General features: G+C 36.2%; 3 protein-coding genes across 3 annotated transcripts; all 3 read left to right on the top strand.

Moving 5' to 3' along the window:
- The first annotated feature begins 9,114 nt into the window (after positions 1 to 9,114).
- On the top strand, positions 9,115 to 23,970 carry LOC130965834 (transportin MOS14). Its single transcript, XM_057890600.1, has 27 exons — positions 9,115 to 9,448; positions 9,849 to 9,926; positions 10,037 to 10,099; positions 10,264 to 10,311; positions 10,436 to 10,582; positions 10,853 to 10,984; positions 11,121 to 11,161; positions 11,691 to 11,782; positions 12,586 to 12,713; positions 14,523 to 14,598; positions 14,756 to 14,876; positions 14,962 to 15,061; positions 15,331 to 15,412; positions 17,478 to 17,560; positions 17,845 to 17,964; positions 19,037 to 19,088; positions 19,238 to 19,393; positions 20,090 to 20,213; positions 20,304 to 20,385; positions 20,464 to 20,552; positions 20,657 to 20,731; positions 20,870 to 20,924; positions 21,378 to 21,497; positions 21,952 to 22,044; positions 22,118 to 22,263; positions 23,038 to 23,215; positions 23,330 to 23,970. Exons 1-27 carry the CDS (start codon positions 9,326 to 9,328, stop codon positions 23,606 to 23,608), a joined length of 2,883 nt encoding a protein of 960 aa, XP_057746583.1. The 5' UTR covers positions 9,115 to 9,325; the 3' UTR covers positions 23,609 to 23,970.
- Positions 23,971 to 24,687: 717 nt separating this feature from the next.
- On the top strand, positions 24,688 to 28,118 carry LOC130965841 (serine/threonine-protein kinase AtPK2/AtPK19-like). The gene is made up of 6 exons (XM_057890605.1): positions 24,688 to 25,421; positions 25,857 to 25,939; positions 26,020 to 26,140; positions 26,345 to 26,518; positions 27,019 to 27,126; positions 27,487 to 28,118. Exons 1-6 carry the CDS (start codon positions 24,819 to 24,821, stop codon positions 27,769 to 27,771), a joined length of 1,374 nt encoding a protein of 457 aa, XP_057746588.1. The 5' UTR covers positions 24,688 to 24,818; the 3' UTR covers positions 27,772 to 28,118.
- A 2,162-nt stretch (positions 28,119 to 30,280) lies between these two features.
- LOC130945405 (pentatricopeptide repeat-containing protein At1g09220, mitochondrial) lies at positions 30,281 to 32,107 on the top strand. The gene has a single exon (XM_057874127.1). The coding sequence runs from the start codon at positions 30,331 to 30,333 to the stop codon at positions 31,867 to 31,869; it is 1,539 nt and encodes a 512-aa protein (XP_057730110.1). The 5' UTR covers positions 30,281 to 30,330; the 3' UTR covers positions 31,870 to 32,107.
- The last annotated feature ends 30,521 nt before the right edge of the window (positions 32,108 to 62,628 follow it).

Raw genomic sequence — 62,628 nt, 5'->3', positions numbered from 1 at the left:
GTGGCCGCATTCAACCTTCAGTAGTCTATGCATACTCTCCAAGAATTTTGCACTCTTGTTGCTATAAGTTCACCACTTTCGTTTTTGATTGTTGTCACCCCGGACTTCTTTGGCACTACTTGGACCGGGCTTACCCATTCACTATCCGAGATAGGATAGATGATGTCCGCTTCAAGTAGCTTAGTGACTTCTTTCTTTACTACCTCAAGAATGGTTGGATTAAGTCTCCTTTGAGGTTGTCGGACCGGTCTTGCTCCTTCTTCAAGAATTATGCGGTGCTCGCACATTTGGGGGCTTATTCCCACTAAATCCGCCAAACTCCACCCAATTGCCCTTTTGTTTTTCCTCAATACATCTAGCAATTTTTCTTCTTGTTGAGGAGTTAACTCGTTTGCAATTATCACGGGGAACTTTTGGGCTTCATCAAGATATGAGTACCTCAAGTGGGGTGGTAGTGGCTTCAATTCCATCTTTTTGTCATTCTTTGAAGTTTGAGTTTCCGGATGGTTTGTATGGTGTGTGGTGTTTAGTTCGCTTGGACCTTCATTTGCTTCTTCAATCATGTACTTCTCATCTAACTTTGCAAGGTGCACTTCGGCAACCATGTTATCAATTGGGTCACACCGAAATAGAGAGTGATTCTCCGGTGGATGCTTCATTGCTTCTTCTAGGCTAAAACTCACAATTCTCCCATCTATTTTGAATGAGTAGGTCCCCGAGTAGGCATCTAGCTTGAATCTAGAAGTTCTCAAGAATGGTCTTCCAAGGAGGATAGATGATGCTCTCTCGGTTTCGCTTGATGGCATTTCAAGGACATAGAAGTCAATCGGAAACACCAACCCTTTCATATTCACCAATACGTCTTCCACAACACCCATCACGGTTATTATGCTTTTATCCGCTAGGACAAATCTTGCCGTCGACCTTTTTAGTGGTGGCAACTTCAATACCCGGTAGACGGAGAGCGGCATGATGCTAACACATGCTCCGAGGTCACACATACAATCTATAAATTGAATTCCATTAACGGTGCAAGTGACCATACAAGGGCCCGGATCATCACACTTCTCGGGCAATGCTCCCATTAAAGCGGAAATAGAACTCCCCAATGGGATGGTTTCCAATTCAAGAATTCTATCCTTGTTCATGCATAGATCCTTAAGAAATTTTGCATATCTAGGAACTTGATGGATGGCATCAAAGAGGGGGATGGTTACCTCAACTTTCTTGAACATTTCTACCATTTTGGGGTCGAGTTCCATGCGCTTTCTAGCTTTCTTTGCAAATGTTAGAAATGGAAGTGGTTGAGCAATTTCTTCTTCCAAGGTTCTCTTGGCCTTGGTTGTTTCCCTTGTTGGTTGGGATTCATCCTCAACTATGACTTGTGGTGTCTCTTCTTCCACTACCTCTTCTATATCTATTCTCTCCTCCTCTTGGGCGGTTGTGATAGGATTTGAATCCTTTGTTTCCTTCTCTTTTAGTTGTGTTCCGGATCTAAGGGTGATGGCATTGATGCTCCCCTTTGGATTTGGTTGAGGTTGAGAGGGAATGACACTTTGGATTGGGGGTTGAGGAGTGGGATTTGATGGTGTATCCATGCGTGCAAAAAGGGCTTGTAGTGTAGAGGTGAGGCCGGTGAGACCAGAAGCAAGTGTGTTTTGTAGTTCCTTTTGGCCTTGGATAATGGTCCGGAGTGTTTCGTCTTGGTTAGAGGGAGTGGTTGTATATGTGAGTTGAGGAGTTTGTGGTTGGTTGGGTGGTGGTCTTTGATGTGGTGGTTGGTATGTTTGGTAGTTTCTTTGTGGGTTTTGTTGGTTGTATGGTTGATTTTGTGAGTTGTATGGTCGGTTTTGTGAGAAATTTTGTGAGTTGTTGCCCCATCTTTGACCTCCTCCATTGATGTTGTTATCCCTATTCCCTTGTTGATGATTGTCTCTCCAATTTTGATTGTGGTATCCATTCCCTTGGTTGTAGCCTCCTCCTTGATAGGGGTGCCCTTGGTTAGGATTACCGCCTTGGTAGTACCCTTGATTGGGGCGGTCATAGAAATTATGGGTGGCCGCCAAGGTGTTATCTTTTTGAAGGCTTGGGCATTCATCCGTGTAGTGGGGATAACAAGAACAAATGCCACATACTTTTTGAGGAACCAATTGTTGGTTGTGTTGTTGAGGTGGTGGAGGGTGTTGTTGGTATAATTGAGGTTGTTGTGGTTGTTGTTGGTTCAATTGGAATTGCCTCAAGATGGATGTCATCACTACTAGTTGACACCTCATTCACGGTCCTTGGACGGTTGACTCTTCGCCTCATATGTTGATTGGATTCGGCTAAGTCAATGATAAGTTGCCATGCCTCCTCCGCTGTTTTATATTTGGATAAAGAACCATTGCTAGAAGTGTCCAAGAGAGTTCTATCTTGCTCTCGCATCCCTTGACATATGTATCCAAGCAATACTTGAGTGTCGATCATGTGATTAGGGCATGCGTCTAGTAGCTTGCGAAACCGTTCCCAATATTCATAGAGTGGTTCCGTCTCACCTTGCACAATACAAGACATTTCCTTCCTTAGCCTGTCCATCTTTTCCGGGGGCAAGAATTTATCCAAGAATCCTCTTCTAAGTAGGTCCCAATCGGAGGTGACTTCACTAGATAGAGTGTAGAACCATTTTTTAGCCTTGTCCTCAAGGGAGAAAGGGAAAGCAAACAACCATATAGCAACTTCATCGGATCCTTCCCGTCTAGTAGTTGAGCATATGCGATGGAAGTCCTTAAGATGTCGAATAGGGTCTTGTGCGGGAAGCCCGTGAAACTTAGGTAATAGGTTGATCAAAGCGGTCTTCAATTCAAAGTTTGCATTCAAGTTGGGGTGAGTTACATGAAGGGGTTGAAGAACATAATCCGGTGCACCCGCTTCCTTGATGGTAACTCTCCTCGGAGCATCCATGGTACTAGTATCTAAAACAAAAGAAGAATTGTTAGTGAGATTGATGGAAGTATGACTAATGCCTTCTTTGAGTGACGGTTCAATGTTCACTTTTAGTAAGGTGGTTGAGGTGGTGAAAACCTCTTCACCTTTTCCAAACTTTAGCCGCCTCCGAGCTTGTCTAATATGAAACAAAGTTCGTTCTATTTCCGGATCAAAAGGGACTAAGCTCGGATTCGGTTGTGAACGCGTCATGCAATGAAGGGGAAATGAAATTCATGGTAACGATGAGGGGGTTAGTCACTTGAACAATTTACAATGAAATGCAACTATGTACACTTATTCCAAACAATAACATGGCACACTAAGCAAATTCCCCCGCAACGGCGCCATTTTGATAAACGAAATTTAGCATGCCGAATTAGAATTCAAAGATGAATATGATCGTGAGTATAGTCTAATCGACACTTAAATTTCGTACCAAACAATCCTACAACCTATATCCGAGAGTACAAGTCTCCCGAGTCGTCCTCCCTTGGAATTGCTAAAGTGTGCATCTTATTGATTAGAAAGCCTTGTTGGGATTCTTTGAAGGTTTTAGCAAAGTAATAGGAAACAAACAATCAATTATTAAAAGACTTGGCTTAGGGTTGGCATTAGAATTTCTATCCTTATAGCTCATTCAATGATGACAACAATTAGGCCTTGCCTCATTTAGTTATCCCCTAGGTATAGAGGAAAGTCAAATGAAGATAATCAACTTGAGTCACAAGTCCTAGCTTCACTTTATGGGAATCTAGCTTTAGTGCACTCCAAGTCAATTAGCAATCCCTAATTTCAAATCAACAATTGACACAACTATTCAACTTCTTCTAATGGCCCAACCCTATGCCAAGTGAGATATTTCTACTCCATAACTAGTGTTGACATTTTATCAAACATGTGATGAGCAAGAAAGAAAGTCATAGTAAAATGAGAAGAAAAGTGGAATTAAAAGTATTGCAACACAATGAACTAACAACAAGTATCAAAGAGCAACAATAAAAATCAAATTCTCAAAGTATTGATGAAATCCAAAATTACAAAGTTGAATTCTAGATCTATGAGAATTGAGCAATTACAATTACTACTTGAAATTGGAGAAGAAAATCTATGACATGAACGAAGTGAAGTGAGAATTGTAATGGATCTCACCAAAAAGTGATTGAAAATTCAGAAATTGGATGAAGATGAACCCTAGTGAAAGCTTGGAATCTCCCTCTCTTTTTCCCAAAAGTGTGACTAACTAACCTCTCCAAAATATCTAAAATCTAGAAAATGAACTAAAAGTCCTTAACCCTTGCTCCTTTGGTCTTCTTAAGCTTTTCCCGCCAAGGCATTTCCCCAAAGTGGGAATTCCCAACTGCTTCCACGCCTAAGTCACGTGACTTCTTAAAAAATCATATTCGAACATCGGCGCGCACGCGCAAGGTGCGCGCGCGCGCCACCATCTTGTAATATGCGCGGAGGCGTGATGTACGCGTGCGCGCCCATGAAGATCGTGGCTTAGCCGCTACACAAGTCGGCTCGCGGCTTGGCTCTCAGCTTCAACTCTAGCTGCTCTATCCACGCGGACGCGTCAAGTGCGCACACGCGCCCATGCTAAGATCTTCAAGACTCAATTCTCATGCTCCCTTCCTTTGCACCCAATCTCATTCTCTCTTCCGGTCCATCCATGCCCTATATTCTGAAATCACTTAACACACGAGTCACGGCATCGAATGGCATCAAGAGAAGATTAGAAATGTATCTATTTTAGTGCAAAATAAGCATGTTTTCCTCCATGGGGCAAAACTAGGAAAGGAACACAAAATCCTGTATTTTCATATAGAAAGTGTGTGGAATCATTGATAAAACCCCTGAAATCAACACAAGATAAACCCTCAAAATGGGGTTTATCAATTAGCCTTCCCTCATCTCATTTGTCACCTTTGTAATTCAGTTGGAATTAACATAGAGGGAGACATCCTCATTGATGAGGACAAGCCCATTACTAAGAAGAGGATGGAGCAAACAAGAGATCCCACTCATGGACATGAGGAAATTCCTCATCATGAAATCCCTGAGATGCCTCAAGGGATGCACTTTCCTCCACAAAACTATTGGGAGCAAATCAACACCTCCCTAGGAGAATTGAGTTCCAACATGGGACAACTAAGGGTGGAGCACCAAGAACATTCCATCCTCCTCCATGAAATTAGAGAAGATCAAAGAATCATGAGAGAGGAGCAACAAAGGCAAGGAAGAGACATTGAGGAGCTCAAGCACTCCATAAGATCTTCAAGAGGAAGAACAAGCCGCCATCACTAAGGTGGACCCGTTCTTTAATCTCCTTGTTCTTTATTTTTCTGTTTTTCGAATTTTTATGCGTATGTTTATTTATGTTTGTGTCTTATGATAATTAGTGTCTTAGTGTCTATGCCTTAAAGTTATGAATGTCCTATGAATCCATCACCTTTCTTAAATGAAAAATATTCTTAATTGAAAAAGAGAAGAATTGCATGAATTTCGAATTTTATAACAGATTAATTATTTTGATGTGGTGGCAATACTTTTGATTTCTGAATGTATGCTTGAACAGTGCATATGTCTTTTGAATTTGTTATTCATGAATGTTAAAATTGTTGGCTCTTGAAAGAATGATGAAAAAAGGAGACATGTTACTGAGGATCTGAAAAATCATAAAAATGATTCTTGAAGTAAGAAAAAGCAGTGAATACAAAAAAAAGAGAGATTATGTGCGAAAAAAAAAGAGAGAGAAAGCAAGTAGAAAAAGCCAACAGCCCTTTAAACCAAAAGGCAAGGGTAAAAATAAAGTCGTGATCCAAGGCAAAAAAAAAAGAGTGTGCTTAAGAACCCTGGACACCTCTAATTGGGGACTCTAGCAAAGCTGAGTCACAATCTGAAAAGGTTCACCCAGTTATGTGTCTGTGGCATGGATGTATCCGGTAGTAATACTGGAAAACAGAGTGTTTTGGGCCACGGCCAAGACTCATAAAGTAGCTGTGTTCAAGAATCATCATACTTAACTAAGAGAATCAATAACACTATCCGAATTCTGAGTTCCTATAGAAGCCAATCATTCTGGATTTCAAAGGATAAAGTGAGATGCCAAAACTATTCAGAGGCAAAAAGCTAAAAGCCCCGCTCATCTAATTAATACTGATCTTCATAGATGTTTTTGAAATTCATTGTATATTCTCTTCTTTTTATCCTATTTGATTTTCAGTTGCTTGGGGACAAGCAACAATTTAAGTTTGGTGTTGTGATGAGCGGATAATTTATACGCTTTTTGGCATTGTTTTTAGTATGTTTTAGTTAATTTTTATTATATTTTTATTAGTTTTTAGTTAAAATTCACTTTTCTGGACTTTACTATGAGTTTGTGTATTTTTCTGTGATTTCAGGTATTTTCTGGCTGAAATTGAGGGACCTGAGCAAAAATCTGATTCAGAGGCTGAAAAGGACTGCAGATGCTGTTGGATTCTGACCTCCCTGCACTCGAAGTGGATTTTCTGGAGCTCCAGAAGCCAAATTGGCGCGCTCTTAATTGTGTTGGAAAGTAGACATCCTGGGCTTGCCAGCAGTGTATAATAGTTCATACTTTGCTTGAGATTTGATGGCCCAAACAGGCGTTCCAAGTCAGCTCAAGAATTCTGGCGTTAAACGCCGGAACTGGCACAAGAATGGGAGTTAAACGCCCAAACTGGCACAAAAGCTGGCGTTTAACTCCAAGAAAAGTATCTACACATGAAAGCTTCAATGCTCAGCCCAAGCACACACCAAGTAGGCCCGGAAGTGGATTTTTATGTCATTTACTCATCTTTGTAAACCCTAAGCTACTAGTTCTCTACAAATAGGACCTTTTGCTATTGTATTAAAAACAGCTTTTGATCATGTTTTTATGATTGAACCCTCTTTGGGAGGCTGGCCATTCAGCCCTGCCTAGACCTTGTTCTTATGTATTTTCAACGGTGGAGTTTCTACACACCATAGATTCAGTTGTGGAGCTCTGCTGTACCTCGAGTATTAATGCAATTACTATTGTTCTTCTATTCAATTCAGCTTATTCTTGTTCTAAGATATTCATTCGTACCCAAGAACATGATGAATGTGATGATTATGTGACGCTCATCATCATTCTCACTTATGACCCCCAGCATTTTCTGTATTATTGCAGATCGCGCATGTGACGAGTCTGCGTCGTCCACGCGCTCGCGTCATTTGTGCAGATTCCAGTCCACGCGTTCGCGTCAGGCACGCGATCGCGTCATTGCGATTTCTCCATTCCGCGTGGTCGCGTGAGCCATGCGTCCGCGTCGGTCTTCGCTAGTCATATCTTTGGTTTCTTCTTTTTCTCTGCAGAAACTTCATCAAATCCCTCCGAATGCTACCTAAAATAAATAAAATTGTACAAAACTCAAAATAGCATCCATAGTGGCTAAAATATAATTAATTCTTAATTAAACTCAACAAATTAGATGCAAATTCACTAGGAAAAGATAGATAAGATGCTCACGCATCAATACACAATTAATATTTTGTTATTAGTGATGGATGATGGCTATTCTTATGTGGAATTTAAATATTGTAAACCTTAATATTTTGTGTTATTAGTCATTATAAGATTATAAGTTAATACTTTATGTTTAAAATGCATAAGACTTTAGACTAATGCATAATAGTGTTATTTGTATTGATTTAAATATTTGATGTTATTAGACAATATTAGTATTGATTATGGTTATGCTTTAATTTTAGAGAAGGGCGGGTTCTTATTATATTTTTTAAGTGAATTTTACTATGTGAATTGTGAAATAATAGTTGGAGATTAGGTGATTTTTACATGCTAAAGACCCGGTTTCACCCGATTTTTATCCAATTTTCACCTGACCTGAAGCTGCGTAGGTTTCATCGGGTCTAGAATCGGGTTAGGGTCTAAAAATTAGGCCCGATCTATATTTCGGGTCGGGTCTGTGTTAAGCCAAACCCGGTGTGGCCCGGCCTATGTACACCCCTAGTTCCTAAATAATTTTTTAGGAGGCTGTAATTTAGTTTTGAAAATTGTACCAAACATTAAAACCACTATTTTCATAAGTCAAAACTCAAAAAAATTACTTTTAAAACTTTCCAAATCGACCTATAAGTAGTTTAGGTTTTTAGAATTTATGATTTATATAAACAATATTTTTACAAAGATAAAAATAAGTAATTTTTAAAATCACTACTTAAAAAATTATTTAAACACATAAATCTAATTAAATAATCGTGCAGAATTCTGTTGAGAAACTTTTCATATTTCTATCGTCCCATCTTTTTAGGTGAATACTAATGCATTTAGAAAAAATAAGAAGTTTATTATTAGTTAAAAATTAACTTATTATTAAAAATAAAATAAGGAGAACAAAAAAATAGAATATAATAAATTATAAATTTAAAAGAGAAAATATAGGGAGTCAATATTTTTATTAAAATATACTTAATCAGTAAAAAAAAAGTGAGTAATTTTATAACGATGACAAATTAATAACTACAAATCACAAAATTTACTGGTTTCTAGTACTCTTCAATTTAAAATATTAAAACCTAAATTTAAATATCAACCTAAAGTATAATGGAGAAAGAATTAAAATTTATTTAATTAAAAAATACAACCTTTCTTATTAACAAAACATCGTTTAAGGATAAACTATTTTTGATCGAATCCTCAACTATAGCAACAAAAACAAAAGGTGGTTCGGTCAACCCTAAACCCCAGACGAAGTATACTTACGAGTTATGATCATGTACTTCTGTATTTCTCTTCTATATCTATATTATGTTTCAAAATCTGTCCCACTATTGTCTAATTATAATGTAACCCTCTTTTTTTTTTTTTTTAATAATAATAAAACTGCAGGTCGGGCGTCATCGTCCAACGGGGAATCACGCATTGACGGTCTGTAATAGGGACCCACTATTCCAACCATCTCAATCGTCTACCACGTGGCCATATCGAACGGCACCCTATTTCCTACAACTCTTCCTCTAATAGAGCAAGTACACACCGTAAGCGCTACGCAGCCAAAGTTAATAAATCGTCAAAGAATCCAACGGCCGAGAATCGCTCTCTCACAAGGGTCGCTGATCCAAAGTTTTATCAAACCCTTCCCCCTCACCGGGCGCCAAAAACCCCTTTCGTCGCTTTATCAACAAAACACAGAGAACAAAACACACTTCATTTCAAAAACCCGCAGTGTGCCCCTAAAGACGAAAGAAGAAGAAGAAGCGGAAAATTGATAAATCCACAGCGAGATTGAGCTTCGGTTTCGTCTTTCCCTAATCGGTGCTACGATTCGGTTCGATACGATTCGGATTGAATTGGAGCATGGACCTTCAGAACACTGTGAAGGAAGCCCTAAATGCACTGTACCATCACCCCGATGATGCGGTTCGCATGCAAGCCGATCGCTACCTTCAGGATTTCCAGCGAACTCTCGATGCGTGGCAGGTCCTCTGTTGAATCCCATTCTCCGCTATCTCGATTCGTTTCTCTTTGGTTTCTTAAATGTATTATTATTATTATTATTATTATTATTATTATTATTATTATTATTATTATTATTATATATTTGGCGTTCATTTTCCGATTTGATCTTGGAGTGAGTGATAGGGAGGTTTCTTCATTATCGGTGATGAGCTGTATCGTGTTTGATTTGATGCTTTTTGTTGATTCTGGAGCTCGAGCTAAGCTGGAAGTTATGTGCAACGTTTCTATTTGTGAACCTCTTGTGTTTTGAGTGGATTTAGGGTTTTTCGGTTGTGAATTCTGAGCCCAGTAGTTACTTCAGTCCCGAAATGAAATTTTGGTACTGTGTTTGATAATTTGTCGATGATTTTGAATTCTGCAGGTGGCTGATAATTTGCTACATGATTCCAGTAGCAATCTGGAAACCTTGATATTTTGTTCTCAGACCTTGAGAAGCAAGGTAAGCACTGTTATTGTACTTTTGTTTTATGTAGTCACGCACAACTACAAAATGCTTGCCCTTAAGCTTTTTTCTTGTTGATTTTGAGTGTTTAATTTTGTATGATCAAGGTGCAACGAGACTTTGAGGAGCTACCTTCCACAGCTTTCCGGCCATTGCGTGATTCATTAAATGTGAGTGACTATCCATCTTGTAATATTTTGAGGTGATCCGAGAGTGTCTGCTGGCTTGTTGGGAATTATTGATGTCTGTCAGCTATGACCATTCAGATGCGTTAGTATGTACAATAAGTAATGAATTTGCTAAGGCTTTATTTTCATTGTTGTTTTGAACACAGAACTTGCTAAAAAAGTTCCACAAGGGTCATCCAAAAGTCAGAACTCAGGTTCATCTAGAAGTCCTTTGCACCGTTCTATCTTTTCTTACAGCTATTTTTATTATCATTTGAATATATTTAAATGGAAGTTTAGGGTAACCAAATGTATTCTTCAAATCTTTTTAATGTGTAGATTAGCATTGCTGTGGCTGCATTGGCTGTGCATGTGCCTGCTGAAGATTGGGGAGATGGTGGTATAGTGAAATGGCTTAGGGACGAGATGGATTCTCATCCGGAATATATACCAGGATTCTTGGAGTTACTAACAGTTTTGCCAGAGGTCATAATATGATATGTGTGATTATGTGTCATCTCTTCATTTTATTAATGAGACAAATGCCTAAAGTTTGAGTTACTAAGTGACAAGTTGTTATAATTTTCAAAGTTGCTGCCTTGAAGGATAGTATTTTATTCGACAAGTAATGTCATGCAGCTCGTAGATTCTTATATAAATGGTTGTGATAAAGTCTTTTAATTATTGCAAGTTGATTAACAGTTTCTTTGGTTGTTCTGCATGCATACTTTTAATGTATTTTGTCCTTATAAACAGGAAGTATTAAACTATAAGATAGCAGCTCGACCTGAAAGGCGTCGTCAATTTGAAAAAGAGCTTACTTCTCAAATGGAGATTGCTCTAAATATTTTGACAGCTTGTTTGGCTATTTCTGAGCTTAAAGAGCAGGTGGGCAATGAGTTCCTGTATTCTGTGTGTGTGTGTGTGTGTGGCCCTAAGTGGTTGGCATGACTGAGGTATTTTAAACTCAGTTTTATTGATGAATTCTCCAATGGTGATTTTTTTTTTCTTGGTTATCATTCAGGTTCTTGAAGCGTTTGCTTCGTGGCTTCGCCTAAAGCATGGGTACTAATTTTTTTCTACCTCTTTGCATATTGGAGTGTTCGGCTAAGTTGTTTTTATTGAATTTATTAATATATTATTCTGATCAAGATTAATTATTCAAGAACTGTTTTGTATAAATGAATCATCTGAATTGTGTAGCATATTGGAGGAAGCTTGTCAGATGAGTGTGCTTTACTGTCAAGCATTTAGTTAATTTTTTTTTGGGTGATCTATAGTGCTCTCAACTATATGTATATATTTGGGTATTTTAAAATCACACATATATAATTGACAGTTGGTTTTTAAACAAAAGAATGTTGAATGGAATGAGTATCTCAACTTATAGGAAACAGACTTGTCAAGTGAAACTGATGGAAAGCATAGATGCATTCCACAAATGCTGTATAATTTCAGGAAGGGTTAATAAAGTTAATGAAGAATATGGGGGAGATATGTATTTAATTTGAATATTACAACTTTATTATCTTGGTTTATGTGTTTCTTTTTCCATTGGCTTTACTATTTCTCTTTAAATTTTTGTTCGTTTCAGGATTCCCGGATCTGTTCTCAGTACCCATCCATTAGTTCTTACAGCATTATCAAGCTTGAATTCTGAGTTTCTTTCTGAGGCATCTGTAAATGGTATGTATGATAGCATGGCAAAATACTAATAATTTTCTATTTTTCGTAAATATTCATATGCTTTTTGTTGGTTGAGCAATGAAATGTAGGAAGGAAGATATGATAAAATAAGCTAATGAATAGTATGAAGTTTGATATTCATTTTATTTGATATATTTTGTCACAGAAGAAAAAGCATCAAGTCCTAGATTCTTGAATAACAACTAAATCATGAAATATAAGGAAGTATAGAAATCACTCATAAGATATCATTTAAGGTACTCTCTAAGATACAATCGGTATAAAATAATTGAACTTTATAATTAATACTCAATGGATTTTAGTTATCCAAAAAATGTAATGCATTTCATTTTGTGTCGATAGCTCATGTTTGTGTTGGAAATATGAAAAATATTGACCTTTTGCTCCTGCCAGTTCTATTGTTATTTTTTGATGTTTTACTCCATTCTCCTCCTTAAATTAAGCGCCCCCCCTCTCTTTAACTTTCAAAAATTATTTGTTTATTTATTTTGTTATTTTAAGAAAGATTTAATCACTTGAGAAAATCTGTACACAAGTAGCCAGATTGCTGTTGCTATTGCCAACTTCACCCCTTACCCCCCCCCCCCCCCCCCCCCCCCCCAAAAAAAAACCAAAATATCTATATTTATAAATCACAATTATGTTTTTTTTATCATAACATATCTAAGTGACTGTTGAATTGGATTCTCTGTTTGCGAAAGGCATGTTAGTTTGACATATTTCATTCTTTACTTTTACCCAGTAACTTCAGTTTAATAATATTCACTTTTTACTTATTACAGTGATTTCTGAGTTAATACACTACACAGCAGCAGGAGGTGTTGATGGCGTTTCTGCAAATATGCCCTTAATTCAAGTAATTGTACCTAAAGTAATGAATCTTAAAACACAGCTTAGTGATTCAACAAAGGTAAACAATTCTCTGAGTTCTCAATTTTGTTTGCTTTAGGCCATAACCGATTCTTTGTTTGTTTATAATCATATTCCTTAGTATCTCATTATGTTTTTCATCTTTTATTGGTGATCTAGTTCAATCTATTTGCTTATAGTTGTATTCTTCTACACCTGGTGGCGCTTATTCTGTTTATTTAGTTTAGTAGCTACAGTTTTTAGACCTACTAGAATACTAAGGGTGTATTTGGTTTGGTGTTTGAAATATAAAAAATATGTTCAAGTTCCTTGAGCGCTTCAATTTCTTGTTTGTCCACTGTTTTTTTTCCTTCTGAATGCAGATGTGTTTCTGTAAACTTTATAGCTTCTGTGTTCACTTGATAGCGTTGTACCATTAATTGGGAGAATTTATTTCCTTTCTACCAACCCTACCTTTCATGCATGTTATTTTTTTTATAGAGTTCTTATTGTTTCTGTTCATATGAGTCCTCTTTTTTTATTATTTACTGTTTATAAGCTTTTTTATTATGTTTATTATTGTTATCTTTTTTAACAAATTAAACAAAAGCTAATAAGTAATAATAAAATCATTAGTGAAAAATTATAGCACACTAAAAAAGCACTGAGAGTACTAGAAAAAGAATAGTGTGTGAAAAATAAAATACTAAAAAAGAGTACTGAAAAAATGCAACACGCTTGGAAAGTTAATATATTTGATGAAATATTCTTATTTATTATGTATCTAAATTTTATATTTTTTTTTTGTAATAGAAATAATAGTGTCTTTATGTACTGATTTTGTATAATGTATTATATTATCTTTTATGTACTTTATTAGTGTTTTATAATTTAATTTAATACTCATTTACATTAACATCTTAATCTATTGATTTATTTGTATATTATTTTCTATTTTTTAATATACAGTATATTTTTATAATTTTTTATATGTTATTTTTAATTTAATAATTAAATATTACTTTTTCTTATAAAATTGATTAATAAAATTTATTCAAATATATAAAATAAAATGATAAGATAATATATAAAGGTTATTCAAATTTATGTCCTTTTCAGTAATTCTTCATCTAAAAGTGATTTTTAATAATGTAATCCAAACAATATTTATTTTATTATAATTCATTTTCGTATAAAAGTTACTAAACATAATCATGTTAATACTTAATACTAACTTACTATAGAGTATAGAATCTCTGCATTTTGACGAGTCCAAACATTCAAACTTAGTGAGTGGCAACTGACGCAACTCGATGGGACACCCAAGATTCCCGAAGATACCAAAAAGACCGATCCGATGAGATCTTGCTATCGGATAATGCATAAGATACGAGTCCCAGATTGGGAATTTAAACTGCACATTATACGTGTATTAGGGGGACAAAGCAAACAAAAGGGGCCTTCACTTCTGGAGCATGTTGTTGGTATCAATTCCCCAAACAATCAAAGAGATCTTGTTATTTCTTTGTTTGTACATCGCTGGGGTTAGTATGACTATGAGCACTTATGATGTACAACTTGATGAGTTGTTTAGTCGCAGAAAAGTTTGATTGTCTTGCAAGTTTTTCTTAAAGAAATTACCATCATATTAGTATTCATTTAGATAACTTTCATCCAAAACTCCTGTGAGTAATTCAGCTACAAAGTGAATGGCCATAGGAATAGAAAATGGTTGGTATTCTTTCCCATTGTAAGTGGTCGTAAATATGCTTAATCCATTATATGTTACCAACACTAATAGTTAAAAGGCAACTGCTTGCTTTCCTATATTACTTTTGGTCTACTTCATGATCCTTTTATCTGCCTTTAGGATGAGGAAGATGTAAAGGCAATTGCTAGGTTATTTGCAGATATGGGTGATTCATATGTGGAACTGATTGCAACTGGTATGTTTACAAGATAATTTTTTATTGGTTTCTGTCTGAGAATCATTTGTGCTTTCTCGTGTAGCTTGAATCTCTTTGGACCATTGACAAGTTACTCGTGGAGTCGTGGTTCTTGGTGATCTTAAGTGATCTAAGTTGTGATGAATTAATTTTCCAGGGCCAAATGAATCAATGTTGATAGTGCATGCATTGTTGGAAGTTGCATCACATCCAGAATATGATATAGCTTCAATGACTTTTAACTTTTGGCACAGTCTTCAGTTGAATTTGACTAGAAGGTGCTTTTCTCCCTTGAAAATATACTTAGTATACTTGCTCTTTTCCTTGATCACACTTAAATAAAATCAACACATTGTCTGGCAGGGAGTCCTACATTCAATACGTTAATGAAGCATCAATTGAAGCTGAGAGAAATAGGAGGCTACTGGTTTTCCGTCCTGCATATGAGTCACTTGTATCCCTGGTAAGTCTTCCAGGCTAGAAACTAGGCTTCAAAATCTTACGCACAGCATCAAGAAATTATGTGTGGTACCTTGAAATTATTTTTTGTATATCTGGTAAATATATATACAACCTGTATTGTAGTAATATTAAGTTGTTCTCAGTGTTGTAGCATTATATACATAATATTATGTTTGATTAAATGAGGCATTGCACTTCTTATTTCTAGATAATAGTTTCTGTAGTTCTTAAATGTTTCATGTTACTACCTTTTTCATGGATGTTTTACAGGTTAGCTTTCGAGTTCAGTATCCTGAAGATTATCAAGACCTATCATATGAGGACCTTAAGGAATTTAAGCAGACAAAATATGGTAATATGGTATTGTTGTCTTGCATTTGTTTGTCATCCTCTTTTATGTCTCATGTATTATTTCATTGAATTCCTTCTAATAAGAGTACTGAATACTAATATTATTTCATCATGATTACTAGTATCCTCACTGTTACTGCTAATAATGTGTATGCACTTAGTGCCTGCCTTAACTTCCTGAAAGTTATTAAAGAAAAAGCTTTGTATCAAAAATGTCCATAATTGACAATTAAAGAGGGGCAATTTTGGAACCTAAGAATTGGACACCAAATGGGGGAATCCTCAATTCCCCATTATATTTGTAATTTGTAATAGATAATTGATAATTCAGTGTACTAAAGGCAAGTTGTGGAATTTCTTGTTCTTGTAGACTTAAGTTATAGAGCCATATTTTTTCATTAGTATTGCTGAATTGTTTCACGTTGTAGGCGTCAATAGTTTGTGGTTTCGAATTGCATATTCTATAAATATGACAGTGCAGTAGTAGCCACTGGTGCTCTGTAATATATCGATTTTTCATTCTTTCTTTTGGAAATAGAAAATTAGTGCACACTCGGGCATTGAACTGCTGGTTGATAATTGACAGTCCAATATGGTATGTAATAATAGATAGTATTTGGGTTAAGTATGATTTTGGTCCCTAAAGTAGGGGCTGAAAATTTCTTTCGTCCCTCGGCTTTTTTTCGTTCAAAAATGGTCCCCAAAGTTTCAGTTTGTTTTAAAACCGTCCTTCGGACCAAAATACCCCTATCCCTTCTTCTCCAAAATACCACCACCACCACCACCACCACCACCACCACCAGAACTCAGAACTACCACCATCCACCACCCACCACCCACCACCATCATCATCATCATCATCATCATCATCATAAGAACTCAGAACTACCACCACCCACCACCACCATCATCATCATCATCATCATCATCATCATCATCATCATCATAAGAACTCAGAACTACCACCACCACCACCACCCCCACCTACTGCCACTCCATCACCATCCATCACACCAACCAAAACTCAAAAAATCAACAGAATCATCATCATCATCATCAAACAAAAACCCAGAATCATCATCATCATCAAGAACCCAGAATCAGCAACAACAATCCTCCAAAATCAAATTTCATCAACAACAATATTCCACAACAAATTACACAACAAATCCAGAAATTTCACAAAAAATCAAATTCACAGAATTCATAGAAGAAGAAGAAGAAGCGGCGGCGGTGCGGCGGTGGTGTCGGCGGGAAGAAGAAGAAGAAGAAACGGGCGGCGGTGCGGCGGCAAGAAGAAGCGGCGGGCGGCGGGCAACGACTCGGCGGTGGTGTCGGCGGGAAGAAGAGAGAAGAAACGAGCGGCGGTGCGGCGGCGGAAAGAAGAAGAAGAAGCAGCGGGTGGCGGTGCGGCGGTGGGAAGAAGAAGAAGAAGAAGAAGTGGCGGGCGGCGGTGCAGCGGCGGTGCGGCGGGCATGGCGTCCTCTTCTCTCCCCCCACCACCCTCCCCCCTCCCCCCTTTCTTTCTTTCTTTCTCGCCAACCCCCCCCCCCCCCCCCCCCCCCCTTTTCTTTCTTTCTCGCCAACCCCCCCCCCCCCCCCCCTTTTCTTTCTTTCTCGGCCCCTATCCTGAACCCCCCTTCTTTCTTTTTTTTCTTTTTTTTATTTATTTTATATTTATTTTATTTTATAATTTTTTTAATAAAGGGTAATTTGGTAATAAAAAAAATATAATTGGTAAAAAGGACGATTTTAAAATAAACTAAAACTTTTGGGACCATTTTTGAGCGAAAAAAAGCCGAGAGACGAAATCGATTTTTGGCCCCTACGTTAGGGACCAAAATCATACTTAACCCATAGTATTTTGACCATATATGTAGCAGATGGAAGTTATGTTTTCATGGATATGTACCAGGTGCTCTCTGCAAATGTTTGTCAAATTTATTCAATAAAAAAATTACCACTAATGCTTAAATTTGTTGCTCACATTTTGTGTGTGGAGGCTTTAAGGCCTTAACCAGAAATTCATGGTATCTATAAAGGCTAACAATAAATTGTTGTTTCAGCTGTTGCGGATGTATTAACGGATGCGGCATCAGTTCTTGGTGGTGATGCTACTCTAAGAATTCTATATATGAAACTCCTTGAGGTGTGTATTGTATATGTGGATGAATTGAAGATGCGTTGTCTATATTGATTATTTGGAACTTCTTATTGTGAGAGATTGAGCTCATAATTTCTATGTAATACATAAATTTCATTAATCGCTTGATCTTGACTTCTCTTTTTTTTTTCCTTTGCCTTTGGTTAAATATTATCCTTTAAATTGTAGATCCTGTCTGTATTCCTCCTCATTATCTAAATTGCTTTTGCCTAAACAATGTGAATATGACTTCCTAACCCCCTTTTCTGCACCCAATCTCAAAAATTTAGGCTGTATCTGGCCATGGTAATAATGAACACAAGGATTGGCGTCCAGCAGAGGCTGCCTTATTTTGTATTCGGGCTATATCAAATTATGTGTCAGTTGTTGAAGCAGAAGTAATGCCTCAGGTATTGTTACTCCTTAAAAATTTGTAATGGTGGTTATATTAATCTTGCCCAAATATGGCTACATGATTTAACATCTTAGTTTTAATTATTTCAATTGATACTTTATATTTAACATCAGTCACAAAATCCTTCATTTTCATTACATCTCTGAACTGATGTGGATGAAATTCTGAGCATGTCTTATTTTATTTTTGCTCTCTTTTGGATATGGAGATTGATAGTAAGATGTGATACAACTTATTGTGCTTTAAAATCAATCCCCTTAAGCTGTGATTGGTTCATTTCCCTGCAACAGAAGTACAATTACAAATATACTAAAACTTTTTGTACCAGGTTCCTGTGTTTACTGTACTACCCAAAATAAGGGGACAGTGGAGATAGAACTTACTCCCCCCACCCCCCTCCTCCCTCCTCCCCCCCCCCCCCCCCCCCCCCTCTCTTTTGCCTTGTCTTTTGTTACTACCAACAAACAACAGAGACATTTTCTGTGTCTTTGACTCCATTGTCTCCGTCTAATACACAAATTGTGCTTTAAAATCAATCCCCTTAAGCTGTGATTGGTTCATTTCCCTGCAACAGAAGTACAATTACAAATATACTAAAACTTTTTGTACCAGGTTCCTGTGTTTACTGTACTACCCAAAATAAGGGGACAGTGGAGATAGAACTTACTCCCCCCCACCCCCTCCCCCCCCTTTTGCCTTGTCTTTTGTTACTACCAACAAACAACAGAGACATTTTCTGTGTCTTTGACTCCATTGTCTCTGTCTAATACACAATCCAAATACTACCTTAAGCAATAAGTTTATATAATATGACAACGAACAGTAATGGAGAAAATTGAAACATTAATCATCAACAGATCATTAATTTAAACATTAATGATCTGTAAATAACTTTTAATTTTGACAATCCATGTAAGGTTTAGCAGCCAAAACTTCTACTCAAAACACCAACTCTCTAGCATGTTACATAGATTTACATGCACTATGTTAACTGCATACTGTCTCTCTCTAAACTTGTTCTATTGCTAGCTTATGGATTCTATTATTTATATTCACATTTCATGCAGATCATGGCTCTGCTTCCGAAACTTCCACTTCAACCCCAGTTACTACAGACTGGTAATGTGCCTATTATCCTCTCTCAAAGTTTATTTAGTTCCTGGCCCATTGCCCTGTATGTGTAATTAATAATGTAGCTTTTCCTTTTAAATTTCAATACCAAATTTACTAATTAAATTGCTGTTTATCTGCTTGTTCCATAATTTTAGTGTGCTTAACAATTGGAGCTTATTCAAAATGGCTTGATTCTGCATCATGTGGAGTGTCCATACTGCCTTCAGTTTTGGATATCTTAATGAAGGGAATGGGTACATCCGAGGAATGTGCAGCTGCTGCTGCTTTGGCATTCAGGCACATCTGTGATGGTAAAGTTTACTGTTTGAGTATATTCAATTCACTTTTTGTATGCTTGTTGGAAAGTTAAAGAATTGATTTTGTGAGTTACAACAGTTGGTGCCAACATGATGAAGAGTGAAGACTATTACAGATATCAATTCAATTTTTGTGCTCCTAACTAAGTTTAGCACTGGCATTTTGTCTGGAGTGTTTGATTCTATCATTTTCATACGTCGTCAAAACTTTCTGGTGCTTTTATTAGGGAATACAACTTATTTATGCTTAGATTGTGTTTGAAGAAAGTATTACAGGGATCTACTTTTCCTTTTATAAAAAAAAGATGCAAAAGTAGCTTATGGAGAATTTTTAAAAGAGGATATTGATTGAGGATAATAGCTAAACAAGGATATATTTATTCAAATATTACTTGATTCTGGATTAGATTTGAGTGTTAGGATATATTTGGTCCACAGCTCGTAATCTGCAAGTGATTGAATAAGTTTTGTTATTAATCTCTTTTTTTATTGTATCTGCAAAAGTTAATTTCCATTACTTTTTCTGGAACCTATTAATTGAGATTGAAGAGTATTAAAATTAAGATGAAGACAATAATTATTATTATTTTTTTACTTCAGATTTCACGTTAGTATTTAGAGTTTGTGATTGAAATTTTTTTCATTATTCGGTATGTTAAGCATGAGTCAAATGATTTGGTTATGTTTTAGACTGCCGGAAAAAGCTTTGTGGATGCTTAGAGGGTCTGTTCCATATCTACAATAGGACCGTGAATGGGGAAGATAGTTTCAAAGTCCCTGCTGAGGACTCGTTGCATCTAGTTGAGGCCTTAAGGTATCCAGGATCCTTGAAATATATAGGGATAGTATTTTTGGTGATTGATTCTATCTCGACTGATGTGGTTTGATCATAATTCCCATGCAGTGTGGTTGTTACTGAACTTCCTCCAGATGATGCGAAGAGAGCTCTTGAGGCATTATGCATACCAATTATATCTCCTTTACAGGTTGGTATTGGTGTACAGGGATGTTTTTGTCATACATTTTTCCTTAATAATTACACTTTCTACATTTTGCTATATCAGGAAGCCATCAATCAAGGTCCAGAGATCTTAAGCAAAAGACCTTCTCGGCAGTTAACAATTCACATTGATAGATTTGCTTACATCTTCAGGTGTGTTCCGAATTTATATTATGCCTACACTCCCCCATGTCAGGCCCAGCCTTGTGTTGTCTTAAACAATTTTTTTCACAGTTGTGAACACTTTCTGCTTGTAGGTATGTAAACCATCCTGAAGTTGTGGCAGATGCTATTCAACGGCTCTGGCCTATTTTCAAAGCTATTTTTGATCTGTAAGTAACCCAAATTTCTTCTGATTTCCATATTTTTCTTTAAGTTTGTTTGTTTGTTTGTTTGTTTATTCATTCATCTGTTATTTTACTTTTTGATGCTTGCTTTGTCTGAGACAATTTTTATGTAAATATTGCCAGTCGTGCATGGGACATGAGAACAATGGAATCTCTATGCAGAGCATGTAAATATGCAGTGAGTAAGCTAAACCATTAGCTTTGCTATAGTCCTTAAATGTAAAATAACCAACCACCACCATAATAAGCTGGTGTGAATTACCATCGAATTGTGCAATCGAATTAGGCAATTAATTTTAACACTTATTAATGTTACTCTTGTGTGCCTGAATCAACCCTCTCTCCAATTTTGATTCTGTGATCTGTCAAGTTTATGCATGGAATTTCATCATGTTTGCAACACAATGTGATGTGCTGTTTTTCTTCTGTGTAGTAAGCTATGTTTTAGTTGGCTGTTTGTCAGCCATGTCAATGATACAAATTTAAAATTTAATGCCAGTTCCCAGGTGGTTTCTTCCTCCTAAAGAGCCTGTACAAATGCTCAACTCTGGTTCTATGCATTGTCAACGTTGAAAAAGATTAGTTTGTAATATTGAATGCTCTGTGGCAATATTCTATCACATGTTTCTAGGTGAGAACATCTGGAAGGTTCATGGGTGTTACCATTGGTGCCATGCTGGAAGAGATTCAGAGTCTATATAGGCAGCATCATCAACCATGCTTTCTTTATCTTTCCAGTGAAGTTATAAAGGTATTTTTATTTTATCCTGCCATTGTTATCACCATTTCTAGTAACAATATGTTGCGTAAGTTATACATGATTTTAGCTCTAGTGGTACCTTTGGTTTTAGAAGTGGTTCTCGATTTTAGAGGAGCATCTCTGGTATGCCAAGGCAAAGGGATATCTGGTATGCGAAGGCAAAGGGGATTGCCTTAATTTCATTGAATTTTTGTTGGCTACTTTGAGTATTTTGAAGTATGGCAACATTCTATGCCTGTTTAAATTTGTTTAGTGTGTGTGTCAGTATTGCAAATTTGTAATATTTTATTGCCTGTTCTCATTTCTTAACTGAATTTCGTATATTCTATAAACAAAAGTTGACTGTTATGCATCTCGCGATTCTATTGTTGACTATAAATTGTACACAATTGATGTTAAGTGGTAATTAATTCGCTATAATTTTGATTGTTTATTGGTTTTTCAGATTTTTGGTTCAGATCCATCTTGTGCTGACTACTTGAAGAATTTGATTGAGGCTCTCTTCCAGCACACCACCCGGCTTCTCACAAATATTCAGGTATGATCCATGTCATTCTTTGCAACATATGAATTGGTAGTGTGGCAAGCTGGATCATTATTTCTCGCTGCAGGAGTTCACAGCTCGGCCTGATATAGCAGATGATTGCTTTTTGTTGGCTTCAAGGTGTATTCGCTACTGTCCTCAACTATTTATTCCATCGTCTGTTCTTCCTTCATTAGTTGACTGTTCTATGATTGGGATCACGGTACAACACAGGTATTGGCTCTCTCTCTCTCTCTCTCTCTCTCTCTCTAACAAAACAACCTTGAAAGCTAAACCAATGTTCTTCTGAATGGTATTTATGTCTGTATAAATTCATCAATAATACTCGAGCAAAAAAAAAAACCCCAATTAACGATGGCATCTTGATGTCTGCGCATATTTGAAACTGCAAATGGGAGAAGACCATTGTATGAGAACCAGATACAAGCCTAGAACCATATTTTATCACACTTCTGAACTGACATACCTTGAAAAAAAGTTGAGCATTCCTCTACAACTAAGATGGCACACAATTTCAACAAGTCCACAGTTTGACAAAATTAAGATCCCTTTACTTCCATCAAATCCTTTAATACCGTATTTAAAATGTCTAATAATATAGGTAGACCAACCCAATCTACTCTACGAACTATGAAACAAAAGATTCTGCAATGAATTAGCAACTGGATAAACACAAGAAAACCTGTCTCACTTCTTACTTGCCTACTTAAGTGCAGGTGTGGACATTTTTTACTCGTAATAAAGACAATGTATTGAATCTCTGATGTAATGCATTCGTTTTGCTTACTTTTTATGAAGTTTAAGACAAGGGATAACTATTGACATAAGTAGCTCTTTCTGCATATCATAAAATATAGAATTACCAAAGGAATACGATGGTATGTATAAGCGGAGTAAAGAATACCATCAATTATTTCATTTCAGACCATGCACCGATTTTCTAGTGCTTATTGCATCATTCTTTATGCTTTGGCATCATCTTTGTAGGGAGGCTTCCAAGTCAATATTGCATTTCTTAGCCGACATTTTTGATCTTGCAAACTCTGCATTGGGGGAGCAATTTATCCCAATCCGAGATGGTGTAATTATTCCTCGAGGCGCCAGCATCACCAGAATTTTGGTTGCCTCATTAACAGGAGCACTTCCTAAATCTCGAGTTGATGTGGTAATTTCTCAAGTCATTGTTGACATAACTTCCTAATTTTCATATATTATATATTAACCCAAAAGAAATTGATGGAAGGATGACTTGCAAACTATTTTTCTCTGAATGTCTCAGGTATCTTATACATTACTGGCATTAATGCGAGCATATGGGTCACGAGCACTGGAATGGGCAAAAGAGTGTGTGTTGTTGATTCCATCAACAGCTATCACTGACGTGGAGCGATCAAGATTCTTATCCGCCCTTTCTGATGCAGCATCTGGAGGTGATACTAATGGGTTGATTGTTCCTGTTGAAGAATTCTCAGATGTTTGCCGACGGAATAGAGCAGTTCAGGAAATAGTTCAAGAAGCTTTGAGACCCCTTGAGTTGAATTTGGGGATTGTATCATAGATTATTGGTAAATGCCTGTGATAGAGGGGGCCATTTTGGTTAGGCCTTGTCTGTTGGTTAGGCTAGCTTGTTGTGTATTATCTGTTATATTCATTTTTTTTTCTTTCTCTTTTAATCAATTATCATTCTCCAGTTTTTTAGGAGAATTCCTGCCCCTGCATATTCTGTTGTGTTGGCTGGAAGAAATTATGTTAGGTGGTGTGTCTTATATGCTGGAGATGTGGGATTGGTGAGTGATGTCATTGTCCTGGGTTTCATTTTTGGGGGCCGAGTTACTTGCCATACAATTGTAAGTTAAATGTAAACAGGGAAAAAAAAGGTGGGGAAATATAGTGGACAATGAAAGTTGTTGCAATTTTAAATGAATGTTGATGTTGCAAACTTTAGGGCTCTTAAAACTGGAAAATGGCCGCATGTGTTTGACATGTTAATATGCCAGCTGCTTTAATCATAAAAGTCTTATGCTTGCTTGGACTTGGATACATACTGTTCATTATTGTGATTAGAAATGTTAAGCTCAAGAGCTTAAGGAAAGACAAAAAGTATGAGTACTAAATAGTTTCTTAGAATTGAGCTTGTTTGTGGTATATCATTAGTTCAATTATATTTGGCTACAGTTATTGCCAAGAATATATGTATTGCGCTACATTCTATCGAAATGCAGAAAGAACAAAGATATAGTGTGGGACTTTGATTACTGCAACTTTGACTGGTGGCCTCTAGGTCCTGAAAGTTCTCTACACATTATCCTTTATGAAAAAAGACTTGTTGAATGTGACCTGAATCAGTTCTCACTTCTCCGGAGTTAGTGACTTTGATTGCAAATGAGCTTAAATATGCTTTTAATCTTTGGATGTATATACCAACATTACGTAATAATTCAGAATGAAATAAACTTTAAAGAAAATCCGACCGGCTCTAGCACTCAACGGTGGTCAATGTAACAAAATCCTTTTGTCATCAATTATGGGTGCCCCGTGCGGCCGTGCGTGCCCAAGGGCAATTGATTCTCACGCACATGAAAAGCGCGTCATGATGATGAACATAATAAAAGCACACGAGTCCCTCCGGTTCCCCGTCCATTCTTCCCACTTCCCATAATTCATTCATGCATCAAACAATAATTGCCAGCTCTCTCTGTTTTTCCTTTCCCCATAAAATGAAGCCCCAATGAATCAACCACCACAAGAATAACAAGGAAACTAACAGAATGGTGTCGACATCTCAGAAAAAAAGCCTGCTCTCTCTAATGGCAGCTAACCTGAGCAAGCTCACCATACCTTGTTCTTCATCATCACCACCTCCAAACAATGAACAGGATTTCGACTTTAACCATGTATTCGGGCACCACCACGACGAACCCTCAGCTGCAATGAGTCCGCACGTGATCCACAGCAGGTCCCACTCCTTTGTGGGCCCCTCCCCTCGCGTGGCCCCACCCTCCAACCCCATCCTCTCCTTCGTCAACGAACTCTCCTCTCAGAGCGAGGGAGAAGAATCCGAACAAGTGCCTCTCAATGTCATCGAAGAAGAGAAAGTGAGCCCTCGAATTGGGCCTGCGGATTTCGAGATTTTGAGGGTTGTTGGTCAGGGTTCATTTGGGAAGGTGTTTCTTGTACGGAAGAAGAAGCAGCAGCAGCATCAAAAGAAAGGGGGCGAAGAAGAGTGCTGTGAAGATGGTGTGTTTGCGATGAAGGTGATGAGGAAGGAGACCATCATCAAGAAGAACCATGTGGATTACATGAAAGCTGAGAGGGATATTCTCACTAAAGTTGTTCATCCTTTCATTGTTCAACTTCGCTACTCTTTCCAGGTTCTTATTTACTTTGCTAAACTATCAGAGTCTGAAATTTAATGAATTTCTAGTGGACTTAAAACTAATTATGAAATTGATAATGGATTTGTATATACAGATGAATTCCCTTTTGATTCAGTGTAAACAAGTGTTTTAACACTGGTTTCTAATCAAATCCTTTCTTTTGGAAACACCCAAGTTGTTGTTCTTGGATTATGATGTTATTTTTGGAAAATTAAAATTAAAGGAGTTTATAATATCTTGTGTGAAGAAATCATCCAGTCTTTCTTTTCTGCTTATAATCCTTGGACATGTAGAATGCTGTGGAACAATTTTTGGATTCTGTTTTGATTTTCTTTTTCTCCTTTTCTTATCTAATCTTATCTTCTAGATCAAATACTTTATTGACCAGTTTTAACCTTAATGCTATGTTCGATTGAAATTTATGTGCAGACTAAATCTAAGTTGTATTTGATTTTGGACTTCATAAATGGAGGGCATCTCTTCTTTCATCTCTATCGACAGGGCATCTTCAGGTATAATGTTCTCCATCACTGTGAAAATCCTGCACCTTTTATTTTTATTTTTTAATTGTGGCTTTGATATGTTTGAGTAGTGAGGATCAGGCAAGGATTTACACTGCTGAGATAGTATCTGCTGTTTCACATCTTCACAAGAATGGCATCGTGCACCGGGATCTTAAACCTGAGAACATACTTATGGATGGTGATGGGCATGTAATGACCATGGCTCTTAAACATACTGTTGTTAGGGATTTGTTTGAAAATTGTTAAATTTCCTTGATTTAAAATTTCCTAGTTGACCTTGTATGGTAATGTCTGAATTTGTATTGATGACAAGTCAAATTTGATTTTGCTATGATATTATTTTGATTGTGTGACGTACAATATATTCTTGAACTTTGACATTTTTCTGTATAGGTGATGCTAACTGATTTCGGATTGTCGAAAGAGATTGACGAATCAGGAAGATCCAACTCTATGTGTGGGACCATGGAATATATGGCTCCGGAAATCATACTGGCCAAAGGCCATAATAAGGATGCAGATTGGTGGAGCATTGGTATTTTGTTGTATGAGATGCTAACAGGGAAGGTAATGTCATCTTTCTCATCTTGCATCGTTATCAGTACTTATGCATAGGTTGTGTGTGCTTGAGTCATAGTTGAATAATTCAATTACATGATGGTATGCAATAATATGCACATTTGGTACCTTTTGTGGAAACAATTAAATGATTGATGCATGTGATCCACAAAAGGGATTTACTACCTTTTATAATCAAGTATGGTTCAACAGTATTTAGTAATGCAAAGTTGGAAGCTCTTCTTTTTTGGGGGGTTTATTTGTTGTCAATCTCCAATTAGTTTTCTATTGAGTGTGTCAATAACAAAAGCATAGCGCTTGACTGCATTATCTCAAGATGGCCCTTATTGTGGATGAATATTGTTTTTTTTTTTTTTCCTTGAATGCTCTCTTAGACTTGCCCTTTTCGTAGCTCATACAGCCAAATCACAGCACTCTACAGAATGCTTTTGCTGTGCTACAAAGTGTTTTCATTCATTTTTCCTGATTTTTAGCTTTTCATTTGGCAGGCACCATTCACACACACGAACAAAAAGAAGCTTCAGGAGAAGATTATTAAAGAGAAAGTTAAACTTCCACCAACGGTTTCCACAGAAGCTCATTCTTTGCTCAAAGGGGTAAGTAGACAATAGTAGAATGTGTTCATTCCTTAAACTATTTGATAAAGGTTTTTGAATTTACTGCCTTGATGTTTAGTTAGTGTTCTTACAGAACTAAGGTCTTTTAAGTTCCCAACTGTCCTTGCAATATGTAAATCTATTTTGAAGCAGACACACTAAGAAATGTGGTTTCTAATTCAAGGTACTAAAAACATTATTTGACATAAAAAGTTATTATTGTATCTTTAAAATTTTAAAAGAACACAAGGAACCTGGAAAGCTTGGTTCTCTGAGATATTATGTTATTTATTAGAGATATAGTGAGAGAGATATCTTGGATGCTTAAAAAACCTGCATATTTGTTTTTACTCGTTACAGTTGCTGCAAAAGGATCCATCAACAAGGTTAGGCAACGGGCCAAATGGAGATGAACAGATCAAAAGTCACAAATGGTTTCGACCAATCAATTGGAAGAAATTGGAGGCGAGAGAACTCAAACCTAAGTTCAAACCAGATGTCTCCGGTAAAGAATGTACAGCTAACTTTGACCAATGCTGGACGGCAATGCCTCCAGATGACTCACCAGCTTCCACTCCCACGGCCGGTGACCATTTCCATGGCTACACGTATGTCGCACCAAACCCCTGGCTTTCATCCAAATAGACTGAACTGCCAAAGGCGGTCATACCGGAGAGGATGTGTATTATATGGAATGGATGTATAAAAAATAAAGCAGTAAAGCGTTAGTGACTATAACCCAATTCTTCCCCTGATTCTTAGTTGATGCGGTATCATTGTAACCAAGGGTTCTCTGTGAATGCAAAGACAAATAGCATACATATAGAGAATATTTACTGGATGAGATGGCACAGTAGTCTTCTTCCTTACCTCCCTATAAAACAACAAAATGAATTGACCCCTTTTCTGAGTCTGGGACTGGTACGGAGCATACATCAGGATATCCATTTCTAATACAAAACATGTTTATTGCGTATTTAGGCCCCGCTGGAGAATGGATTTTCCCAATTTTCTTCCTCAGTTAAATCTGATCTTTTATTTTACACTTTTTAAAAGTTGACAGAAAAAAAAAAGTGAGAGAAGATGTAAATGGTAAAATAATTACACTTAACACAACAATTGAGGAAAAAAACATTCAACTCCGAAGAACTGCCTTTTCTATAGCTGCATGTTTTACAAGACAATGGGATGCTAATCATTATTTAAACAACAAAGTCAAGCATCAAGAAACACGTTTTGAGACAGAAAAGAGTTTTTTTTTTTTTTTAACAGAAAAGAATCTTATTGCTTGCCGAAATAGTTGGTGCTATGGTGTAGTCGATAAAGAATATACTTGTCTTCTAAAAGGACTGAGTTTTATTTTTTTTTTTTTTGTCACTGCTGATATAAATTATGAAGGGATTTTTTTATTTAAATTATATAAATATAGTATTTATCGATTTAAATAAAGAATTTACCAACCAAAATGAGTAATTAGTCACATCTCGGATACAGTGGGATGCTTATATTTTGACATGGACCAGTGCATCCAAGATACGTGCGCAGATGCAAGACGGCGGTATTGCATCCGATATATAGTCAATATCTAATATGCTTATAATATAAATGAAATAGTATAACAAATAAAAAAATTACATAACTAATTGAATTTATGTTAACATAACTTTTTAAATAGTAAATTTAAATTCTTCCAAGAGAATTTAGTAAATATTTTAATATGGGAATTCTTTTAAATACCATTATATATAAAATTTAAGAACATATCAGTATTTTTATATCCTATTTATGATTTATAATTCAAGCAGAGACAAACAAAAGTGAAAAAAAGGAGGTATTTATTTTTATTAGAAGTTTGAAAATAAATTAATAAGCACATATAGATTAATATATTGTTTCTATTATTATATTATCTTTGTTCTCATTGAAATTTATGTAAAAAAATTATATTATTAAATTAAACATGAAACAATATTTATCTTATTATAAGTTTCAAAAATAAAAATAAATAAATAGACAAATTCAACATTAATAAATATTAATATTTAATATATTTTTTAAAACTAACCAAGCTTAGTTAATTACTAAACTAAAATTTAATTGTCTAAACATAAGTGAAATTATTAGTTTTTGTTAAAAAATTGGTTAAGATAAAAAAGAATATTATCTACCTATTTATATTTTTTAAATTGATAATATATCAAATTAATTTTAAAAACATATATAAAATCCAATTATGAAAGCTAAAAGTATTTCTTTACGTGTTCAAAAAATGTAGAAGTATTTTTAACTCAGGTAGAATTACACATAGTTAAAAAACTTAAAAAAAAAAAAAAAAAACCAACATTGACGCTAAGTCGCTAAGGAGAAAGGACCCATTTTACATGCCTTATATTTGGGATAATAGAAACTCTTTGGAGCAATAACTTTTAGTATTTTTTTATTATTATTTAGTTAGTATAAATATTAAATTATTTTTAATAAATAAATTTTATTAATTTATGTATATAAATTTTTTAAAATATACATAAAAATTTTATTAATTTATTTATGTAAAATTTTAGTTAATATAAATATAAATAAATATTTTTTATATATAAAAAATTCTATTAAATAGATAATATAAGTACAAATCAATACTAGTTAAAAATAATAATATTTATTAGTTATAAATATTATTTTTTGGATAAATATAATTTTTGTTATTAATTTTTTTTAAAAATTTAAAATATTTTAAATTTTATTTTATTTTAATTTTATCTTAAAATTTTGTATTGTATTAATTTTATCTTAAAATTTTGTATTGTATTAAATGTATTTTTGATAACTAATCTTTTAAAAAAATTTAAGACTAATTCAATAATAATTTTTAGCAACTAAAAGAGTCCAATACTTATATTAAAGGTTGTACTTATTAAAAGTTATCCATTACTTTTAATGTAAATTAAAAAATTTTAAAACAAAATTAAACAAAATATAATTTAAAGCATTTTTAAAAGTTTTATCAAATTTCAGAAAAAAATACTTTACCCCTTATATTTGTGTTTTACAATCCTACTTTTGTGCTTCCACACTCGCCACCGGCCACTGCCGCGAACGCCTGTGTGATTCGGCGGGTCTGCTGTTCTTCTTCTCCTGTTGCTGGCGTTCGTTCTGTTAACAAATGTCCACGTTGATCACATTGCATGTCATTGTGTCATACATACTATGATACACCTAAAGTTGAGGCACCCTCTTTCAGCTTATTTCCCATTCATTCCGATCACTACTACCATCTCTCACCAAATTCACCATGGTTTCCCATATTCCAAAACCAGTTCATATTCATCCCAACCCAAGCACCCACAACACTTGCTCTCCATTCTTCTAAAACACCCACCATCCCATCGCCACCACAACAAAACCACCCAACAAGTCCACTCTTACACCATCACCTCTGGCCTCTTCCACTTCCCTCTTTTTTACACCCACCTCACTTCTTTGCTACTCTTCAATAACATTATTCGTTCTTATTTTCTTGTCTCATTACCCCAACAAGCCCTTTACTTCTTCGCATACACCCAAAAGTCCCTTACTTTCTTGACATATCCTTTACTTGACACCTTCACTTTTGCATTCCTATGCCATGCTTGTGCCAACTCAACCTGTACCCACTTTGGGATCCAGCTCCATTCCCTTATTTTCAAGGTGGGGTTTCAGTTTCATGTCTATGTGCAAACTGGGCTCCTTCAGATGTACTCAAATTTTGGCCGTTTGGTTGAGTCCTTCAAGGTGTTCGAGGAAATGCCTGAGAGAAACACTGTCACTTGGAATGTTTTGATCACCGGTTTGGTCATGTGGGGTGAGGTTGAACTTGCTTGTTCAGTGTTTAATCAAATGCCAGACCGGAGTGTGGTCTCGTGGACCCTTGTTATGGATGGTTACACTCGCTCGAATCAGCCTGCGAAGGCTTTGTCTTTGTTTAGGGAAATGGTTGTTGTTCATGGTATAGAACCTAATGAAGCTACTTTCTTGACTATTTTTCCCGCAGTTGCAAATTTAGGGTATGTTAAGATTTGTCAATTAGTTCATGGTTATGTAGAAAAGAAAGGGTTCAATGAATTTGATACACGCCTTTGTAATGCACTGATTGATCTGTATGCAAAGTGTGGATGCATAGATAGTGCAATTAGATTCTTCAATGAGATACCAGAGCATAGGAAGAATTTGGTATCATGGACTTCAGCTATCTCTAGTTTTGCTATGAATGGGATGGGGAGGGAAGCTGTGGAGTGTTTCGAAATGATGGAGAAAGCCGGGCTGAGGCCGAACTGCGTGACATTCTTGTGTGTCTTGAATGCTTGTAGCCATGGTGGATTGGTGGAGGAGGGGCTCAAGTTTTTCAATAAAATGGTGAATGATATTCAGCTTGAGCCTGATATCAAGCACTATGGATGTCTGATAGATATGTTAGGGAGGGCTGGGAGGTTAGAGGAAGCAGAAAATGTTGCCTTGCAAGTGCCTCTTGATATAGCCAATGTTGTGATTTGGAGAACACTGTTGGGTGCTTGTAGTGTTCATAATAATGTTGAAATTGGTCAGAGGGTAACAAGAAAAATATTAGAGATGGAGAGAAGACATGGTGGGGATTATGTTCTTATGTCCAATATCTTTGTTTGTGTTGGGAGATTTAATGATGCTGAGAGGTTAAGGGAAATGATAGACAAGAGAATTGCATTTAAAATTCCTGGTTATAGTTCAGTCTAAATCATATATAGTAATAACATAGGTGTCTACCATCATTTGTAGAAGAGATGTGGAAAAACCTTTGAACATTGGGGGAAAATTGTCCCCAAGTATGGCAACTAGTACAAGTCATGAAATAAATGATTTGAATCTTCTAAATTTTTAATTTCATTTTAGAGGGTAAAGTGTGATCATTCACTATTAGGGGTGTACGCGGATCGGATCGGATATGGCCGAAAATTCGATCCGATCCGCACAATTCTCATCGGATCGGATATGATATCCGCATTTTTTAGTGTCAGATCCAATCGGATCCGATCCGCAAATGTGCGGATCGGATCGGATATCGGATATCGGATATATCCGCATAATTGAACATTCTCTTTTTAATCATATTTTTATGTAAAAAATTCAATAAAAATATTTCTTTTACACTTTTAAATTTATTTATTCCTAAAATATTTTTAATCAATTTTTTTTAAATAACAAAAATAAAATAATACAATACATAAATAATACTTACTAACTAAAACATAAAAAAAGTAAATATAATACCAAACATATATATATATATATATATATATATATATATATATATATATATATATATATTATTTATTTGTTTTTTATTATTATTATGCGGATCTGTGGATATGCGGATCGGGTATGCGGATGTAGAGCAGATATCTGCGATCTGATCTGTAAAGAGTGCGGATATTTACCGTTGATTTGTGGATATTATCCGATCCATGAACACTCCTATTCACCATTTATTTTATAGGTAGGACAAAAAAAATGTAAGAAAAATAATTTAAGAGTGAGAGATCACACTTTATCTTTTAAAGTAAAAATTTAAAAGTAAAAATTTAAAATTTAGAGTATCCAAATTCTGAAATAAATTACTGCAGACGTAGTGCCAAATTATTTGTCCTATTTTGGAGTCAAAAGCCGATCATGCAAGAAAAATGTGTTCGTCCTGTATATATACTCTATACTTGTACACTCGTTTAGAACACTCATTTTTAAACGATCATTAGCATAAAGAATAATAATTTGTTCAATTTAGAACAAATTGATCCATTAAAGGTTGGTCATGATTCATCTTTGGACATATTCTACTGAATAGATGGAGGGACAAATCTACATATATAAATTATTACTGATACATTCTTTGACGGACAAGTGTTTCTAAAAAGAGACATATTCTGTCTCTAGTGCAGGTTATTGTAGATCCTTTTCAGCAGAATCACGTGTTTGATAAAAAAATTCGCATGAAATACATAATTATCAGCTCTAATCACTGATTACGTTTAAGTTAAAAGTCTTTTTTTTATGGATCTATTTTGTGTTTTTGAATTTTTGAAAACATGTAAAAGCTAAGTTGTTGTAAAAATGATAATTGCAAAAAAAAAAACTCATATGCCAAAAAAACTAAAAAGAGTAAACACCCAATCCGTCTTTGTCCATTTTCACGAAGGACAAAGCGATTCCTGTCTAAAAAAAAAGGACACTTCGACCATCAACTTTTTTATTTTGGGACAATACAATCCATCTGTTAAAATATTATTTAAATAATAATAAAAATTGGTTTTGTGGGGGATTTTATTTATATTTTGTGGGAGTTTTAAACCTTCACAAAATTATTTTCAATAATATAACCAATTACTACCACTACTACCACTATCTTCTTTATCCTCATTATTATCGCTCATACTTCTATTATTTTTATTGATTTATTATCATCATTATCTCCTCTGCCGTCATCATCACTAATTTCAATATTATTAACATTAAAGTTCTCTTTTTTCATTTCTTATTCGATGCTATTTTTTTCTTTTAAAAAGTATTTGTACTACAATTACTATTTTTTTGTGGCATCATTTTCATTGATAGTTTTTCTTCACTTAATCACCATTGGTGAAGGAATTTTTCAAAAACAAAATTATTAATAGTTTGTGGAGGTTTAAAACCCCCACAAAATACAAATAAAATCCCCACAAAACTAATTTTTATTATTATTTAACTAATTTTTTAATAGAAGGATCGTATTGTCCTAAAATAAAAAAATTAAGGATCGAAGTGTCTCTTTTTTTTTGGACAAAAATCACTTTGTCCTTCGTAAAAATGAATAAAGACCAGATTGAGATTGGGTGTTTACTCAACTAAAAAATAAGGATCCCAAAATGCGATGCGAGCAACTTAAAAAAATTCAAAACGGATGAATATTTGGTGAACTATGCCAAAAAATCAACTGTTAAAAGCTCTTTCAACACAAACTAATATTAAATTATTAATAATAACAATAATTATTGTACTAATATTAATAATAAGAGCATACGATAAGCTTATCATTAGTAAAAAATTTTAAATATTTTTATTTAATAATTATAAAATAAATACATTAAAAATTTAATTTCTTTTATATTTTTAATAAAAAAAATTTATTTTGTAATATTAACATGTTTTCTAAAAACACATAATAAATAAATCTATAATTTTAATATAAATTATAATATTCATTCTAACACACGTAATAGTAATAATCAAAATAATAACAATAATAAAACTAACTACAATAAAAAAAATAAACTTAATCATGTTAATAACATTTCATTAAAAAAAATTTTATTAAAGAATATTATTATCTAAAAGTAATATTAAAATCATAAGTAGTAAAAAATTATAGCTAACATAATATTAAAGAACACTGAAAGTATTAAAAAAATATCAAAATATATTTTAATATTTAAAATAAAATAATAAAAAATTTAAAATAATTATTTAAATTAATATTTTTTAATAATTTTTCATCTAATAATTATTTTGAATAATATAATCTAAACAAAATTTAATTTATTATAATCTATTTTCATATAAAAATTTCTAAATATAAACCATATCAATACCAAATTTACTTTTAATAAAAATTAAATTTACAAAATTAATTTTATGTAAATTCTATTTAACAAACCTCAATCCAAATACAAATTTAATGGTAGATGAGAAGAATTTTTATTAGATCAATTACAAACGTAATCATGTTAAATGTTTTGATACCCGAACTTTCACATACAAAGATTATTCTTCCATACCTTTAACAAATATCTCAACATGATTTATTACATCCTTTCCTTAAACATGGGTAAATACAATCGACAAATGAAGACAAAATAATATGCAGTTTATATGCATTTCTTTTTTGGAACATACATTTTATATTCACATATGTCTACTAGATAAAAGGAGGGGGAGCGTATATAATATACAATAATTATTACTGCTATTAATATTAGTTTGTGTTGAAAGAGTTTTTAACAGTTAATTTTTTGGCATAGCTTAATAAATATTCATCCGTTTTGAATTTTTTTTAAGTTGCTGGCATTTTATTTTGGGATCCTTATTTTTTTGTTTTTTTGGGAAATGAAGTTATTATTTTTACAACAATTTAACTTTTATATGCTTTCAAAAATTCAAAAACACAAACAGCCCATCAAAGAAAAGGCTTTTAATTTAAACGTAATCAGTGATTCAAGACAAAAAAAAAACGTCATAAGTAATTAGGACTAATAATTATATATTTTATGCGAGTTTTTCTATCAAATACGTGATCTGTTTAACTGAAAAGGGCCTGCAATAACCTGCACTAAAGACAGAATTTGTCTCTTCTCAGAGACACTTGTCCGTTCAAAGATGTTTTATATATGTATATTTGTCCTTTCATCTATACGTAGAATTTGCCTCATCTTTGTATTGACCAAAATAAAAAAATATGGGCTAGTGCCTAATACCGTAGTAGTTATAAGTAAGGCAAATTCTATAGTATAGATAGAGGGACAAATTTACACGTATAGATTATGTTTTGATATACATGTTCGTAAAAATCAGAATGCTAATGTATTCCAAACAAAATTAAGTGTAGAACTCAATAGAAATTATTATATTATTAGAGGTTAATAATGGCAGTACTTTTTTAATAAAGATAAATTCGATATAAATAATTCAATGCTTATTAAATTTGTTTCAACTTTGTTTTTTAGACAATTTGAAGTACAATATATGTCAAAAAGATTTTTTAAGCATAATAGATGATAAAATATTAAAAATTATTTTTAAAAATAAAAAAAATTATCATAAATAATTTTATAATTGACAAAAAAATAGACAAAAGGATAAATAGTAGTATGATATAAAAGAAATACTAAATTATATTATTATTTTTAAAACTTGATACATTCAGATATACTAGTATAATTATGTACCCAAAAAATTGTAATACTATTATACTAGTGTTCATACCCTGGCCCAACGATGAGGCCCAGGTCCCAACAAAGGGCCCAATTCAGGAGGATTGAGCCTCGCCTTGAACCGACCTCCTCCCTATGAAGTCGGTTCCTATCACGACCAATCCTAGAGAAGTCGGGGACAATGATTAACTGGCAGATAATCACTCATTCCAATGAGTAACTGTCCCTAAAATCTCTCTACCCACTTCCAGGAGCCATATCTCAACTTCCCTAAGATAAAGGGACGGTTATCCACCTCAAAAGGTGGAATTACTTCAGCGCTGGTTATTGGATCACCACTATAAATACACTGACACCCCTCAGGTATCTCCAAGTTCCAATACATTCTAAATCTGCTTAATCCTTTGCTGACTTAGGCATCGGAGTGTCTTTGCAGGTACCACCCCCCATTCTTTCACGCACGCAAGTCGGACGGAGGCTCCTGAAGTGCAAACCCATTCGAAGGCCTCCTCTCTCAACGATTGGGCCGACCAACGTCATCCAATCCACTAATCTCCGGTTACCCACCGTAACATTGGCACCGTTGCCGGGGACCTGAGAGATCAACCAGTGATGGCGGACAGATCCCCCGAAGAGGGTCATGTGGAGTCAGATTCTAAACAAGAGAATCTGGACACAGGTAATAATGATGCAGACTTGACCTTCCACCAGGGAACCAATGATCAACACAGGGAAGGTACCTCCGGAGTAAAAAATCCGAAGGTAAACTCTTCAGAAGGGCGCGAATCAGAGAAAGAGGGACCATCCCATGCCACTGAACTCATGGGATTAGTCCATAGCCGCCTGGAACAGTTAGAACAAGAACGGGAGCGACAAAAGGAGACTGAAAAGAACCTAAAAGAGGAGATGGAACGACGGAAAGAGTTAGAAAGAAAACTCTTAAAGTTAGAATCCTCCCTCAAAAGTCAGAACTCCCGTGACGAGCAAGAAGAACCGCCCCTAGGAGGGGAGGATCCTTTCAGTGAGGACATAATGAGGGCAAAAGTTCCGAGGAACTTCAAAAGCCCCGATATGGACCTCTACGATGGAACCACGGATCCGAAGCATCACTTAAGCAATTTCAAAAGTCGGATGTACCTAGCTGATGCTTCCGACGCTACGCGATGCAAAGCTTTCCCGACCACCCTATCGAAAGTAGCGATGAAGTGGTTCGACAGCCTCCCCCCGAGGTCGGTCACCAGTTTTGAAGACCTCTCAAGGAAGTTTTTGATGAGGTTCTCTATCCAGAAAGACAAAGTGAAACATGCACCGAGCCTCCTGGGAATAAAACAGGAGGTCGGAGAATCCTTACGAGCCTATATGGAAAGGTTCAACAAAGCATGTTTAGAGATTCAAAACCTGCCCACAGAGGCAGTCATAATGGGGTTAGTCAATGGACTTAGAGAAGGTCCCTTCTCACAGTCCATATCTAAAAGACACCCCGTCTCTCTAAGTGATGTACAGGAAAGAGCTGAAAAGTACATCAATATAGAGGAAAATGCTAAGCTGAGAGACCTGAGTTGGCGACCTGGGCACCCTCCCTCAACAAAAGAGGGGGAGAGGGTGACGTTAGAACTTTTGCGTGGTCTAGAAATTTGCGGATAAATCCTCGTTGCAAGTATAGTTTCTAAACCTTCAAAAGTCCTTTCATACAAACGTTTTGGTTGTCACAAGTAACAAACCCCTTTAAAATTGATAACCGAGTATTTGAACCTCGGGTCGTCTTCTCAAGGAATTGCAGGGAGGTATGTTCTTATTATTGGCTATGAAAAAGGTAAAATTGGGGTTTTGGAAGTAAGGTGCGAATATATTATATGACAAGTAAAATAAAATAACACTAATAAAATCTCTTGGCAAGGTATAAGAACTGGAGGTCCTTTCCTAGTTATCCTTATCAATTGTGATGAGAATTAGATTTTTCTCCCACTTTGTTAACCTCTAACTATGAAGGTAAGTTAAATGGATGAATTCTAATTTTCAATCAACAATGAGTTTGATAACTCTAGAGTCACCAATTATTTAACCAAAGACAAAAGGAAAGAAAATTGAAACTGCTGGAATAAAAAAATGCCTTCAGATGGGAAGCAATAATCATGTAATTAAAAGAAAGCAATAATAACTGAAATATCTCAAATAATATTAATTCAAAGAAAATCATAACATGAAAGAGTTCATAAATTTAATTGGAAAAATAAATAAAAATAAAGAACCTGGGATTGAGAGTCACTCCTAAAACTAAGAGAAATCCTAAATCCTAAGAGAGATAGGAGAGAACTCCTCTCAAAACTAATCTAAATCATGGAAAGTGAATTATGAGTGCCTTCTTATGAATGGATGCATTCTCCCACTTTATAGCCTCTAATCTGTGTTCTCTGGGCCGAAAACTGGGTCAGAAACAGCCCAGAAGTCACTTCCAGCGCTTTCTGGTCCGTACAGGTCGCAGAAAAGTGACGCGGCCGCATGGCCCACGCGGCCGCGCGGGTTGCATTCCTGCCAAGTCACGCGTTCGCGTCGCCTGGCGTCGAGGCAGCTATGGCAAATTATATATCAAATCGAAGCCCCGGACGTTAGCTTTTCAACGCAACTAGAACCGCGTCATTTGGACCTCTGTAGCTAAAGTTATAGCCGTTTGAGTACGAAGAGGTCAGGATGGACAGCTTAGCAGTTTCTCCAACTTCCTGTATTCCTTCCACTTTTGCATGCTTCCTTTCCATCCTCCAAGCCATTCCTGCCTTGTAATCTCTGAAAATACTTAACACACATATCAAGACATCTAATGGTAATAAGAGAGGATTAATAATAAGCAAATATAAGTCCAAAGAAGCATGTTTTCAATCAAAGCACATAATTAGGAAGGGAAATGTAAAACATGCAAATAGTATGAATAAGTGGGTAAAGAGTTGATAAAATCCACTCAATTGAGCACAAGATAAACCATAAAATAGTGGTTTATCAACCTCCCCACACTTAAACAATAGCATGTCCTCATGCTAAGCTCAAGAGAAACTATAAAGATGAAGAGGAATGATAGAATGTATGAGATGCAACTTATGAATGCAACTAAATGAAAAAATGTTTCTACTTACTTGGTTAGAAGCAAATAAATCCCCAAGAATAAATATGAACTGGATTTCACTAATTCAAATCATAAAAATGAAGTACAAACAGACTTGTAGAAGAAAATAGCTCATGAAAGCTAGGAACAAAGAATCGAGCATCGAACCCTCACTTAATAGTGTATATCACTCTAATCACTCAAGTGTTTTAGGTTCGATTCTCTCAATTCTCTACTAACCTTGCTTTCTAAGGCTTGCTCTTCATCTAACAATCAACATGAATTTAATGCATAAATACACATATCAAGAGGTCTTTTAAGGGTTGTAATGGGGTTAGGGTCAAGGTAGGATTGTATTTGGCCAAGTGGACTAAAATCTGAATCCTTAATTAACTTAAACTTTCCCACCTAACTTAAACAATCCATGTAATCATAATACAACTCTAACCATCCATTAACCATGTTTTCCACATATTCATGCATTCTAATTTCAAGTATAACTCATATGCATTGCTTTCACCACTTACTATGGGGCATTTTTATCCCCTTTCACTTATTTTGCTCTTTTATATATATATATATATATATATATATATATATATATATATATATATATATATATATATATATATATATATATATATATATTTCTTTTGTTTTTCTCAATGCATATGATTAATTTATTGGATGCATGAACATGTCCTAAACATTTCTTTCACATTTTCAGAAAATTCTAACATACTCAATTCTCAAACCAGATGTTTCCAAACCCACTCTTCCCCACACTTAATTCATAAGCATTCTCACTAGTCTAAGCTAACCAAGGATTCAAATTAAGGACATTATTATTTTTTGCTTAGAGTTAATGATGTGCTAAAATAAAGAACAAAAGGGGTAAAATAGGCTCAAAATTGGTTTGCAATAGATAATGAAAAGGTTAAGGCCATATGGGTATGTAAGCTCAGTGAAACAAGGCCTCAATCATATAAGTGTATGCATACATTAAACAATGGAAATATAGAATTAAGCAAGACAAAGATCACAATTTTAGAGAGAGAAACACACACCAAAAATAAAATATTGGTTGATAAAATGCAACCAATCAAATAGGCTCAAAAATCTCACAGGTTTTGTGTGTTCGAGTTCTAAACCATGTTCCAGTATAATATCTCTTCAAACAAGTGTAACATTAAATTTTATTCAAATTAGTGAAATTTTCTAAAAGGTTTCTTGAAAAAGAAAATATTACTTTAACCAAGTGGTAAAATATGCACAAAAATCAAACAAACATGCAAATGCAACAATGAACAAACAAATAAAATAAAATATTGGTGTTGAGTCAAGAAGTAACTAACCCATGGAGATCGGTATCGACCTCCCCACACTTAAAGATTGCACCGTCCTCGGTGCATGCTGAGATGTGCAGGTGGACGGGTTGCTCCAACTGACGCTTATAGATGGAGGCGCCTTAGTTGGAGATCTCTTGGTTCCTTTCCTTGCTGGTGTCTTGTCAGTGGCCTTCTCTTTTCCTTTCTTGGTACCCATGCCTAAGGAAGAAGAAAAAGGAAGAGTGTGAAATATAGAAAACTAAGACCATAAGGGAGGAAATTCCAAGTGATAAAGAATGCCAACGGAAATATGATAGTCCATCTACATGGTAGCTACAACATGTAGGGAAGACAATAATAAAGAGCAATTCAAAATAATTAGATGCAAGAGGGTAAAAACATGCAAATAATAGGCATGAGAGGCATAGCTCAAGCATAAAGTAATAAATGTGTCAAATTAAAGAGCATGTGTAATGATGACAATTGTGAATGATAATCCCAAAGACATTGGGCGTGCAAGTTAAAATAGGGATGAAAATAATGTAATCCAAATGTATATGAGAGCCATAAGTAAATGTCAATTGTCAAATCTTTTCTCCGAGTAGCCACGTGCTCAAATAAAATAAGGCACTTATCCAAATAAAACTCCAACACCAATGAGAATAATGCAATGAATGAAATATGCAATTAAATAAAATAAAATGAAAGTGAAAAAGAATGAGAAGTAGAAAAAGAAAGTGAGAAAGGAGAGAGAAGGAAGATATTAGGATTAGAAGAGAAAAGATAAGAAAATTGGCACTAATCTGGATAGGTTGTGCGACGCTGGCGACGCAGTCGCGTGGGTGACGCGGTCGCGTGGTGCGCAATAAGGTTGGGCGACACGGACGCGAGGGGCACGCGATCGCGTGTCTTGATTTGTGCTAGTGGCACGAGTGCAGCCTCGCGGTCGCACAACTCTCTGTTCGAAACTTGGTATTGCCAAAATCCAGGGTGACGCGGTCGCTGGTCGACGCGATCGCGCGGGTAGCCTTATTACCAATATGACGCGGACGCGTGGGTGACGTGTTCGCGTGGCAGGGCTTGTGCTGCTAGCACGGGTCCAGCCCAATTCCAGCTCAACTTTCGGACGCGTGGGTAACGCGGTCGCGTGGAAGGCTATTTTTCCAAATGACGCGGACGCGTCATCGACGCGTTCGCGTGGAGTCAATTTGTGCTAATAGCGCACCTCCAGCCCTGCTCTTGCATAACTCTCTGTTTAATTTATTATTCTCTCATCTCCTTGCGACGCGGGCGCGTCGCTGATGCGGTCGCGTCGCTTACTCGCTTTTTTTTTTTATAATCTGAAAAATGCATAATGCAGTGTTAATATGAATGTGATGTAAAAATCCAGGTTCAATATAATAAAATAAAATAAAATTCAAAAACAAATAAAACTAAATAAAAATGAAAAAGGACGATCATACCATGGTGGGTTGTCTCCCACCTAGCACTTTTAGTTAAAGTCCTTAAGTTGGACATTTGATGAGCTTCCTGTTATGGTGGCTTATGCTTGAACTCATCCAGGAATCTCCACCAGTGTTTGTGATTCCAGTAACCTCCGGGGTCCCAAACTAGGCATGTAAACCCTTGAGCAGCTTCAAAAAGATTCTTAGGCTCCCGGGGTGTTAGATGTCAGAACAGATTCCAGGATCCAAAATCTTGCTTTTACACCCGTCTTCGTGTTGATTATCATGATTCCATCCGGGTAGCAAGCAATCTGAATTCTCACTAAAGCGGCCAAACAACTTCCTAGACACATTCAGTTGAGCTCTATACCAACCTTTACGTTTAAGCTTAAAGCTTCCAACCATGATGAACCTTGCAGGACAATTCTTACCACTGACCATCTTCCTTTTACTCTTAATGCCACAAAGAGCTCTAAGTTGACCATCCGTCTCCAGTAGCCCATATTCAATTGGGATTAGAAAGCTATGGGATATGAATTTTACCCACTTGAATGTTGTGAAGGATGATGGCGACTTAGGGGGAGGTATCTTTAATGAAATTGCAAGCTCCACTCCCTTGTGCTCTTCTCTAATAATTACCACCTCTTTGCAAACTTCTTCAATTTCAACCTCTTCCTCTTGGTAGCTCTCTTTCAATTCAATCTCCTTTTCATTGCTTTCCAAGGGCATGGGAGGTTGTGCTTCTTCTTCTTGAATCTCCATCTCTTGATCAACCTCTTCCAAGTCTTCAACTATGATATGCTTTGGAGGTTGTACACCCTCTTCAGCATCAATTCCAACCGTCTTGGAAGAAGGCTCTATGTCTTGTCTTTCTCATGGAGGTTCTGCGTCTCCTAAGTCTTCAACCAACTCTTCTTCTTGAACAATGATAGCTTCTTCTACTTGTTCTAGTATGAATTCATGCTCTGTCTTGTCCACTGGAATTTCTGGTATCTCCTTTATGCTATGCTCTTCACTAGACTGTCCACATGGGGCTGTGGCTGATCCTTGTGTATTTAAGCGTCTAGAAGCCCATTGAATTAATACTTGCCCCAGTTGTTGAGTGGTTGCCTGAAATCGATCCATTGTTTCCTTGAGACGATCCTTTGCCTCTTGATGCACTCGGTTTTCATAAGTAGGATCATAATGCTCTTGGATTGATGGATATGGAGATGGTGAATATTGAAGTGGTGGTTCTTGTGAGTAATTGGGTTGGAATTGGGGTGGTTCTATATATGGTTCATATGGCTCATAAGGTGGTTGGTATGGTGGTTGAGGGTTAGGGTCATATGGAGGTGAATGGCGGAAAGGGGCTTGTGAGTGTGGTGGTCCAAAGTTATGTTGAGGAAAGGTTTCATAGGCATATGGTGGTAGTTGTTGATAGTCCATTAGAGGTGGTTATTGCCATGAAGGTTGATCAAATCCTTGTAGCTCCTCCCATCTTTGATTGTTCCAACCTTGATGCCTGTTCTCATTGTAATTTCTTCTTCCTACAACATTATTGTAACCAGACTCATAGCCAAAGGGGTGAGAGTTCATAGTAGTAAATAGAAATAAAAAATTAAAAAAAATAAATTTAAATTAAAAGGTTATTTAAATTTTGAATTTGAAAATTAAATTTTTAAAATTTGAATTTTTAAATTTTTGAAATTTGAAATTTTTGAAATTTGAATTTTTGAAATTTGAAATTTGAATGTTGAAAATTTTTAAATTTAAATTTGAAAATTTTTAAATTTTAATTTTGAAATTTGATTTTTGAAATAAGATAAGATAAGATAAGATAAAAATTTTAAAATAAAAATCAATAACCTCTTAACTTAAGAAAAAGCAAAAATAAAAATAAAAACAAATAAACAAGCAAAAATAAAATATTTACAATAACCAATAATAAGGCACACGTTTGCAATTCCCCGGCAACGGCGCCATTTTGACGTTAGAACTTTTGCGTGGTCTAGAAATTTGCGGATAAATCCTCGTTGTAAGTATAGTTTCTAAACCTTCAAAAGTCCTTTCATACAAACGTTTTGGTTGTCACAAGTAACAAACCCCTTTAAAATTGATAACCGAGTATTTGAACCTCGGGTCGTCTTCTCAAGGAATTGCAGGGAGGTATGTTCTTATTATTGGCGATGAAAAAGGTAAAATTGGGGTTTTGGAAGTAAGGTGCAAATATATTATATGACAAGTAAAATAAAATAACACTAATAAAATCTCTTGGCAAGGTATAAGAACAGGAGGTCCTTTCCTAGTTATCCTTATCAATTGTGATGAGAATTAGATTTTTCTCCCACTTTGTTAACCTCTAACTATGAAGGTAAGTTAAATGGATGAATTCCAATTTTCAATCAACAATGAGTTTGATAACTCTAGAGTCACCAATTATTTAACCAAAGACAAAAGGAAAGAAAATTGAAACTGCTGGAATAAAAAAATGCCTTCAGATGGGAAGCAATAATCATGTAGTTAAAAGAAAGCAATAATAACTGAAATATCTCAAATAATATTAATTCAAAGAAAATTATAACATGAAAGAGTTCATAAATTTAATTGGAAAAATAAATAAAAATAAAGAACCTGGGATTGAGAGTCACTCCTAAAACTAAGAGAAATCCTAAATCCTAAGAGAGAGAGAGAGGAGAGAACCCCTCTCAAAACTAATCTAAATCATGGAAAGTGAATTATGAGTGCCTTCTTATGAATGGATGCATTTCCCCACTTTATAGCCTCTAATCTGTGGTCTCCAGGCCGAAAACTGGGTCAGAAACAGCCCAGAAGTCACTTCCAGCACTTTCTGGTCCGTACAGGTCGTGAAAAAGTGACGCGGTCGCATGGCCCACGCGGCCGCGCGGGTTGCATTCCTGCCAGGTCACGCGTCCGCGTGACTCACGCGTTCGCGTCGTCTGGCGTCGAGGCAGCTATGGCAAATTATATATCAAATCGAAGCCCCGAACGTTAGCTTTCCAACGCAACTGAAACCGCATCATTTGGACCTCTGTAGCTAAAGTTATAGCCGTTTGAGTGCAAAGAGGTCAGGCTGGACAACTTAGCAGTTTCTCCAACTTCCTGTATTCCTTCCACTTTTGCATGCTTCCTTTCCATCCTCCAAGCCATTCCTGCCTTGTAATCTCTGAAAACACTTAACACATATATCAAAGCATCTAATGGTAATAAGAGAGGATTAATAATAAGCAAATATAAGTCCAAAGAAGCATGTTTTCAATCAAAGCACATAATTAGGAAGGGAAATGTAAAACATGCAAATAGTATGAATAAGTGGGTAAAGAGTTGATAAAATCCACTCAATTGAGCACAAGATAAACCATAAAATAATGGTTTATCAGAGGGAAACCAAGAAAAAGGAAGAACTCGGTCTCGAGAGGCCAAAAAAATACCACTTTTATACTCCTCTGAAAGTTTCTATAGTGGATGTATACAGAGAGATTTGTAATACTGAAAGACTGCCACCCCCTAGACCCATTAAAAATAAAAAATGGGGGAGCCGCAACGACTACTGTGAGTACCATAAAATATATGGTCACTCCACAAACGACTGCTACGACCTTAAAAATGTGATAGAAAAGCTGGCTAGAGAAGGTCGGCTCGACAAGTATCTCATAGAAAGGTCGGACAGTCACGGAAAGAGAAAGCGAGATGATATGGATAGAAGAGACCCACCACCGCAGACTCCAGAGAGACATATCCATATGATCTCAGGGGGGTTCGCGGGAGGGGGACTCACCAAATCCTCTCGCAAAAGACATATCAAAAGAGTCTACCAGGTCGGAGAAGAGTCATCCGACCTCCCTACCATTTCATTCACAAAAGAAGATGGGCAAGGAATAATCCCTGGACACGATGATCCAGTAGTAATAACTATGATCCTGGCAAATGCCCATCTCCACAGAACCCTAGTAGACCAAGGAAGCTCAGCGGACATCCTTTTTAAGCCCGCTTTTGACAAACTAGGGTTGGATGAGAAAGAATTAAGAGCCTACTCCGACACCTTATACGGATTAGGGGACACGCCAATAAAACCACTGGGATTTTTGCCCCTCCACACCACTTTTGGAAAGGGGGAAAAATCAAAGACTCTGAGTATAGACTTCATAGTCATCGATGTGGGGTCAGCATATAACGCTTTAATCGGCAGAGCTACTCTCAATCGACTCGGAGCAGTGGTATCCATTCCCCACCTTTGCATGAAATTCCCGACTTCAGTGGGGATAGCAACGGTAAGGGGAGATCAAAAGTTGGCAAGGAAATGCTACAATGAAAGCCTAAACCTGAGAGGAAAAGGCAGAGAAGTTAACACAATAGAGCTCGGTGGCGCAAGGGCTAGAGAAGAGCTGCGACCACAACCGGGAGGAAAAACCGAGGAGATACAGGTTGGCGAAGAGGAAGGAAAAAATACTCACATAGGAGCCAACCTAGGGGAAATCCTAAAACAAGGGTTGACCAAGCTCCTAAGAGATAACTTCGATCTCTTCGCCTGGAAGGCTTCCGATATGCCTGGGATAGACCCCGAGCTCATGTCACAGAAACTCTCGGTCTACCCGGGATCCCGACCTGTACAACAAAGAAGATGCAAGTTCGGCCCAGAACGAGCCCTAGTAATAGAAGAGCAAGTACAGGTGCTCCTGGAAGCTGGCTTCATCAGAGAAGTCAAGTACCCAACATGGCTAGCCAATGTAGTGCTAGTCAAAAAACAAAATGACAAATGGAGAATGTGTATCGACTATACCGACCTAAATAAGGCCTGTCCCAAGGACCCTTATCCCCTACCAAGCATCGATACCCTAGTAGACTCCAGCTCGGGGTATCAATACTTATCATTCATGGACGCCTACTCGGGGTATAACCAAATCCCAATGTATGAGACAGACCAGGAGAAGACATCATTCATCACACCCAGAGCTAATTTCTACTATGTGGTCATGCCATTTGGATTGAAAAATACAGGGGCCACATATCAAAGGTTGATGAATAAGGTGTTCGCCTCTCACCTTGGGAGCCTAATGAAAGTATACGTCGACGACATGTTGGTAAAGACCAAGAAGGAAGTCGACCTCTTGTCAAACCTTTCACAAGTCTTTGACTCCATAAGGCTGCATGGGATGAGACTAAATCCCGCAAAGTGCGCCTTCGCGGTGGAAGCAGGGAAATTTCTAGGGTTTATGCTAACACAAAGAGGGATCAAAGCCAATCCCGATAAGTGTAGAGCTATCCTGGAAATGAAAAGCCTGACTTGTTTGAGAGAGGTCCAGCAGCTGAATGGACGACTTGCAGCCCTCTCCAGATTTTTGGCAGGATCAGCACTAAAATCCCTTCCACTGTTCTCCTTATTGAGAAAGGGATGTTAGTTCGAATGGACCTCTGAATGCGAGGAGGCATTCCAGGAGTTCAAAAAGTTCTTAAGCCAACCTCCTATTCTGACCCGACCCGCAGCTGGAAAAGACCTCGTCTTATACTTATCTGTAGCAGACAAGGCTGTCTCATCAGTCCTGGTAAGAGAAGACGAGGTCGGCCAACATCCAGTATATTTCATCAGTAAAGTTCTACAAGGCCCTGAGCTAAGGTACCACAAATTGGAGAAGTTTGCCTACTCCTTAGTAGTAGCCTCACGAAGGCTACGGCCTTACTTTCAAGCTCACACAATAAGAGTCCGTACGAACCAACCCATGAAGCAAATCCTCCAAAAGATGGATGTTGCAGGGAGAATGGTTCAATGGGCAATAGAACTCTCCGAGTTTGACTTGAGATATGAAACTCGGACGGCGATTAAAGCCCAATGCCTCGCCCACTTCGTTGCAGAATATGCAGGGGATCAGGAGGAAAAACCAATTACATGGGAACTCTATGTAGATGGATCCTCCAACAAACAGGAAGCGGTGCAGGCATAATATTGGTAGATGAAAGAGGAACCCAGATAGAGGTTTCCCTAAAATTTGAATTCCCAACTTCAAATAATCAGGCAGAGTATGAAGCCTTGATTGCTGGATTGAAGCTGGTAGAAGAAGTCGGTGCTACAAAGGTGATGATATACATTGACTCACAAGTGGTGACCTCCCAAATAAATGGAGAATATCAGGCAAAAGGACCCAAATATGAAGAGGTACTTGGAAAAAACTCTGGAACACCTTGGGCGCTTCGCAGAAACCGAGGTCAAGCACATAACTCGGGATCTGAATAGCAGAGCAGACGCCCTATCCAAGTTAGCAAGTACCAAGCCAGGAGGAAATAACAGAAGCCTGATCCAAAAAACTCTCCAGGAACCCTCAGTGGTAAAAGTAGAAGACAAACAAGAAATCTTTGAAGTGGTCGGATTAAACCTCGGATGGATGAACCCCTTGGTCGAATACATGAAATTCGACATCCTCCCCAAGGAGGAGAAAGATGCTAAGAAGATTCGAAGGGAAGCACAACACTACACCTTGGTGAGAAATATTCTGTACAGAAGGGGGATATCAACACCATTATTAAAGTGTGTACCGACCTCAAGAACTAGCGAGGTATTAGAGGAAGTACATAGTGGGATCTGCGGAAACCATCTTGGGGAGAGGTCATTAGCCAGGAAAGTGATCCGAGCTGGATTCTACTGGCCAACCTTGCAGAAAGATGCCACAGAATTTGTGAAAAAGTGCCTACCATGTCAGATGCACGCAAATTTCCACGTGGCTCCCCCAGAGGAGCTCATCAGTATCACTTCTCCATGGCCCTTTGCAAAATGGGGAATGGATTTGTTAGGTCCTTTTCCCCAAGTGCCAGGACAAGTCAAATACCTGATCGTGGGAATAGATTACTTCACAAAGTGGATAGAAGCAGAACCATTGGCCACCATCACCGCACAAAGAAGTCGGAAGTTCCTCTACAAAAATATCATCACAAGGTATGAGATACCTTATTCCATTACCACAGATAATGGGACCCAGTTCACCGACTCTACCTTTAGAAGCCTAGTAGCCAGTATGAAAATTAAACACCAGTTCACCTCGGTGGAGCACCCGCAAGCCAATGGGCAAGCCGAGGCAGCCAACAAAGTCATACTGGCAGGGCTAAAGAAAAGGTTACAAGATGCAAAAGGAGCCTGGGCTGAAGAGCTCCCACAAGTGCTATGGGCTTACAGGACAACCCCCCAATTCGCCACTGGAGAAACACCCTTTTGACTAGTTTATGGCATAGAAGCCATGATACCAATAGAAATCAATGAACAAAGCCCAAGGGTAATTCTCCATGACGAGATCGGGAACATACAGGGGCACAAAGAGGAGCTCAATTTGCTCCTCGAAGTCTGAGAAGAAGCCCAGATAAGAGAAGCAGCGTTGAAGCAAAGTATGACTACAAGGTACAACAAAAAAGTCATTCGAAGAGCATTTGCCCCGAATGACTTGGTCTTGATCAGAAACGACATTGGAGTCAATAAATCAGGGGAAGGAAAACTCACTGCTAATTGGAAGGGACCATACAAAATCAATGAGGTCTTAGGAAAAGGTTATTATAGCGTGACTGACCTGAACGGCACCGAGTTACCGAGGTCGTGACATGCTTGTAATATGAAAAGGTACTACAGTTAAAAGTGAACTCTACTCCCTGATGTACTCTTTTCCCAAATTCATGATTTTTTCCCAAATAAAAGAGTTTTTTCTGGAGAAGGATTTTTAACGAGGCATCACAGTAGAGGCTAAGGGAAATAGGCTGCCAAAAACCCTTAGTAGCAATAAGGTATCCCCCTAATAAATAAAGATCTTTTCATTTTTCAAATATCTCTTATAAATTCCTTCTTGTTTCCTTTTTTTTTCTACGAAACGCGCCGACTTAAGCTCGACAAAACATGAAAATCCCATGAACCGACCTAGATGGTCGTCAGGATAAAACGACGAGGTACAAGTCGGTGTAAAGAGGTTATAAAAGTTGATCGTAAGAAACTCGGAAACACTCCGACCCATAAGTCGAAATGAAAAATCGAGTAGAAGAAAAAATGCATCACAAAAATAACCTAAGTCATAAAAACTCAATAAAATCACAGAGTTGAGTATAGAGGAATAAGCGAAAAAGAGATCGAAAAACTATTGAAAAGACTGTCTTAGGTTCTTAAAGCGAAAAAGCTCAGAAGAACAGACAAGTCGAACAAAAGGTTTTCAGGAAAAGGTCGAAAAGACTTCCTAAAATATCAAAGCAGAAAAGCATGCACGCAAAGGTAACATTAAACCCTTATCCAAAAAAGGGTATTTATAGATATTTTTTGTTTAAAGCCTTGAAAGGCCAAAGGAAATGTCGATCAACACCACCAAATATAAAAAGTTTAAAAGAGGGGACCCACAGGCGGGGCCCCCATATAGCCAATCATTTTTTTCAATCATTTTTTCAAAGGAGTAGACGGATCACTACTAGAGGGAGCAGTAGGAGCAGCATCAGGACCAGGGAGAGAGGGATCCATAGGAGATGAAGAGGAAGTCGGAGGAACCTGGGAAGAACCCGAAACGTCCTTCGAGCGAGGAGGGGACTCAATAATCCTCTGCCCCCCGAGTCTTCAATTATGACTCGGAAACGATCACGGGAGCAGGGGGATCCACTATGGCACCGTCGATAACAACTTTGTCAGGATCCAAAGGAGAAGGATCCAAGTCAAGAGCGATGACTCCGACTTGCTCCTTAAAAATCCTCCAAGCTTCCTCGGCCCCCTCAGCAATAGAGTCCTCCAACTCGGTATATGCATTCCGAGAATTCAGCAGATCCTTCCTCACAGACACAAGATCTTGAAATAAACTCTGGTAACTCTCTTGTGCTGTTTTCCTCAAACCCGCCTCCATGTTGCATTGGGCTTGCAACTTACTCTCCTTCTCCCGAAGGCTATCTCTCTCCTCCCTCAGCTTGGCGACCTCCTCCTTCAACTCCCTCTCATGCTCTTGATAAGTAAAAAGCCTTCCTTCCAGCTCCTCAACCTTCGAGGTTAACCCCAAAGAGCTGAGAGGAGTATTCTCAAAAATATCCAAGAGTTTGCCACAAACACCCGCCGCCCTGAAACTCTCTTCAGCCAGAGTGGTAAGGTGGTTCCGAACAGAGACATCATCCATACTTATATGAGGGTAGATGTTCTTTCGGACGAATGCAAGAGCATCCGCCTTAACCCCACCGTCAAAAGAAGAGCCAGACTCTAAAATCTTGCACTTCTTCTTCTCCAGCTCAGGAAGAAGTCAGGCGGAGGGGAGTGGCCGAGACAAAGCTGAAGAAGAAATCACAATGGGCTGGGAAGGAGTCCCCGTGTTCTGGGGAGGAGGAGGAGGAGGAGAGATGATTGCCTTGGTGCCACCAGTCCTGGCCCGAGACCTTGCCTTAGCCTCCTGGACTCTCTGGTAAGATTCCTGAGCATTCTTCCTCGCCATATCTGCAAAAGAAACAATTAGCAAAAACAACAAGTCGGCAAACCTCAAGTCGGTAGATACAAGTCGGAAATAAGAAATATATATACATATATATAAAAGCTACCTAGTTGCAACCGAACAAAAGTCGGCGATCCCTGGAAAAATTTTCTAGTATCCAAGTATGGGGCCCTCCCCCACACTTCTCGGAGAAACCCCACAATGGCCGCCTCCACCTCGTCTAGGTCGTCCAGACCGTATTTCTCACAGGGGGAGGCCTCCAACCAATACAGGGGAAAACGAGGGGAAGAATTCTCATCCAAGAAAAAGGGGTGGTGACCCTCTACAGCTTGAACTTTGAAAAAATAATTTTTGAAGTCGTGGAAGGATTCGTCAAAAAGGGTGAAGATTCTCCGACCTTGTATGGCCCGGAAAGACACCCATTGCTGCTTGTTATTTAGCCCACTAAAGGGCTTAGTCATGTGGAAAAGATAGAAGAAAATCGTCAAAGAGGTCGGAAAGTCCAAAGCGTGACTAATAAATTGGTAAATTTTCAGAAAACCCCAAGAATTGGGGTGAAGTTGGGTAGGGGCAACTCGACAGTGGCGTAAAACAGCCATTTCAAATTCAGAAAACGGAAGAAAAACACCCAAACGGGTAATCATGCTCTCATACATATAGAAAAAATGAGGAACCTCCTCGGAATCCCTCCCAAAACAAACCCGGTCTTCCAGACCCGGGGCCACCAACTCATACTTGGGCTCATCCTCCTCAAAAGTACAAATGCGGTGATGAGTGCGAAGATGGGTGATGAACTCGGCATCAGCCAAGGGTTCCTCCCCCAGGACCGTAACATTAACCCATTGAGCAAGAACTTCTACAGAAGACATTTTTTCTAAAATATGATGGAAACCTACAAAGAAAAAAGAAAAAGAATAAAAAACGAGAGTTCCTAAGGAGACACGAAACTTAACAAAAGCCTACAACGTCACTTCTCCCTCTCCAAAGAAAATAAAAAGCATGCAAGCAAAAGCGATTAACAAAAGGAGAGAAAAAAGAACCAACCTTTGCCAGAAAAAGGTAGGAGAAGATGAAAGCCTTCAACGAAAGAAGTCCCACAAACTGATATGAAAATGCCTCACGAACGGATGAAAGAGAAAATTTGAAAAATCAAAGAAACGAAACAACGAAAGAAGGGGAAAGCACTTATAAGTACGTTAGGGGCATAAAGGTAAAAAGGGAAGCGGTCACGAATGCACCGTTACCAAGGTAATTAATACCCACTCAAAACCCCTAACGGACGCGACGTTTGATTAGACGTAACTGTAAAAATCAAAAGTCACGAAAACTCACGTCGGTTGCAAAACAATCACGTCTGTTCCCTCGCAAATCGGTTACAACCCCGAGTAGAATACTTGAACCCAAATCTTAAAAAGAAATTGGGCTCGAGTAGGGGCACTGTTCATACCCTGGCCCAACGATGAGGCCCAGGTCCCAACAAAGGGCCCAATCCAGGAGGATTGAGCCTCGCCTTGAACCGACCTCCTCCCTATGAAGTCGGTTCCTATCACGACCAATCCTAGAGAAGTCGGGGACGATGATTAACTGGCAGATAATCACTCATTCCAATGAGTAACTGTCCCTAAAATCTCTCTACCCACTTCCAGGAGCCATATCTCAACTTCCCTAAGATAAAGGGACGGTTATCCACCTCAAAAGGTGGAATTACTTCAGCGCTGGTTATTGGATCACCACTATAAATACACTGACACCCCTCAGGTATCTCCAAGTTCCAATACATTCTAAATCTGCTTAATCCTTTGCTGACTTAGGCATCGGAGTGTCTTTGCAGGTACCACCCCCCATTCTTTCACGCACGTAAGTCGGACGGAGGCTCCTGAAGTGCAAACCCATTCGAAGGCCTCCTCTCTCAACGATTGGGCCGACCAACATCATCCAATCCACTAATCTCCGATTACCCACCGTAACAACTAGCAAATAAAAAAAGAGTAAAAACAAATAATAATTTAGCTACTATATATTGTTAGAACATATATTAAAGTTAATAATTAAACAATTTATATAAAAAATTCAAAATTTATATATTTAAATAAAACAATTTAATAGATGATCTTAGCTAAACTCTAAAAATAATCATAATTATCATCTGACATTATCACATTTTGTTTCATCCATGATTTTTTTTATAATATGATATTCTTCAATTTGGCACCTTAAAAAATAATTTATTGCGGTTGTATATTGAAGCTCTATTTTAGACATTGTCATCGATTAATAAATTATTATATATATAAAATAAAATTTAAATTTTTAATACTTATTTAAATAGATGAATTAGCTAATTATTTGGCTAATCCGAATTGATTGTTCCATCTATAATTCAGTAAAGCCAATAACCAAAGGTTTTACTTTCACATACAGGGACCAATACCATACAAAACCAATTACCAATGACATGTGTGACTACCACATGTTTTCACTTGTCAAAGAGATATAAGTTAAGGCAATAATAAGATTCTGTTGTTACGTGGGCTATACTCTTTTGCAAAAAGGAAAAAAAAAAGAAAATAAAAGAAGAACTTCCGTTTAACTGAATGAGCAAGGGATCCACCCCACTCAAGGCACTTAAGTTAGTATATTATCCTTTTAGGGTTTGTCTACGATGAACTTGGTTCATTATACACCGACGCATCTAACGGTCAAAATCTGATGTCTATCGAGTTACAAATAGAACTAGCTCCATCGAATCGTTCATTCTACTCGGGGTGCATCAAGAACCAAAATCAACTTGGTTCATCCTAGGATTCTCCAAATTTTAATTAGATTTAGACCAAAAATACCAATTCACCCCATCTAACATATCATGCCTATAAATAAATCAAGCATGCCTCTTATGTTGCAACCACATATCTTAAGATACTAAGAAACTAGTTGTTGAGAGAGTAAGAAGCTAAAAAAAAGAAAAAGCCCTGGATAGCACTAGCAGAGTCATGAAGTCCAAGACAAGTGAGAAATCACTTTGTGAAAAATCTATGATGGTAGTAGCAAATGTTATTAGGTTATCATCTTTCTCTATTGCACAAAAGACTCTTGGAGTCAACACAAATGGGAAAAATGGCAAGGACCTTTCTTCAGTGACTGACTCTGATCTTGAGCCTCTTCATGAAAAGGAGCCAATGGTGCCTCTTTGTGATCATCAAATCGCGGCCGCCATGAGCCGAAGGTTGCAGGAGCCGCTTAGCTGCGCCAACCGGACATATGTGATCAAGCCAAGTGGAAGCCATGGATCATCAACTGGTTCTGTTGTATACAAAGAACAGAGAATCTCTGAGGCTAATAATGGTAATAATATTAATAACAATCATAGTAATAAGCCAAAGAAAGAAGAGTGCGTTGATGGATTGGCCTCTGATTATATCACTAAGATTCGAAGCAAGCTTGGATGTGGTCTATAAGAAGCATCAAAAGTTACTTAAATCCATATGTTATTGTGTGTAATCATCTCATTTTATGCACTCTTATTGGTTATGTATGAATCATTACCAGTGCTAGTTAGTTACTAAAATTACTACCTTTTGGTTTTCATGAACCATTTGTAATAAACTTAGTTGATGTGGTTTATTTTGCTTGCTAGATTCTAGAATAAAACTAAAACTAAAATTAATTTATATTGTTGCTTCTGATTAAACTCAACATAACTTCTTTTTTTATTTTTTATTTTGTTTTATGCTTGCTTTGATATTCTTTGCTGGATGGACAAGTATAGTGTGAAGATCTGTCTACTGAAAATAGATTATGCTTTCTTTGACATGTGGTTTATACGAATTAAGCAAAAAGTATTTATTGGGTGTAAAATCAATATGTTTAACACGTCAAAAGATATTATAGAAAATAGTTAACCCAATGAATTTAAAAAAAAAAAATCTCAAATTTCGCTACACAGTTCAATTCTCATGTTGATTATTTGAAGTGTAGATAAATAAATATCCCTCTTAACGCTTAGAAAACCTAGAAACATATCATAGCTTTAATATTAATTAATTCTTTTGGCTTATAGAATAGATAACAAAATTAACAGCAGCAAGTATCTTGGGGTGTTGCGGTAGTGGTGGTCCAACATAGCAATGTGGATAAGATAAATGAAGTACGTTACCAGAAGTATTGAATAAATGGTTCAAGAATATTTTTGCGCTGCTGAACCAAGCTAAGGTACCCCAAACATAGAAGCATCTCACATTAATTCACTGGTTTTCTTTTTCGTTTAGAAAATATGATGTTTGCTGTGCTGCTTAAAAATTGATATTTAATTATTTAAAAAAAGTAAATTATTAATATTTAATTTAAAAATATAAAATTAATAAATTTTAAATATTTAAATTTTATTATAAAAGATAAATTAGATAAAAATTAAACATCAATTAAAACTATAGAATTGACTAGAAAATATTCAGAGATCCAACTTTTAGATTACATTGGCCAACTTTTTAATTTTCATGCTTCAGAAAGTTCAGGTTTAGGGTTTAATATTTAAAGTGATCGAAAATAATAGTGTCAAAAGATAGATGACAGAAATAAAATTATGGTAATGTTAAAAATGGTATAAAAAATTAATTCTCTAATTGAGCTTGTTTGTTTAACAGTACATTATATCTCTAAATAATATTCAAATTATGAGTATCTGAAAATTAATAATTTCTTGACTTGATATTATTTACCCAACATTTTTATGACGAATTAAGAATTTTTGGAAGAAAAGAAAAATAAGAATAAATTTTTTATGTCACATAACTGTACAAATAATGCTATAAAATAAAATATTCCTCAACGCTTTATAATTCTTTCTTAAAAGAGGATAAGAATTATCATTATTCTTTTCATTTTAAATATTAAGAAGAGTGAATAGTCAAATTCATCTTTAAAAGATTATTCATTTTTTTAAGTTAGCTTTTAAAAATTTTTTTTAATTAAATTCGTCTTTAAAAAATTTTAAGTTGGTCAAATTATTCTTTTTGTCATTTCTGTTGCTCATATCATTATAGTTTGTTCATATAGAATGTTATTAAGTGATACCAAAACACACGTAGCTGTTTTAATTAATTGCTAATATGATAAATTTATAAAATTATATCAAATTAATTTCAAAGTGAGAAATTTTAATACTTCAAGATTTTCCTGCAATTTGTGATTGATTTGATCTAATTGTATAAACTTATCATGTTGACAGCCAAATAAAATTGCCAAGCGTATATTTTTTTGAAGATTTGATCTAATAGAAGGACTAATTTAACATTTTTTTGAAGAATAAATTTGATTAAAAAAAATTTCAAGAACTAATTTAAAAAAAATTTAAAAACTAATTTAATCATTTATTCATATTAAAAATAACATTACTCAAATTTTTTGTAATTATTACCTACACAATATATTACCTTGTGTAGACTGCGGTTTGCATTAAAAAAAAATCTGAATCTAAAAATGTTATCTATTGATTTGTAAGAGTGTTCAAACTTTCACTATTCTAAGTTAAGTGGTTTTATGTTTATCTAAATAAGAGTGATCTATCAACCGATTTTTGTCATTTTCTACCAAGGACAATGCGATTTTTGATTAAAAAAAAAGACTACTTTATCTCTTTTCCCTCATCTTTGTGAGACAACTCGGTCTTTCAATGAATTTTGCTGTAAAATATTAAGGGAAGTTGCTAATCTGACACGTTAAGCTAGTGAGTTGAGTGTTAAGTGACAACATGGATGGTTAGAAAAGAATAGAGGTGATTTGTCCTAAAACTTAAATTGGTTACGAATCTATTTGTTCTTATTCATTCAAACAAAACAATATCGTTTTAACGTTGAATTGGTCTGGATCTATTTGTCAGGGACCTATTTATTCTAAAAAATTTTGATATAATATTTTTTTATTATATTAATATTTTTACAATAAATTCTTAAATATATGATATAATAAATACAAATTAATTAATAAATTATTTAAATTTAAAAATATTATTTATTATAGATCCAAATAAATAATTTTTAATAAAATTTTTAAATATATTAAAATACAATTTATAAATTAATAATAATAATAATTATCTAATATATTATTAGTTTTATATATATATGAAACCACTGATGAATTCAAAAAAATCTACTAATATTATATATTGTCAGAGGTTAATAAAATTTAATAATATAAAAAATAATTCAGATTAATGAAAATTTTTTGTACATTGAATTTAAGAATGTCATAATAATTAAAGAGTGATGACTTATGATAAACTTTAAGAGTTACATTGTTTGTATATATATAGCCATATATAAAGTAATCACCTCTTATATATAACTAAAAAAATCAAATGAATGAAAACTAAATAACAAAGTAAAACCACAAATCTAGTGCACTAATTAACTTGCTAGAAGCAAAATTATGTAAAAATAAAAATTTTCATTTTCATGATTGATTTTGACACATAAAAGAGTTTTCAATTTTCTAGGTTTAGAAGATACTAAAAATGGTTTTAAAAATTGGACCGATTTGACCATAAATTGAATGTTTTTATGGTTCAATTTTAAAGAAAAAATTGTAATTCTAAAAATCATTTGTGGATTTTTAAACCAATCGGTTGAATCGAATTAGAATTTGGCCAATTTACAAGAAACAACATCATTTTGAATTTAAAAAAAATTAAAGCATTAGAATCACGTGTAACTGTTTCCTTCTCTTTAATTAAAAATTCACCAAAGCAAAAAGAAAGCTCAAAGTTGAAACCTTTAAAACCTACCATCTCCACCACCTCCACAAGGACTGTCACTGTCCGTCGCGCTCAAGCGCCGTCGTCATCATTTGATCGTTCGCTCTTCTTCGTCATTCAACAATCACACCTTCTTCCTTGAGCTTGGAGTCAGTCCCTGGTCTTTGTCTTCTCTGTCGCGCTCCTGCCGCCGTTTGTCGCGCTCAGGCACCACCATCTAGCCATGGTGCTCGAAGTTTCCAACCCACCAATCGCAGCTTCTTCCTCGAGCTCGGCATCTTGGAGTCTACCCTTTGTTTGATTAGCCACAACTTCTTCCATCCCACCACAGTCTTCGAGTCGTGTTCGTCATCTGGCTTCCGTCTCTGTCACGCTTCTGCCCCTTTGCTTAGACTGCTCAGAAGTCAAAACGAAGATTTAGGATTTTGCTAATGCTACTTAGATTAGTTTCTTCAATTTTTTTGAATTTTTTATTCTTGGTTCTTTGTTCTTCGGTTTAATTAGGATTCTGCTATGGTTAGCGCTGTTTCAAATTAAATTTTTGAATGATTAGCTCTGTTCACTGTTACTATGTTATACTCTATTTTGTTATTTTTTTTGTATTGTGATAAAATAATTATACTAAAATTGTGCTAAAAGCTTAAAACCTTGATAATTCTTGTTAATCTTTGAAAAAAATTGTTGCTGCTGTGTAACTTTTTATTGTGTTATTGTGATAATCAATTGTTCTTGTTTGTGTGTTGCTTTGGTTTAAATTTTAATTGGTGTTATTGTTGTCTTATGATTTTCTATAATTTGTTAATAATGTAATTTTTATATTATACTAATCTTTATTTTAAATGTTTAGTTATTCTTTGTTTATTGATTTAACTGTTATTGTGAATTTGTTAATTTGCTAATTGTAATTTTAGAAAGTTTAGAAAGATATAGAGAGAATATGAGAAAATAAAAAAAATCTAAAACCAAATAAGTGGGTAAAAATAAGAATAAAAAATTGATAATTAAAAAAGAGAAATATTTATTCATAAGATATAAAAAATTTGACAAATGTCAATTTTATAGAGTTAGGAGGATAATTTGGTTTACTATTTAATCCTCCCAATCGCTTCTCATTTATTTAATATCTATAATAATGTGATGAGTATTATTAATTAGTTTATATTTATTATACCATACAATCAAGAATTTATTGAGAAAAAATACTAATATGATATGACCATTATACATCAGTTACAAGTTATAACTCGGCCATAAACGTTATAAATTAGCTATCAATAACTGCACAAAAACGTCAGATATGTTATTACTCTCCGCTTAAAACATCATACTCGGAGAAATAACCGTTACTTTTTATTTTTAGATATAAAGGAAATGGTAAGAAGATTATTCTATTCATTGCATTATGCAAAATCTATTACTCACTTACTGATTTGAGTGTCGGAGTGCCTTTTGCAGGTACCCACCCCATTGTTTTCTCATTACTGACGTATACCTCATCTTGACGGAAAGCTTACAAGTACTCACTGGTAGACGAGCTACACACCGGTCAACCTCCACAAGAACAATTGGCGCCCACCGTGGGACCTCAAAATAAAAACCCTTTGTGTCCATTCTTTCTATAGATCCCAAAACTTTCCTACCTGCTCATGGCTGACCTGCCTCCCCCCACACCATTTGAGCTTCTTCGAATGGTAACAGAGTTATAACAGACTAATCAGCACATGACAGAAAAAAAGTAACAAATGACAAATCAAATAGCTGAGTTAACCGATGCTCAGATTGAAAATAATGATAATGAGCAACCAGAAGATGATGAAGAACATTATGATCTAACACACATCTCGAAAACTCAACAACCAAAGGAAAACCAACAAAATGATGACGATGACGAATTGGACAACGTTGTTGGTCCATTCACGGCTAACGTTATGAGTTTCAAACTGCCTAGGAACTTTACCTTACCGCTCATATTGACACCCTACGATGGCATGAGAGACCCAAAACAACACATCAAGAATCTATGATGATAGTAAACTGTGCTTCTGATCCTATTTTATGTCGATATTTTCCTATCTTTTTAGATGGTCCTGCACTTGATTAGTTTTCATCTTTGTCTGCAGATTCAATTTCACGCTTTCAGGAGCTCGCCAAGCAATTTGAAGATCAGTTCACTGCATCTTCTATCTATTTACATGACTCTGACTATTTGAATACTATCAATCAAGGACAGCATGATAGTTTAAAAGACTATATCACCCGCTTCACCAAAGTAGCAATGAGTATCCCAAACCTCCACCCCGAGGTGCACCTACATGGTATAAAGAGTGGACTCTGCATAGGAAAGTTCCAAGAAGCCATCACAGTAGCCAAACCCAAAACCTTGACAAAGTTTCAAGAAAAGGATAAAGGTCAAATGAAAATCGAAGAGCTATGCCAAGCTCGAAAACTCGAGAAGAATCAAAACAGTAAGGATGATGATAAAGCTCGGGACAACAAGAAACCCTTTTGGTTGGCACCACGCTACAGTTCTTATACCCAGTTCAACACCAAAAGGGAGGAAATCATGAAGGAAATATTAAATTCAAAACTAATCAAACCTCATCAGAAGGCCGGAACCTACCAGGATACGAAGAATGTGGACAAAACAAAGTACTGTACTTTTCATAAGAAATACGAACACACTACTAATGAGTGTGTTGTAGCCAAAGACTTGCTCTAACGATGAGCTCGGCAGGGACATCTGGACAAATACATCAGTGGCCACATCCACATGTGTAACACACATCAATCTGACTTATTTTTTGTAGGTCAAGCTTCTCGGGACAAGGACAAAGAACATATAGCTTAGCCCAATCAACCCCGAGGTGTGATCAATTATATATCTGGGAGCTTTGCTGGTGGTGGAGCATCAAGCTCTACTCACAAAAATACTTACCGAGCTATGCTCGCTGTAGAAAGCACCATCAACAACCATCAAACTTTGCCGACCTTCCTTGAAATGATGTTTTAATCGTCAGATTTCAATTCAACTGAACTTAATTTTGATGACCTAGTTGTCATCTCTATTCAACTGGGAGACATAATAGTTTGGAAAGTTTTATTGGACCCAGGAAGCAGCGCCGATGTTCTATGCTACTCCACATTTCAGAAGATGAAGTTGAGTGATAATATACTGCAGCCATTCACTGCAGACCTGGTTGGATTTTCAGATGAATGAGTACCCGTGTTGGATTCAGTGTGGTTACAAACCACACTCGGTGAGAATCCTCTAACTAAAATTTTAGATGTTCAATACCTTGTGGTTGATTGCTTTAGTCCTTATAACTTAATACTTGGCTGACCTTTTTGAATAAGTTCAGTACAATTGTGTCTACAATTTGTCTCTGTGTTAAGTTTCATGTGCAGGACAACCTTATTGCAACAATTTACACTGACTACCGTGAAGCTCGGCATTGTTATAACACCAGTCTCAAAATGCCTAACCAAGTTATAGGTGCTCAAGTAAATGCCGTCCACAACTCGCTCGAGTTTCCCTCTTTAGCTGAGTTAGACCCACATGCGGAGTTTCAAGATCGTCCTACCTCGATGGAGGAGTTGCAAAAAATCCCTTTAACTAATGATCTAAACAAGTTTACTTTTGTAGGATCAACTATGCAGGCTGACGAAAGGGAGAAACTCGTCCGATTTCTCCAACAAAATGTTGACCTTTTCACTTGGACCCCTGCCGATATGCCAGGCATTGATCCTTCTGTAATATCTCACAAACTGGCAATTAACTCATCAGTTCGACCTATAGCGCAGAAAAATCATAAATCTTGGATCTGAATAGAAAACAACATCCCTAGAGGAGACTAAAAAGCTTATTGATGCTAACTTCATTCGAGAAATCTAGTTTACAACATGGTTAGCTAATGTTGTCATGGTAAAGAAACATAATGGTAAATGGCGCATGTGCATCGACTTTACTAATTTAAATAAAACATGTCCTAAAGATGCATATGCTTTACCATCCATTGATGCTTTAGTTGATAATTCATCAGGATATGGAACTTTAAGTTTCCTGGATGCTTACTCTGGTTATAACCAGATCCTCATGCACCCATCGGACCAAGATAAAACTACTTTCATAACTGAATACAGTAATTTTTGTTATAAAGTTATGCCCTTTGGCCTTAAGAGTACAGGACCTACTTACCAAAGACTCATGGACAAAATGTTCACCAAGCAAATTGGTTGGAATATCAAAGTCTATGTTAATGACATGGTTGCCAAAACCAAACTTGGCAAATTGCACGTTGACGACCTTGAAGAGATCTTCACACAAATCTGACAATAAAACATGAGGTTAAACCTTGAGAAATGCGCCTTTGGCATCCAAGGAGGTAAATTCCTCAGCTTTCTGTTGACAAGCCAAGGTATAGAGGTAAATTGGTGCAAAAAATTTAGAACTCCGCACAGCTTAACTGGCAAGTGCACCGGGTCATCCAAGTAATATCTCAGGC

This window comes from Arachis stenosperma, chromosome 1 (genome assembly GCF_014773155.1).
Source record: "Arachis stenosperma cultivar V10309 chromosome 1, arast.V10309.gnm1.PFL2, whole genome shotgun sequence".
Taxonomy (NCBI): domain Eukaryota; kingdom Viridiplantae; phylum Streptophyta; class Magnoliopsida; order Fabales; family Fabaceae; genus Arachis; species Arachis stenosperma.
The sequence above is the reverse complement of the archived record's forward strand: the minus strand, read 5'-3'. Positions and strand labels throughout refer to the sequence as shown.

Bases quoted from the DNA above. Each gene is read 5' to 3' on its own strand.
- LOC130945405 (XM_057874127.1), top strand. From the start codon at position 30,331: ATGATACACCTAAAGTTGAGGCACCCTCTTTCAGCTTATTTCCCATTC.
- LOC130965841 (XM_057890605.1), top strand. From the start codon at position 24,819: ATGGTGTCGACATCTCAGAAAAAAAGCCTGCTCTCTCTAATGGCAGCT. The intron at 26,519-27,018 runs GTAATGTCATCT...TTCATTTGGCAG, and splicing joins ATGAGATGCTAACAGGGAAG to GCACCATTCACACACACGAA. The intron at 27,127-27,486 runs GTAAGTAGACAA...TACTCGTTACAG, and splicing joins CTCATTCTTTGCTCAAAGGG to TTGCTGCAAAAGGATCCATC.
- LOC130965834 (XM_057890600.1), top strand. From the start codon at position 9,326: ATGGACCTTCAGAACACTGTGAAGGAAGCCCTAAATGCACTGTACCAT. The intron at 10,312-10,435 runs GTTCATCTAGAA...TTTAATGTGTAG, and splicing joins ATCCAAAAGTCAGAACTCAG to ATTAGCATTGCTGTGGCTGC. The intron at 22,045-22,117 runs GTATGATCCATG...TTCTCGCTGCAG, and splicing joins GGCTTCTCACAAATATTCAG to GAGTTCACAGCTCGGCCTGA.